The sequence below is a fragment of the Callospermophilus lateralis genome, chromosome 5 (assembly GCF_048772815.1).
Source record: "Callospermophilus lateralis isolate mCalLat2 chromosome 5, mCalLat2.hap1, whole genome shotgun sequence".
NCBI classification, from domain to species: Eukaryota; Metazoa; Chordata; class Mammalia; order Rodentia; family Sciuridae; genus Callospermophilus; species Callospermophilus lateralis.
In genome coordinates, this window is record NC_135309.1 from 3,777,860 (window position 1) to 3,849,948 (window position 72,089).

A 72,089-nucleotide genomic window follows, 5' to 3' on the forward strand; every position below is an offset into this window, starting at 1 on the left:
CGGAATGGCAGCTGTCAAGGATGCAATAGTAAAGAGTGACAGAGAGAATGTGGGAGAATGTGAGCTCCTCCACTGCTGGTGGGACTGCAGATCAGGGCAAGTGCTCTGGAAAGCAGTGCGGAGATTCCTCCAAAGCCTAGGTGTGAGGACTACCACATGCCCCAGCTGCCCTACTCCTACTATTTGCCCAAAGCCTCCTAGAGTGATGCAGCCCTATCCATGTTTATAGCAGTGCAATTCATAACAGCCCAGCTATGGAACCACCCAGGTGCTCTAAGCAGATCAACGGACACAGATGCTGTGGTGGCCGTGGTGCATGTGCCCAGTGGCCCTACAGAGGACTGGAATCATGGCATTTGCTGGGAAATGGATGGACCTGGAGACCATGATGCTCTGTGAAATAAGCCAGACTCAGGAAGTCCAGGGCCCGAGGTTCTCTCATAGGCAGAAGTTAGAAAAAGAGGGAAAGGGAATTTTTAAAAGGGGGATTGTCTGAAAATAGAAGGGAGACCAACTGAGCAGGGGAGGGAGGCGGGCAGCCTGGGAAATGTAGAGGAACCGCATGTGCATGAGGGGCCATGAGCCTGCTTGTGTGTGAGTGTGAGGAGCCAGTGGAGCCAGTGGTGCTAGTACAGGGGAGATCAGCAGAGCAGAGCAACAGATGGGGCGGGAGGGAGGAGAGGGAAGCATCCAGGAAGGAGTCGATCCCAACGTATGAACTCCACTATGGTTTCTTTCTCACGAGTCCCACTATAATGTATGATTATAATGCGCCAATAAAAGTTTATAAAAGCAAAGAGTGGACCTGATCCCAGAATCACTCTCGAGCTTCCTGCTCTCAAGATGTGATTTTTCCTTCCCACACACTGTACCTCTCATGCCATCCTCCACAAGGTGACCAAGCCAAGGGGTCTCTTGCAAGTACCATGACATGCTGTTTGGACTTGCTGCCTCCAAAAGTGTGAGCTCAAAAAATCTGTTTTCTTTATAAGTAGCCTGCCTCAAGTGCTTCTTATGGTAATGAAAGACATAATAATACAGGTAGCCCCATAATGGCCCTCCAGACATCCACATCTGAATGGCTGTAAACTGTGAGTATGTTATGTTACCTGGCAAAGGGGAATCCAAGATGCAGATGGAATTAAGTTTGCTAACAGGTTGACCTTAAGGTGGGAAGATTACCAGGGCTCACCAAGAAGGCCTAGCATGATCACAAGACTCCCAGTAAGTGGACAATGAGTTGGAACAAAGATTCAGAGTGACCCCACAAGAAAAGGACACAGAGGGAAGAGCCACTCTGCTAAGATGTGGACTTCAGATGGTGACTCATATTTGACCTCAGAACTTTAAGAGAGCATGTTTTGGTTGATTTTAGACACTTGAAGCCATTTATTATGGCAGCCTTGGAAAATGAACATAATCAGAAACAACTGATTCTTCAGGAAATCAAGAGCTTTTAGAAAATATTGTGGACCACAAACAAAAGTCTGAAGAAGGGCTAAAGGGCTGGACAAGAAGGACAACATGAAGAAGAGGAGATGAAAAGGTGGTTTGCAAATGCAAAGAGCACCCTCCAGAAAGGAAGAGCCAAGTCAGGGAAGCAAACAGACACTTGAGCAGGGCACGGTGGCCACACCTGGGACCCCAGCACATGGAAAGCTGAGGAAGGAGGATCACATTGTCAAAGTCAGCCTCCCCACTTGGTGAGGCCTAAGGCTGTAAATAAAATATAAAAAGGGGGGATGTGGCTCAGTGGTTAAATGCCCTGGGTCCCCTCAAAAAAGAACAGTAGAGTCTGCCAAAACATTCAGCACTGGAGCAGGACCTGGCCATCCAACAAATGAAAAACAGAACGGAGGAGTCACTCAGAGGCTCTCAGACTCAGAGGCAAGAGGCCCAGGCACATCACCTGCTGCGACATTGGCAACCCAGGTGCTGGGAGAAACCCATACGAAAAAAACAGGGGGACTTCAGCAACAACTGGGCAGCCAAGAATCCTGCAGCACAGCTGTCTGTTGCTCTTGTTCACTGAGCCCACCCAGCCTCCTTTTGGCATCTCTACCCTGTCATCTTCTTCATCATCAGGTGCTGGGGATGGAACCCAAGCCCTCCAGCAGGCTTCGCTCTTCCTAACTCTGAGCCCACCCAGCCTCCTCTGAGTGACCTTCTGTCCACTGCCCTGCCTGCTCCTTGACTATGAACCTCCACTGTTCTTGTCATACTCCTCTCCCCTGCTTAGACACCCTGTGGCCACAGGCCCTGTTAAAGTCCTTTCCACAGTGTCAGAATATCTTTTCCTTTACTAGCCATGGTCCTCAAGTTCTTCCTGGTCCTCTTCATGGTCCTCAAGTTCTCCAACAGAGCCCTACCTGTTGGAGGGGCACAGTGAGATTTAGCTTTACATGGTGCATTGTTGGCACTGCCCTTGGTGTCTGCTCAGTAATAAATGTGTCACTGCCCTGGATGTTGAATCTGAGGAAATGACTTATTCCATGTGAAGGTTTAAAGCACATGGCAATGTGGTGACTCTGCTTTGTCATTGCTTCTGTTCTTCTGAGGATGTTGAATCTGAGGAAATGACTTATTCCATGTGAAGGTTTAAAGTACATGGCAATGTGGTGACTCTGCTTTGTCATTGCTTCTGTTCTTCATTATTGAGATTCTCCAACCAAAACCAAAGAAAACAGGCAGTGGGCTGGAGCTGTTGGGCAAGGCCTCCCTCACCCACCTGGCTCTCCTCCCTCTGGAGCGGGCTATCACTGACACTGCTGCCCATCTCCACCTTGTCCCTGTGTGTGTCTCTCACACCCAGGCTCCCCGTGTACACCCTCTCTCTCACACACTCTCTCTCTCTCACACACACACACTCTTGCGCACACACTGGAGGTGCAGCTCAGGGTTGGCACACCCCTGGGTTCAATCCCAAGAAAGAAAGGTAGAGAGAGAGGGAAGAAAGAAAAGAAGGGAGGGAAGGGAGGGAGGGAGAAAGGGACAATTACAGCGTCTGTGTGGCCCAAAGGTAGAGCATGAGGTCCTGGGTCTGACTACAAGCACTGAAATGAGAACTCCCTTACACCACAGTAAGCATAAATGAGACTCCAAGTCACATGTCAAGTGCTGACTCCCAGGTGGAGGCATTAGGAGGTGAGGCCTTTGGGAAGTGACTGGGTCATGAGGCTGATTAGTGTCCTTATAAGAGGGACTCTGGGGAGCTCCCTTGTCTTCTTCTCTGGGTTAGGACACAATGGGAAGATGGCCATGTGTGAACCAGGACTTAGAGCCTCCCCTGACACCAAATCTGTGTCTACTTGACCTTTGATTTCTTATCTTCAGAACTGGGAGAAATAAATGGGTGTTTGTGAGCCACCTGGAACTCTCTACCTGTGGAGGCTCTGGGACTGACCCTAGCACCACACACAGGATGACGGCCTATTCATGGCAAGCCACCCAGTCCATGGCAGTGGCTTCCCCAGCCCACAGGTTTAAGACATGGCGTTGGGAGAACGGGTCAGTGAGGACAGAGGATGGAATGGGTCTCTATGCAGTGTTACTTTGAGTGCATGTAAGAAAAGTCATCTGGTCACAAATGGAGTTGGGCCTGCCATCTGGATTCCAGGGATCAGCAGGCATGACTGCCTTTCCTGGACATCTTTACTTCCAGAAGGAGGAGCATGGCCCTTCTTGCACACTCTTGCTGGTGGCTTGGGCTGTCAGAGACCCACCATGCTGCTCCAGGGCTGTGGAGAGAGCCCCTCTGTTGCTGGAAAGCTAAGCCAAAGCTAGAGCTTAGGTGCTCACTGTCCCTACAGGCCATGTGTTGGAGGCTCTGCTGGGGGGAGCCCTTGGGAAGGAGGGCCTGGTGGGAGGGAGTTCAGCCAGTGGAGGTGTGTGGGAGGGGACATGGGGACCCACAGCGCTGTGCTTTTGTTTCTCTGGGGACCCTGAGGAATATAGCCTGGAGCCCTGACCAGGGCTCCCTGCAGCCCCCACTCCCCAGCAGTCTTAGCTTGGCCCAGTGCTCTGGAGCTTGTGTCTGAGGGAAAGGCAACAAACCCCTGGGCAGAGGAAGAAGTGACACAGCCCAAACCTGGGCTGGGGGAACCCCTCCACGGGGTTGCCTGCACCCGTCCCTTCACAGTGGAGCTCAGGAGCACCAGGGTCAATGAGCGTCCACCTGCTCAGAACTGAGGAGATGTAGAAGTCACACCCTGGAGACCAGCATCCCAGCTGCACAGGATCTCAGCTCTAGGAAGTATCTGGACCCTCCATCTGCTTCTGCATTAGATCTGTCATCTAACCAGACACCACAGCCTGTGGAAAACTCCAGTACACACTGGTGAAAGTGAAAAATGACTCAGGGTGTCCCTGCTACACCAAGAGCTGTAGATGTGGGAGGGTAGCAAGCCCGGAGTCCACTGCTCCACCTCTCTATCCCACGACAAGGTTCTGCATCAGGTGGCCTCCTACCAACAGTTGTTAAAAATCATGTCCCTCATAAAAGTAAAACATTGTAACTAGGCAACTAAAAATAATACTAATTTTAAAAACCACTGTGGAGAAACTAGCCCCAAATCAAACTTTCTGTTAGGGCTTTACAAAAAATTCTGGAGAATATGCTGGGGACGTCAGAACTGAAGAGAAGTTGTGAGCCTTCACAGAAGGGTGGCCAGGATTGTCTTCAGAGAGACTGAACTGCAAGCATGGGTCCCACTCCATGGGCATGTGGCCCTCTGGGGAGCGGCTCTGTAGGCGTTGAGCTGTTTCTCCTGGGGAAAGCCTATCTGATGTGCTCCTGGGGGCAGTGCAGCCCTGGCAAGGTCTAGGGCACACAGTCTGTGCTCAGGGGGCCGCGGTTCTTCCCCGTCTCTAGCTCATCATCAGAAAGCAACAAAACTATTGCAGAGCAGGGAGCCTGTGCTGGGACCTTCTGAGGATAATTCTCTGCCCCCAGGGTCCTCCCTTGGCACCTGGCTCCTCGGGCTCCATAGCCCATAGGTACTCTGACTACTTCATGCCATGGGTATACCCTCCAGGCTCAGGTGTACCCATCGCAGGTGCAAGGTTGTCAGAGGGAAGGTGCTGCCCCCTGTGAGCTGGGGTCCTACTGAGCCTGTGTTCCACTTCAGAGCTCCAGGGTGACTTTTAATCTTTAATTTTTTTTGACTTTTCTTTTTTCTTTCTTTTCTTTTCTTTCTTTCTTTTCTTTCTTTCTTTTTTTTTTTTTTTTGAAAGACCAAGAAGTCACACTTGTTTGTAAGAACAGTGGCCAGAGATGCAATGACCAGGCAGGGACTATTCATATGGGTTAGATGTTCTTTGAACAGAGTCTGGGCCTTGGGTACCTCCCTCGTGCTTAGTCATTGTAACAATGGGTGACAGGAACAGAGGTAAGAGTCATGAAGCCACATGGCTCTCCTGTGGAACTAGGTGGGGAAACAGGGGAGGATACTGTATTTCTAACTCATCTTCTCTCCCCAGGTGAGCATTCCAAATGTCAAGGATCTGCCCAGTAAGCAAAATACCTCAGTTTATCCCAAGGTTGAAAACAAATGAACTTAAATCACCACATCACAAAAGGCAGCTAACTTGAAGACTAAAAATGTCACCTGGAAATAAAGGTGGGGGCACACAATGGAGAAATGGGGCAGAACATAATGGAGAAGAGGAAGAGGTGTAAATCCAGCAGCCTACACACCATGTATGTCAGAGGAGCAGGCTCCCACACACACGGGCTCGGTAATACCAGGTGGACTATTTGTTCACAGTATTAAAGGGCATCTAGAATTTCGCTACAGTAAGGAATTGAAAGTTGCCTGAAGAATGGGCACAGAAAGGCTGCGTCAGAAGATGGCCTGTCACTCAGGAGGGTGGAGCTGTTGGGCCTTCCTGTTGACCACTGTATTGCGAAAAGTGCAGAAGGGGAAGGGGTGGCTTTAGTCACCTGATGTCATTCCTTTCCCTGGGTCCTTTGTCTCATCTCATCTAGCTGTCTTTTCATCTCCTTCCATCCTTCGAATGTCGTCCATGGTCAGGTTCACCCACTTATGAACAGTGAACAGAACAGCTGCCTGTGGAAGTTTGTGAACAACGCTTCTCATTGTTCTGCAGGCCCCACCACTTGAACTTGACAGTGACCAGTGTGTGTGTGCACATATATGGGCAGTCTTTCTGATTTACAAGTTCTTACTTCCACTTTGGGCCCAAGGGTCCTCGGCCTGTTTTGACAGACTTGAACTGCAGGGTCTTCCTCTGCCCTGTAATCCTTGCTAAGTACTTGACTTTGCTCTTCAATGTCTACATATATGGCCTCCACGTGTTTCCATGTATCGGGCTACAGTTTATGCACATTCTCCTGGGTGCCAAGATCTGGTTTGTGCCAGGTTTCAATTTTAATCAGAAAGTCCTCTTTCATGTACTCATTTGTAATAGCAGTTCTGCAATATGGGTAGGCATTCCATGTTTTTTCATGTATATTCAGGGGCCAGCATTCGAATAAATGTGAGTACCCTGCTCTTTAGGTGGTAGATCTTGTGGGTATACTGGCCTTTCTCACCATCCTTCTCACAGGGTCCACTCACTAGGGCCTCCACACCTTTACCACCACCAGTTTCATTTTTGCTGGCCTTGGCCACAGAATACAGCTGCCCCACTTGATACTACATCTACCCAGATCCTTTTTTTGGCTTTTCACTATTAATTTATGACAAGCATTCCACATCCACAATTCTCTCCAGTCAAAAATTCTTTGAGACAATGCTGTCACCTTGGCCAGTTGGAGGATGGAGTCATCTGACTTGCCCATCCTGTGAATGGCCCCCAAGACAGTGTAGGTTTTAAGCTGGCCATTAAACCTGCCAGTGACCGTGTCCACTTCCTCCACGTCCATCTGGACGGAAAGTGGTCCTTGGCACCAATCATGCTGTTGCTGGTGGTGCATTTCCACAGCACGTACAGGTTCATGAACTCAACCATCTTGTTCTGGACATTGAAGCATGCCTGCTGCCTCCACCAAGAGCACTAGCACAGAAGGGAGGAGCCAGGTTGAATTGTGCCCACTGGAGCATGGAGACCATGTGGAGAGCTCGAATATATCTGGAAGCCAAGGTCTTACTGGCTATCTTTGGTCCCTTTGGGTGATTTTGTCATTCTACTGACCTACCATTTTTGTGACCTCTGCATAAGTGTATGCTAAGCTCAGCAGACCTCTGGCCTTTCCCACTGAAAACTAGAAATGGGACACACACAAATCCTGCAAAAGATTCCTCCCATCTTAATGAAAGCCATCTCTGAATCATTGATTTCTCTAGCTCTTTGCAGTCTGCCTAGCTGAGAGCCCCACTCCTTCCTTCTGGGACTAAAAAAGCATGTGTAGCAGGCTCTGTGGTTCATGCCTGTAATCCCAGAGGATTTGGAGGCTGAGGCAGGAGGATCATGAGTTGAAAGCCAACCACAAAAATGGCGAGATGCTAAGAAACTCAGTGAGACCTGTGTCTAAATAAAATCAAAACAGGGCTGGGGATGTGGCTCAGTCAAGTGCCGCTGAGTTCAATCCCCGATACTCTCCACCTGCAAATGTGTGTAATTGCCTTCAATGGGAACATGTGTATTTTGGGAAAGCTTAAGCTTGAGTTCACAGAGAATGGTTGTTCATATTTGGCTCTGAATAAAACATTTTCTTATTTCCTCTAAGCAGAGGTATTGCTTTCTCTGGACACTCACAACCCAGCAACACCCCAGAATGCCAAGGGGCCCAGCTTATCCCACGGTTGTGCCAATCTTTCCCTGTTAGACATTTGTTCATACTCACTGTATTACCAGGGCAAAACCACAAAACCACCACGTGACCATTTGCAAACACATAGGCTGATACCAGAAAATAAATCCAACATCTTTATTCATTTATAAGAATTTGCCAGTAATTTATTTTTTTTCTTTTTATTTCTTTTCTTTTCCCGTGTGTGGATCACAGGAACTTGTGCATGCCAAGCAAGAATTCTACCTCCTGGGAAAACCCCAGCTCCTGTTACTAATCTTAAAATTATCTTAACAACCTGGTGTAAGCCAGGCATGGTGGTGCACATCTGTCATCCCAGTGGTTCTGGTGGATGAGGCAGGAGGACTGCAAGTACAAAGCCAGCCTCAGCAACTTAGCAAGGCCCTTAGCAACTCAGGAAACTCTGTCTTTAAATAAAACACAAAAAAGTTGGGGATGTGGCTCAGTAGTGAGCACCCCTTGGTTCAATCTCTGGTTTAAAAAAAACAACAATAACCAAATCAGGTATAATGGTATATACCAATAATCCCAGCTACTTGGGAAACTTAGGCAGGAGGATTATGAATTCAAGACCAGCCTGGGCAATATAGTGAGAACCCCATCTCAAAATTAAATACTTTTCAAATAATAATTTAATCATATGACCAGTATAATCATAACATGATAAACACTCATCTCTGCGACCTGTTATGAATTGAACTTATATGTCAAATTCTATCCCCAAAATCTTATTAGGAAATAGGGTAGTTGCAGGTGTAAATAGCTTAGGTGATGTCATATTAAACAATGATGTCCTTATAAAAGGAGGAGACAAAGACACACAGCTCAGTTGGTTCAGGTGCTAACAGAAACCAGGGCCCTGGAGGGCTCCTAAATGGAGACTGTCCTCACAGTCTGGAGCTGAGAAGCCGAAGAGAAGGTGCCATAGACACCTGCCTGGGCGGGCTGCTTCCTGTCTCACAGATGGCCACCTCTTCTCTGCTCACTTGGTTAAATGTGTTAGAAACACCAGGTTCCGTTAAGAATCAGACATGGGCTCTCAGAAGTAGCTGGGCAAGGAAAAGTTTATTTCTGCAGACAGCACGCAGCTGAACAAAGTGGCAAGCAAGCACACTTGGATGAGCAGTCCCTCTGATTTTATCCCCAACCCAGCACTGACCCTTGCTCTGATGGGAGGAGCCTGGTATCAAGAAGTGCCTTTGCTGCCCCCCACCCCTTTTCTCTACGGCAGGAAGTTCTTCTGGTGGGGGGAATGTGTTTCCGGGCAGACGGTTCTTACTTCTTTACCTAAGTTTGTATTTCTAAACAAGGATCCCTACCTCTGCTTTCTGTTGCTTTTCTCTAGTTAACCTACATGTTAATGCTTTGCAGGGTGGGAGAAGCACACCTCGAAAGAGGAACCCGGAGGAAGAGGAAGGAAGGAAAGATGGCTTTGTGGTCACTCTGGGGTTGCTGGTGGCGCGGGCTTTGCCACCCTCTGGGGGTGACAGCCATGTAGGCCTGCTGCTCAATTCTGCAGGCGCAAGGGGGAGCGCGGGATTCCTCTTGGGGGAAAATACACCCCTGGTTCAGCCCGCCCTGCCCCAACAGCTCTCACTGGCTCCCCTTTCAGAACGGGCACACGCTCTCTGCAACCCGGCGTACCTCTGGGCCTGGTGTCTGGCTTGCACCTATCTCACCAGTCCCCCACGCTTTCCAGGCTTCTGCAGAGTCGCTCACGCCTTCCAGGCCTCTGCAGGGTCGCCCACACCTTCCAGGCCTCTGCAGGACCACTGAGCCATACCCCACCCAGCCTGGGGCCTTCAGCCCTGCATCTCTTCAGCCAGCCCTCGGACGTGACTGCCTGGAGCCTGGGCTTTGGTTTTGGCCCCAGGTTAGGGACGGGCAGAGAAGGCCCTGGTGGGATTTGCCCCACGTAAGCTGCAGGTGCAGGACATTGCTGGTCAATATATTTTTAAGCATTTGCCCCACCTAAGAAACCTTACCTTTAGAATAGGTATTCTTTATGTGTGTGTGGGGGGGGGAATGGGAGAATGGGGGGGGAGGGCACGGGGGGGGGGGGCGGCACTCCACCCAGCCTATTTATGTATTGGATTTGGAAACAGGGTCTCACAGAACTGCTTAGCACCTCCCCTTGCTGAGGCTGGCTTTGAACTCACAATCCGCCTGTCTCAGCCTCCCAAGCCACTGGGATAACAGGCGCGGGACACACAACGGTAGGGCTAGGTATTCTGATTTTTGATAAGGGCGGGCATCTGGCGTGGAGCACAAAAGAAAATGCCAATCCTGGGTGCAGCTCAGGGTAGGGCAATTGTGCTCTTACCTACCACGTGCAAGACCCTAGGTTCAAACCCAAGGGCTGAGAGGAAAAGAAGACCTCACCACACCCCGCAGGGTTACCTGTGCACCTTAGCCTTTCAGTTCCTGTTCAGGCCCAGGAGCCTAGGGCCCACCATTGGGCTACTGCCCCTCCGCCTGGGCAGTTTTTCTTCTGTCTCTTATGAAGGGTAAGAGTTTCCCGTGAGAAGGGGAGGTAAACTCAGGACGTAGGGGTTCAGGGCGCACGTGGTGCAGGTGCAGGTCCAAGGCACACACTGCTCATTTAGGAAAGCTGGTACCTATTCAGGGCAGAATGGGGCTGCCTCCAGAGGACAGCAGCCTGCCTCAGGGGTGTTTATGGAGGGCCAGGAGTAGGGGTGGTGCTACAGGTGGAGCCAGGTGGAGTCACAGGGTTCCCTGCCAGTTTTCTCTGCACTTGTGCCTTGTCCCAACACAAGTCCAAGATTTAAACTTTGCATTGTATTATAATGAATCAGGTTTTAATTTGTGTGAAAAATCAGTACTCAAATCTTTAGAAAAAAAATCTAGAAATGTGTTTTAACTGAGTCAACTGGGATACTCACAAAATCCCTCTTACACAATTCATGTTCCATAAATGCTTTGCAACTTCCTCTGAGGTTTCATGACCTGTTTAAACCTGCAACTTGCTACTTATGCCAGAAATTTTGCCCTGTGTGCCTCTGCCCCTCCAGGAACAATACATCATTCTACATTAAAACAAAACAAAACAAACTATATATCCATCTATCTATCTATATATACACACACACATATATTATGGATGTATATATATACACACACGCACACTCAACAACTATTCTATATGTACTTTCATGTTATTGAAGGTGACTGGGAATATTAAATGATTTGTCATGTTTTTTGCATTCAGTGGGCTTTTGTACAATACCACTACTTTCAGGTTTAAAACAGAACCCCCAAATGAAAGGCATTTCACATTTTTTCTCTTTAGTAGGGATTTTTTTCCTGATGAGTTGTTTGATGTTTTATAATGTAACTACATGAAGCAAAGGCTTTCCCACATTTTTACATATATGGGCCATCTCTCCAATGTGAGTTCTTTCAAGCAAATAAAAGTGACTAGATGTAGTGATGGATTTCCCACACTGCTTACATTAGTCAGGTTTCTCTGTAATATGAGTTAATTCATGTATGTAAAGGTAAACAGAAGTAGTGAAGGCCTTCCCACATTGTTTACAACTACAAGGCTTTTTTCCTGTATGAAACTGTTCATGTATGTGAAGGGAAAAGGAACTAGTGAAGGCTCTCCCACATTGTTTACATTTATAAGGCTTCTCCCCATTATGAAATCATTCATGTCTGTGAAGGTGAGCAGACCTTGTGAAGGCTGTCCCCCACTATTTACATCCATAGGGCTTCTTTCCTTTATGAGTTCATTCATGTGAATGAAGCTATCTGGATCCAGCAATGACTTTTCCACATTGTTTACATTCATAGAGCTTTTCTCAAGTATGAGTTCATTTATGTATTTAAACCTAAAAGGAAGTAGTGAAGGCTTTTCCCAATTATTTACATTCCTAGAGTTTCTCTACAGCATGACTTTGTTTATGTCTTTGAAGATAAGATGTAGTGAAGGCTTTACCACATTGCTTACATTCATAGGGCTTCTTTCCAGTATGACTTTGTTTATGTCTTTGAAGGGAACTGGAATAAACAAAGGCTTTCCCACACTGCTTACATTCATAGGGCTTCTCTCCAGTATGAGTTCGTTTATGTCTATGAAGGTAAGAGGAACAACTGAAGGCTTTCCCACATTGCTTACATTCAAAGGGCTTCTCTCCAGTATGAATTTGTTCATGTTGGCAAAGGGAAGTTGAAGAAACAAAGACTTTCCCACACTGCTTACATCCTTAGGGCTTCTCTCCAGTATGAATTTGTTTATGTCTTTGGAGGGAACTGGAATAAATAAAGGCTTTTCCACATTGCTTACATTTATAGGGCTTCTCTCCAGTATGAATTCGTTCATGTTGGCAAAGGGAAGTTGAAGAAACAAAGGTTTTCCCACATTGCTTACATTTATAGGGCTTTTCTCCAGTATGAATTCGTTTATGTCTTTGAAGATAAGAGGAACAACTGAAGGCTTTCCCACATTGCTTACATTCATAGGGCTTCTCTCCAGTATGAATTCGTTTATGTGTTTGAAAGGAGTAAGTAAAAGTTTTCCCACATTGCTCACATTCATAGGGCTTCTCTCCAGTATGAATTCGTTTATGTTGCTGAAGGTATGTAGAAGAAGCAAAGGCTTTCCCACATTGTTTACATTCAAAGGGCTTCTCTCCAGTATGAGTTCTTTTATGTCTTTGAAGTTGAGAGGACTGAGTAAAAGCTTTCCCACACTGCTTACATTCATAGGGCTTTTTTCCAGTATGAATTCGTTCATGTTGTCGAAGGGAATTGGAATAAACAAAGACTTTTCCACATTGTTTACATTCATAGGGCTTCTCTCCAGTATGAATTCGTTTATGTGTTTGAAGTTGAGAGGAATGAGTAAATGCTTTCCCACACTGCTTACATTCATAGGGCTTCTCTCCAGTATGAATTCGTTTATGTCTAGAAAGGTAAGAGGAACAACTGAAAGCTTTCCCACATTGGTTACATTCATAGGGCTTTTCTCCAGTATGAATTCGTTTATGTACTTTAAGGTAAGAGGAACAACTGAAGGCTTTCCCACATTGCTTACATTCATAGGGCTTCTCTCCAGTATGAATTCGTTTATGTGTTTGAAAGGAGTAAGTAAAAGTTTTCCCACATTGCTCACATTCATAGGGCTTCTCTCCAGTATGAATTCGTTTATGTTGCTGAAGGGATGTAGAAGAAGCAAAGGTTTTCCCACATTGTTTACATTCAAAGGGCTTCTCTCCAGTATGAGTTCGTTTATGTCTTTGAAGTTGAGAGGACTGAGTAAAAGCTTTCCCACACTGCTTACATTCATAGGGCTTTTTTCCAGTATGAATTCGTTCATGTTGTCGAAGGGAATTGGAATAAACAAAGGCTTTTCCACATTGTTTACATTCATAGGGCTTCTCTCCAGTATGAATTCGTTTATGTGTTTGAAGTTGAGAGGAATGAGTAAATGCTTTCCCACACTGCTTACATTCATAGGGCTTCTCTCCAGTATGAATTCGTTTATGTCTAGAAAGGTAAGAGGAACAACTGAAAGCTTTCCCACATTGGTTACATTCATAGGGCTTCTCTCCAGTATGAATTCGTTCATGTTGGCAAAGGGAAGTTGAAGAAACAAAGACTTTCCCACATTGTTTACATTCATAGGGCTTCTCTCCAGTATGAATTCGTTTATGTGTTTGAAGTTGAGAGGAATTAGTAAAGGCTTTTCCACATTGCATACATTCATAGGGCTTCTCTCCAGTATGAATTCGTTTATGTTGCCAAAGAGAAGCAGAATAAACAAAGACTTTCCCACATTGTTTACATTCATAGGGCTTCTCTCCAGTATGAATTCGTTTATGTGTCTGAAGTTGAGAGGAATGAGTAAAGGCTTTCCCACACTGCTTACATTCATAGGGCTTCTCTCCAGTATGAATTTGTTTATGTCTTCGAAGGTAAGAGGAACAACTGAAGGCTTTCCCACATTGTTTACATTTACAGGGCTTCTCTCCAATGTGAATTCGTTTATGTATTTGAAGATGAAAGGAATAAGTAAAGGTTTTCCCACATTGCTTACATTCATAGGGCTTCTCTCCAGTATGAATTAGTTTATGTCTACGAAGGTAAGAGGAACAACTGAAGCTTTTTCCACATTGTTTACATTCATAAGGCTTCTCTCCACTATGAGTTTGTTTATGTGTTTGAAGATAAAAGGAATAAGTAAAGGCTTTGCCACATTCCTTACATTCATAGGGTTTCTCCCCAGTATGAATTCGCTGATGTCGCTGAAAGGAAGAACAATATATGAAGGCTTTCCCACATTGTTCACACTGATAGGGTTTCTTTCCATTATGAGTCCATTCATGTGAATGAAGCTGACTGGATGTAGCAAACACTTTCCCACATCGTTTACATCTATTAAGCGTCTCTCCAGTATGAAATCGTTCATGTATGTGAAGATAAGAGGAACGACTGAAGGCTTTTCCACATTTTTTACATTCATAGGGCTTCTCTCCAGTATGAGTTTGTTTATGTCTTTGAAGGTGAGAGGAACAAGTGAAGGCTTTCCCACACTGTTTACATTTATGGGTCTTCTCTCCAGTATGTGTTCGTTTACGTATTGGAAGATAAGAGGAACTAGTGAAGACTTTACTAGATTGATTACATCTGTAAGCTGTCTCTCTGGAATGAGATTGTTGAAATTTTTGAAAACACAAGGAACAACTTAACTCTTTTCCACATGTTAGACATTCATAAGTTTCATCTATAGTGTGCACTGATGCTTGTCTTTGAACACTTGTGTGAGAAATTAAAGATGTTTTCTTCTGTTTAAGTTCATATAGCTTCCCTGCACTTAACTCATTCTCATACAATTTGTTTGCAGACTGAGATATAATGTGCCTATTAAGGAAAAAAAGATATATAAAGACTTGTCCATATATACTATTCACATGGACTTACTCTAATGGGAAAGTCCTGGTGAAGACTAAGATTTGGAATCTCACACTGAGTACCTATTTAAATTTTTCCAGAACCTACCATATGACTTCTGTTTTTTTTTTTTTTTAAATTACATGGATATTTATGGTTGGCTTATTAACACTTTTAAATATTCATTAGTCAGTATGGCACGTACACTATTACCAATGTCAGGGAAAATATTGATTTTTCTGTCATGTTTAAACTGTTTGAAAATAAATGTAATGATGACTTTGCAACACTGCTTCTCATAGATAGTACTAAAATGGTGGTATCATAAGAGCAGTTAGTTAGCATTGTCAACAAATCAATAATTTTTGAAAATATGAAACATATAACTTCCATTAAAGTTCTGGTTAAATAGGAATAACTATAATTCATATCATGGTTGTTTTCTCTGCTTGTTTATAAAATTATAGGATATGTTACAATTCCATCAAGATACTGTGTTTCTTCTACTGAATACAAATTACCTTAGTGCTCTTTCAGTATTTCTGTTCCGATTTTTCCACTTGTCTCCTAAAATGTAGACAGAGAACAATCATGAATCATTATGATTTTAGAATAAATATGGCATTTATAATATGGACTGCTCTAATGCAAAAATAAAAATGAAGAAAAAAGAGAAAAATTATGGGATTCATGCTCAGAGTGAAATGATATTAGGCCCATTTTATTCCCCAAAGTACTCCCTTTTCACATTCCAAATCCCTGAGGAAAAAAAAAAAACTCTCACTTGGCAGGCCCAGTGTCCCACACATATAATCCCAGCAGATTGGGTGGCTGAGGAAGGAGGATCTCAGGTTCAATGCCAGCCTCAGCAACTTATGGAGGCCTTGTCTCTAAATAAAGTATAAAAAAGGGCTGTAGATGTGGGTCAGTGGTTGAACACACCCAGATTCAATCCTTGGTAAAAACAAAAACAAACAAACAAACAAAAAAACAACCTCCCAATTTCTCAGTGATTGACTATATAATAAAACATCATCTTTACCTATAGAAGCCAGGTTTCTAAGGACTTCTTGCATCACGTCTCTGTGGAGATTCTTCTGGGAGAGATCCAGCAAAGCCCACTCCTCCTGGGTGAAGTTCACAGCCACATCCTCAAAGGCCACTGAATTCTAAAATATTCCAGAAAAGAGTAGTGCATGCCAGGAGAGATTGATAGCATGAGGGCTCTATTCTTATCATAAGACACATTTGCACATTTCTGTGATCTCCAAATATTCATTCCATGATTTTGTCATCAAAACTTGTACTCTCATTGTACACTCACTTGCCCAAACAGAGGCATATTAATACAAGACCGGAACTATCCAAAAAAGCATGAGCAGAGCAAAAACACCCTTCTCCTTGTGGAGTCCAGGGAGTAAGGTATGCTCCTGGGTCACCCCAACACCTTTGTGAGTGCATGTTTAATTTATGGAATAATGAAGCCCTACTACCTTATGTGCAAAAGAGAGTTAAATTGCTGGGTGCAGTGGCGCACACCTGTAATCCTAGTGGCTTGGGAGCCTGAGACAGGAGGATCGTGAATTCAGAGCCAAAAAAGCAAGGCACTTAAGCAACTCAGTGAGACCCTGTCTCTAAATAAAATATGAAATTGGGCTGGGGATGTGGCTCAGTGGTTGAGTTCAATCCCCACTACCAAAAAAAGAAAAATGAAAAAGAAAAGAGAATTAATATTAGTCCTCCTAACAGTATGTACACTTAGAAGTATCAGCTGACAAGTTGGAACTTTGCTGGTAGGGGGAACTAAGGACATGGGAGGATCCCACCAAACTATGCAGTAACATTGAGTCATAATGCTGAGACTATAGGTAAAAAACACGATCTTTACTGAATGTATGCCTTCCTTCAGAAACCCAGTTATTTTGTTCCACTCATACCTTAGAACTCCTAGTCAGGGAACAAGCATGGGAGATGGGGCAGCTGCCCCTGCAGCAGTTTTGCCTCTTCCCTGAAATTTACCATGAACTGCAGAATGGTGATTTTTCTGACTATTCCTACAAATGTATAATATTTTCCCTTTAGAAACACTGCCAGTATATCACAGTGAAGATCTCGCTCTCTCTCTCTCTCTCTCTCTCTCTCTCTCTCTCACTCACTCATACACACACACACACACACACACACACACACAGGCTCACTGCTTAAAGCATAGGAAGAAGAAAGATGGCATTTTTCAGTATGCCCAGAGAACTCCAACCTTCCTGGCACTACATTTAGAAGAAATTATTTCCAAAGACTAAATTACCTGAGATTATAAGTCAAATCTTCTGGGGGAAAAGAGAACCACCAACCTCCATCTGCCCCCAGTCTTCCTGTCTAATCAGAGAGGAGGAAAGGCTGAGAAGTGCTCATGAAAAATGGCTCTAGAAGGACTGGAATATGAGACCTGCTCCATTCACCAGGTCCTTTCGATGCAGCAATGGAAACAGTAGCCAGGAAAATTATGTAAGGAGAAACAGTGAAAAAGAGATGCACCCAAATTGAAAAGGAAGAGTAAAATTATCTCCCTTCACAGATACTCAGTTCCATAAGTGTATGAGCAACCTGAGAAAGGCATTCTGGAAATAATACCAACAATTAAAACAATGTCCCAAGAAGGGGGCTTATATACTGAAAACTACAAAATGTTCCTAAAAGAAATGAAATAAGACACAAATAAATGGAAACATACCTGTGTCATGAGCTCAAAGTATTACCATTTTAAAGACCACCCAAGGAACCTGGGCTGAGACACAATACCCTTGCCCTGTGGCAGCAGGACCTCAAGCTCACATCCAAGGAATGAGGCAGGGTTGGCCTCTGAGCACAGGAAAGGGAAGCCATCAGGATCCTACTGCCACTGACCACAAACTGGGGGAGCAATGGCAGGAAGCTGCCCAAGTTCTACGAAGCCTAGAAAGATTACCACAGTCTGCCTGGGTCCCATGCTGGAGGAAAGCTGCTTGGACACACATTGACACAGAGAGATGGCCCCTGATGTGGCAGCTCCCTGCAGAAGGCTGGGATGAGAAGTTGCCCAAGTCCCCTGGAAGCTGAATGGGAAGGTGACCCCATTGTCACTGGAGGCAGCAGGAGGTGGATCAAGGCAGAAATTTGTTTGCTCTAAGGCAGCGAGCGGAGAGCAACAGCTCCCATCTGGTAGTGTTGGGGCCAGACCTGGGGAATGCTGGGCACTGTTTGGACACCAGCTGGATGCTGCATCAGTCACTCAGCAAAAGAAATGGACACCTGCTGTTGATGACCTGGGACACCGGAAGTTAAAAAAACCAGAGGACTAGTGAAGTCTTTGTATTCAGGACTAAGGACAGCACCCTGATGAGTCATGCTGGCCAGAGTGGGGGGACATTTCTGCACCACAGATGGGCCTGCAGAGAATCCACAGCCACAGGACCTGTCCTCAGACACAGCCACCAAGCTCCCTGACACATTAAAAAGCATTCTGCTGAGTAGAGCGGGTACTCACTGACCCACAGCAAATATGACGGAACCTAACAAAGTGCTGCACCCCTGGGCAGTCAACCACTGGCCCCAGGGATGGCCCACCAGAACTGCCCAGTGGATGTTCACAGCAATTAGTGGAGTGCCTTATGTCCCAGCACCTCTGGAAGGACACAAAGTCACAGAGTGACAGACATCGTCTACATGTCCCAAAATATAATGAAATCCAAACTGAGGTTCAGCAAGACTTTTCATCACCTTGACATGTTTTATTATAAATAACTCTAATGTCAGCTTTTTTTTTTTGGTACTTTGTGTTGAACCCAGGGACACTTAAACACTCAGTCACATCCCTAGCTCTTTTTAATGTTTAGAGAACTGTTGAATGAAATGGAACAAATTATGCTATGTGCTGTATAAATATATCACAGTGAATTCCAATGTTACATTTACATATAAAGCATATCATTTCAAAGTGAGGAACACAGATAGGGCTGGGGCTGAGGGAGCACAGATGTGTCATGTTCAAGGGACTGATAAGCAGCCTACCAGCTGGACATCTCCCACCTGGTCCTGCTCACTAAAACACTCCATGATCACCCTCCCAGGAGACCTAGACCATGACTCTAGTCTACGAGGCTTTCAGGTTTGCATAGCACTGCACTGGGGTGGGTGGTCCTTATGCTCTGGGAGAGTTTTCCTCCTACACAACTGTGAGAGAATGCAAGGGCAGGAATCACTGCTGACCTGGCCCCTCAGCACCAGCATCCACGGGCTCACTGTCCATCTGTCTCCAAGGAATGGGAACAGGGCTTGGGGGACACAATTTCCCAATGAGGCAGTTGTTTAGATATGACATGTTACAGGAAATTCCTCAGCCCCAGGGCTTCCAGCTGCTCCCCTGACAACGTGTGCCCCACACCTCAGGCTGTCCTCTAGGAGGAGCTGACCCAGGGCCTGAAATTCCCTGTACCTACAGGACACAGGGCAGTGGTGGGCACCTGTGGCAGCCCAGGAAACGCCAGGACAGTGGCTCAGGATATGCTACTCTGTGAAGTGTCTAAAGGGAAGCTTTGCTCAAAGACATTAAGGCATCTGTGCTGGGAGAAGACAAGGACAGTGGAGCTCCAGGTGGCTGCTCTCTACTTTCCCCTCATGGTAGATATTCACAAACAGGACACAAATATTTTAAAAAAGTATCCTGCATTACTGAGTGAAAAATTGATAATACTGTGCCCACTTGAATGTTGTGAATGGAAGAGTTGAAAATGGTGTGAACTGGAAGAGGAGTTGGAGTCTGGAAATGTGAGAGAGAGGTGCAAGCTTTGGGGTCTACTGCCAGCCCTAAGAGGGGCTAGCCTGGGAGAGCAAAGTGAATTGAGACCGTGTTTCAGAAACACGTGGAACATGGGGTGGGAAAGTGAGTACCTCCTGGGGGAGGAGGAACAGTGACCCCTAGACCAATAACCTTGAACACAGGAACACCATCCCTGAGTAAGTATCCCATGAAAAGGGTCTGCCTTCATTGCACACTGAGACTAGGGCTGGGTCCAGCTGGGCAGAGAGGGTTCTGCCAAAGTGGCTGCAGACCAGGCAGCACATTGGGAACCCACCTGCACCAGCCCACACCATAGCCTGAAGACATCAAGGGCTGAGCTGCAGCAGCATCTGACTCAGGTCTGGGCTGGCTGACTCTGGAGCTGACAGTGGAAGGCCAGAGTCCAGCCACAGCTGATTCCCACCAGTTCTAACCAGCCCACCTCCCTGAGCAGTCCTCAACCAACACTCACCATTTCCTGCCTTCTGGGGAGTCCTGACATCCTTCCTGAGGATCTCATAGCACCTGCAGATCACAGGGAGACGATCTGAGCCAGAGCCACTTGGGCCTCACACAGCAGAGAAGACACAGTCCTGGAGATGAATTCTGAGCTGCACAGGGTGAGAGAGAAAGTCCTGTGAGACTGTGGAAGGCCACCCTCTCACCAGTTGCCTGCTGACTAGTTGATGAACCCAGCTTAATTCCACCTTATGATTGGGAGCCATCTCATCACAAAGTCATGAAAAGTTAATTTCTGTTTTACCATAAATTGCTGAGATTTTTAAACTTATTTGGAACTCCTTCCGGTGCCTTGAACTCATCCATGCCTGGGCTCCCCCTGACCAGATAACCACCCTCTCTGAAACCTCAGTGGCACCTCATAAATTCTGATGTTGGGATCTGAATTTATTCCCTATCTTAAAATATCATGCCATGTAGATCACTAACCTGCTATCTGCCTTTGTATTATGCTTGTCAAAATCCTGTTACCTGTAAGTTCTCAAGACACCCCCCCCTTTGCAAATTTTTGGTGCTATAAAACCTTGTTCCTGGAAAGCTGGGGCGCTATTCTCTGGCCCAGGTTTTGGATGAGAAGGCCACTGGCAAGCTTTTGTGTACACAATACAAGCTTGCTTTAATTTGATTTAAAATTGGAGTTGGTGGTCTTTTCTTGGGTCATGGTTCAACACAGGCAGGGCTCCAGAAGACCCCTCTCTCACCCCAGGCCAAATATGCATATTTCGGGACCCTGAGTAACAGAATATGTATCCGATTTTTAGATAAATAAGGCCAGAAGGAAAGTTTCTTGGCAAAAGCTCCTCTTTTCAGGCAGGGTTTCTTTCCTGCAAGGGGACTGCCACACCAGGGGAATATTTCCACTTGTTCAGAACTGACCCCAGCTTTCTAAAGCAGGCCCTGTTGTCTTCCTGCTCTCAGGAGGCCCTTTCTGCACCTTCAGCCTGGACACAGTCACAAGCATATGTGAGGAATTACACACTTGGAGTGAGGAATTACACACATGATGTGAAGGGAGCCAACCATGACCTCAGAAAAGGTGAGTGCCAGGTCAGGCCAGACTGGAAAGGAAGGAGATGGGCATCCATCTCACTAGGGAAGAGCCTGGGGATACTAGGCAAGGCCACCTCACATTTGACTTTGTCAAGTCAGTTTTCAGTTAAGCAAATAGGAAGACAACAAGGAAATACAATTAAGTGCATGAAAAATTAGTTACATAGTAATAAAATGAATTAAAAATAAAGAAAATCAAACTCTTGAACCAGCTCAGGTAAGACGTCAGTTTCACCTGCAGTTCAGAATGAAAACCCACTTGCAGAGGAATATACACATTCCACACTGGAAGCCAGAACCTGACTGCTGAAATATGACCCTGAGGGAAGACACCAATGACACTGGCTTCTGTGGGGGCCATGCAACACTCCCCTGAGTCCATTCCCTCCAGGGTGCCCCGCTTTTCACTGACTGACACTAGCTATTCAGCCTGGAGAGTGAGACTATTAGTAAGAAACACCTGGCTCCTTTTGTTCACATAGTAAGTCTTTAATAGCCTGCTTACTGTTCCTTTCCTCAGATGTATTCAATGCATTCTTTAAAGCTGTAGGAGGGGGACTTGGATACAGCTCAGTTGGTAAAGGGCTTGCCTTGCATGTACAGGCACTGGGTTCAATCCCCAGTGCCACAAAAACAAAACCCCAAAACAGCTGTAGGAGAGAGGTATTTTTAAAATCAACCCCTTCCACAAACTCTTCCAGGAAAAGGGCATTTTTTTGCCCAACAACCACTAGATATTCCATTACCCTCTGGACATTCCTTTAGTCTACACAGCAGAGAAGAGTTCAGGTTTTTTTCTTCTTCTCCTTCTTCTTTTTGTGGGTTTTCATAATTGTAAAATTTATAGTGGAAGGGAGAAGATCAGTTAATGCCCGTAAAAATGAATTCTCCTGAGTCTCTGGCACAGAGCAACTGAGAACTTTAGCACCTGCCAATCCAACCACCACGAGGATTGGCAGATCCAGGAGGTGAGAGTTGATGTGCTGGATTGCTGGAAATTCATGGAGAGAGGTCTCCAAGGACCCAGGTGGGAGGGAGCTTTGTTCTCAACAGTATTACCAGGTTCATCACTAAAATGCACATTGGGAAATTAAGACCAGTTTGACCCATAGATGACCAAGAAAAATAAAAAGGACAAGTACTTAAGGAATCATCTACTGAGGAGAGAAATCAGGGGGACCCCTGAAGCCTCCATCTCCTGCTAATAACCATCACCAATATCAGAAGTCCTTCTTTCCTCCACACCTATCCCCAAAAGGCTGGTCATATATACCAGCTCTCCAAGAGAGGCCAGGGGGAAGATTCAAACCAGTTAAAGCACATATTCCTTTCTCCCTCCAAGACTTAAAATAGGTAAGAATCAACCTAGGAAAGTTTTCACAAGATCCAGATAAATATATTGAGGCATTTCAGAACTTAGGCCAGGGGTCTGATCTCATCTGGAAAGATATTATGCTATTCCTTAACCAAATTTTAACCTCCACTGAGAAGGTCACCCTAGAAGTAGATAAACAGATAGGGGATGACCTACATCTTGTTCACGGCCCAGCAGCACAAACGAGAAGCAAACCTAATCATCAATCTGGAGCACAGGTAGTTCCCAGAACAATCCTGCCTAGAATCTGAGTGATGAGCAGGATGCCTTGAATATTAGACATTTCCAGATGTTAAATCCTTGAGGCCTCAGGAAAGTCCTGCTATTTTCATGAAGAGACTCAGGGATGCAGTAAGAAAACACACCACCCTGGATCCTGAATCTATAGAGGGCCAACTATTTTTAAAAAATAAATTATTAAAGAAAATAAATAAAAGATAAATTTATTATTCAGTCAGCCCCAGGCATTTGGATATTACAAAAAGTGGCATACGGCCCTGGTCAAATCTCGTGTGATACCCTCTGGCTTGCAACTTCTGACTTTTAGAACAGATGTTAGAAGGAAAATAAAGAGAGAGCCTAGAAACAGGAAAAGGTGAAGCACTGGTCATAGACCTAAGAGGAGTGACCTTCCTGGATGAAAAAAAAAATGGAGTGCATCCTGAGCAACAAAATGTACTTGAAGAGGAAGGACATTTCAAACAGAATGCCCACAGGTGAAATGGCCACACTTGAAGCCCTGTCCTAAAAGTCAAGGTAATTGTTGGAGGAATGAATGTCCCTGGGGCATAAGTCTTCTAGGCCAGTCCCCTCCACACAGGCTGGCAGAGCCCTAGGTGGATTCCAATGGCTCTGGTAACTCCTATCACCATGAACAAGCCCCAGGTATGCTTCTCTATAGGGAGCCAAGAGGTCAGTTTCCTCTTGGACACCAGTGCCAGCTTCTCTGTAGTCACCTCTTAACTTAGACCTCTTTCCTGTCTGATGGGTGTCAGGACAGCCAATCACCAAAATGTTTATTCCCTATCTGAGTTATGAGAAGGCTTTGGAAGCCTTTGAGACATTAAAAAGGGGCCTTACTTCAAGACCCTGTCTCTAACTTACCTATGGAACAAAATTTAACCTGCTTGTCACTGACAGAGGAAAAATAACCCTAGAACTAGTCACAAAAGGGCTAAGGATAGTTGGTGAAGTGCTTACCTCACATGTACAAGGCACTGGGTTCAATCCCAGCACAACACACACACACACACACACACACACCCCACCCACATAGACAACAAATGCTTAACATAGTAGCTCCTCCTCCAATAAAAAGTAATGTCTCATAACTTTAGATCAGGCTCAGCTGAGAATAGGTCTGAGACACAAAGGGGGAAGAAAAAAAATAAAAAGTGTCTTTTACCTGAACTCATGTTAGTCTGAGGCAACAAGTAAACTGTATGCTGCTTTACTAAGATAATTAATGACTGTGTCACTTGTTCTAGGACTCTTTTTTTTTAATTCTATACTTTTGAGCTCCTGGTTTTATGGTGAAATTCACATTTTGTTCCTGCATAGCTAGGTTAATATGTTTTCCTAATCAGTCCTATTTTTGTTCAACTATACAGTTTTTTTGTTTGTTTGTTTTGTTTTTGCACACTGCTTTGATCAGAGGAAATTGGGAAGGGTTAGCTCTTAATCTAATAGGTTTTAAAAACTACATAGCCGGGAATGGGGTTGTGGCTCTGCGGTAGAGCATTTGCCTAGCACATACAAGGTCCAGGGTTTGATCCTTAGCACCACATAAAAATAAATAAACAAAATAAAGATATTGTGTCCAACTACAACCAAAAAGTAAATATAATACACCCCCCCCCCAAAAAAAACACTACATGGCCTGTGTTGTTTGTCTATGTGTGTGTACATGGGTATATTGTCATGTCTACATGTATTTGGGTATCAAAATTGGTATATGGATAAATGAGCCCTCACAAATTAAAATTTTTTAAAAAAGAAAATGCATCCAAATACCTTTAATTCCTGTGATTTAAAAAGTTTAATTTAAATCAGGTAAACAAATGGAAGTAAAGTCACAAGTTTCTCGAGGTGGTCCAACAACTAATAATATGTTGATATCTATAAAATGTCTAATATCGATTGTTTCCAGGAATTTTCTTCAACAAGGAAGAGAAAGCTAATTCTGTTAAATACACTCGTTTGAAATCTTGAGTTTTGAAAATGAGTAAATTAGATTTGACATATATGGTATTAATCATAAATGTGTTTATTAGAGACATCTAATTAATTTACAAAGTTAAAATGGTGTTAAATATAACATCAAGTCCTCTTTTTTAATTTTTTATGTTTTAATTAATTATACATGACAGTAGACTGCATTTATGCACTATGATATGTCCTACATAGATGGGATATAATTTCTCATTTTTCTGAGTGTACATGTTGTAGAACCATATTGGTCATGTAGTTACATATATACATACAGTGATAATATCTGTTTCATTCTACTGTCTTTCCTATCTCTACATCCCCTCCACTTCCCTCCCATCACTTCCCTCTATCTAATCTAAGGTAACACTATTCTTCTCTTGTGCCCCCCACCTTACTGTCAATTAGCATCTGCATATTAGAGAAAATACTTGGCCTTTGGTTTTGTGGAATTGGCTTATTTCATTTGGCATGATATTCTCCAACTCCCTCCATTTACAGGAAAATGCCATAATTTCACTCTTTTTTAAACTGAGTAATATTTCATTGAATATATATACCATATTTTCTTCATCCATTCATCTATTAAGGGACACCTAGATTTGTTCCATAGTTTAGCTATTGTGAATTGAGATGCTCTAACATTGATGTGGCTGCATCACTATAGTATGCTGATTTTAAGTCCTTCGGGTATAAACCGAGGAGTGGGATAGCTGGGTCAAGTGGTGGTTCCATTCCAAGTTCTCTGAAGATTCTCCATACTGCTTTCCATAGTGGTTTCACCAGTTTGCAGTCCCACCAGCAATGTATGAGTGTACCTTTCCCCCCACATCCTCGCCAACACTTATTGTTGACTGTATTCTTGATGATTGCCATTCTGACGGGAGTGAGATAATATCTTAGAATAGTTCTGATTTGCATTTCTCTAACTGCTAGAGATGTTGAACACTTTTTTATATATTTATTAATCGATTGTATTTTTCTTCTGTGAAATGTCTGTTCAGTTCCTTAGCCCATTTATTGATTGGGTTATTATTATTATTATTATTATTATTTGGTGTTAAGTTTTTTGAGTTCTTTATATAACTTAGAGATTAATGCTTTATCAGAGGAGCATGTGGTAAAGATTTTCTCCCAATCTGTAGGCTCTCTCCTCACATTATTGTTTCCTTTGCTGAGAAGAAGTTTTTTTTTAACCTGAATCCACCTCATTTATTAATTCTTGATTTTACTTCTTGTGCTTTAGGAGTCTTGTTAAGGAAGTTAGATCCTAGGCCAACATGGTGAAGATTTGGGCCTATTTTTTCTTCTATTAGGTGCAGGGTCTCTGTTCTAGTGCCTAAGTCTTTAATCCACTTTGAATTGATTTTTGTGCAGGGTGAGAGATAGAGGTTTAATTTCATTTTGCTACATATGGATTTCCAGTTTTGCCAGCACCATTTGTTGAAGAGGCTACCTTTTCTCCAGTGAATGTTTTTGGCTCCTTTGTCTAGTATGACATAACATATTTATGTGGGTTTGTCTCTGTGTCTTCTATTCTGGTCTACAATGGTATTGTGGGTCTCTTATTTTTCCAAATAAATTTCATGATAGCTTTTTCTATTTCTATGAAGAATATCATTGGGATTTTAATAGGAATTGTATTAAATCTGTATAATGCTTTTGTTAGAATGGCCATTTTGACAATATTAATTCTGCCTATCTAGGAGCATGGGAAATCTTTCCATCTTCTGAGGTTTTCTTCAATTTCTTTCTTTAGTGTTCTGTAGTTTTCATTGTAGAGGTCTTTCACCTCTTTTGTTAGACTGATGCCCAGGTGGGTTTTTTTTTTTTTTTTTTTTTTTGAGGCTATTGTGAATAGAGTAGTTTTTCTAATTTCTCTTTCAGTAAATTTATCACTGATGTGTAAAAATTTGTTAGATTTTATATCCTGCTACTTTGCTGAATTCATTTATTCTAGAAGTTTTCTGGTAGAATTTTTTGGATCTTCTAGATATAGAATCATGTCATTTGCAAATAGTAATAGTTAGAATTCTTCTTAACCTATTTGTATCCCTTTAATTTTTTTCTTTTGCTAATTGCTCTGGCTAGAGTTTCAAGGATGATGTTGAATAGAAGTGGTGAAAGAGGACATCCTTATCTTGTTCCAGTTTTTAGAGAACATGTTTTCAATTTTCTCCATTTAGAATGATGCTTGCTGGCCTTGGGCTTAGCATATATAGCTTTTACAATGTTGAGGTTATGTTCCTACTATCCCTAGTTTTTCTAGTGTTTTGAACATGAAGGGGTGCTGTATTTTGTCAAATGCTTTTTCTGCATCTATTGAGATGACCATATGATTCTTGTTTTTAAGTCTATTAATATGAAGAATTATGTGTATTGATTTTTGTATGTCGAACCAACCCCGAATCACTGGGATGAACCCCACTTGATCGTTGTGCACTATCTTTTTAATATGTTTTTGTATGCTATTTGCCAGAATTTTTTAATCTTTTTTTTTTGGTGGGGTTCTTTTTTTTTTTTTTGGAACTGGGGGTCAAACCCAGGGCTTTGCGAATGCAAGGCAGACACTTTGCCACTGAGCTACATCCCAGCCCTTGCCAGAATTTTATTGGGAATTTTTGCATCTATGTTCATTGGGGATATTAGTTTAAAGTTTTCTTTTCTTGATGTGTCTTTGGTTTTGGTATCAGGATGATATTAGCCTCACAGAATGAGTTTGGACAGGTTACTTCCTTTTCTATTTCATGGAATACTTTGAAGAGTATTGGTGTTAATTCTTCTTTGAAAGTCTTGTAGAACTCAGCTGATAATTCATCTGGTCCTGGGCTTTTCTTGGTTGGAAGGCTTTTGATGGCATTTACTATTTCATTGCTTGAAACTGATCTGCTTAAATCATGCATGACCTCCTCATTCAGTTTGGGTAAGTCATATGTCTCTAGAAACTTGCTTATGTCTTTAATATTTTTAATTTTGTTGGAATATAAATTTTCAAAATAGTTTCTAATTATCTTCTGTATTTCAGATGTGTCCATTGTGATATTTCCTTCTTCATCTTGTATTTTAGTAATTTGAGTTTTCTTTTTCCCTTCATTAGTATGGCCAGGGGTTTATCTATTTTATTTATTTTTTCAAAGAATCAACTTTTTATTTTGTCAATTTTTTTCAATTGTTTCAATTTCATTGGTTTCAGCTCTGATTTTAATTATTTCCTGTCTTCTACTACTTTTGGTGTTGATTTGTTCTTCTTTTCCTAGGGCTTTGAGGTGTAGTGTTAGTGTTCATTTATTTGTTGGCTTTTTATTCTTTTAATGAATGAATGCAATGCAATAAAGTTTTCTTTTAGTATTGCCTTCATAGTGTCCCAGAGATTGTGATATATTGCATCAGTGTTCTCATTTACCTCTAAGAATTTTTTTACTTCATCCTTAATTTCTTCTACTATCCTTTCATCATTATTTAGTATATTATTTAGTCTCCATTTGTTACAGTAGCTTGTATTCTTTATTTTATCATTGATTTCTAATTCCATTCCATTGTGGTCAGATAGAATGCAGGGTATTATCTCTGTTCTTTTGTATTTACTAAGAATCATTTTGTGGCATAAGATATGATCTATTTTAGAGAAAGAGACATGTGCTGCTGAGAAGAAAGTGTATTGGCTTGTTGATGAATGAAATATTCTATATGTGTGTTAAGTCTAAATTATTGATTGTATTATTTAGTTCTAAATACCAAGTAGTCTTAACTCCTTGAATTCTATAGGGTAAAAACACTTAACATTATTGGTGTTTTCATAAGTTGGTAAGTGAAAAAAAAAAAAGTCTAACATTGCTTTGTGTCAATACTGAAAACAAGGTTACTAACAGTCAAAAGTCCCAACAGGTATAATTCCATATACCTAGGATCCAAAAGTTCCCACCACATTTTAACTAAAGTACTGTAAATAAAAAAGTGTTTCACTTAAGTAAAATGATGAAATTTGTCTAAATTCAGAAATATACAAGGATCTCAGAGTGTAAATTTTAAAAATGAGTCAACAAGCTAGGAAAGAGAAAATTTAAATGGTGCTTAGTATGAAAATATATTTAGCAGATAAAAAGGAAATGTTTCTGATAAAGAAAGTGTGTTGTGGTAAAATTGCAATTAATCTATGTAAACAACAAGGGGGTTGTCTAAGTATGTGATAAAAAGGTCTGTGTGAATTTTAAATTCCAAGTTAAACTTTAAAAAGTTTGTGTGGGACTAAGTTAGTTGTATATAAACAAAACAATAAATTAAAGCTAATGTTTAAGGTTTTTCCCTAAGGTCAAATATTAATGTACTGATATACACCAAAGTTTACTCTATGTGCTGAAATGAAAAGAATTTCTTAAAACATTAATTTACTATTAACATTGTATCTGTTAAGTTTTATTCTTTAGACCAACTATCCTTAAAGAAATTAGGATCTGTATGACCTTTTTTTTAAGGTGCTGGGGATTGAATCCAGGACCTTGTGCTACGGAGTGAGCTACATCCCCAGCCCTGGGTATGTACAACTTTGATCAAAAAACTGTTATTTTAGTATATTGTACTCTTTTATAGAGTCTAGATTTTTCCTTAAAAGCTAAACTCGGTTGCTATAGAAACATCAATTAATTGTGGTGCTATTACTCTTATTTGTATATTCAATGTGTTCATATCTTCCTAGTATAAAAGTCTTTAAAGTAGAAGGTTTAAAAGACCATTGTATCAAGCTGGTGTTCTCCAAACTAAAGTAATAGTTATTTTAGACTTGTAAGTATAGCAAATTTTGTTGGGGATTATTTAAATCATTTAACGTTCTGTAATTTAACCTGTTAACAATAAGATATATGTAAATTTTTTGTTATTTTCTAACAGGGGTAAAAAAATTTAAATGAATTTTTCAAAGATAACATTGGTATTCTTGGCCCTGTTTAAATGTTAATATCATGAAACATAAAAGCATTTTACCATTTTCCACAAAAAGAAATTTAAAAGCTCTCTTAGCCTTTCTTTGATTCATGTTTCAGATATAATGTCATACTGTTTTAGCTATCATTCATAAAGACTTGGGAAAAAATTATGTAAATTTCATAAAATAATATTTAAGAAAGAGGCAAAGATCAGCTTCAGAACTAGAACATTTTACCTAAGATTTGTAAAGAGCTCTGCCTTATCAGAGATGTGGTGCTGCCTTCCACCTTACTGCAAGTTAGAATGACTCCAAACTAGGTCAGACTCCAGTTCACTTAAAGTTGTGTTCAAGATTGATTTTTGGGGCTGGGGATGTGGCTCAGGCGGTAGCGTGCTCACCTGGCATGCGTGCGGCCCGGGTTCGATCCTCAGCACCACATACAAAACAAAGATGTTATGTCCGCCGAAAAACTAAAAAATAAATATTAAAAAATTCTCTCTCTCTCTTTCTCTCTCTCTCTCCCTCTCTCTAAAAAATAAAAATAAAAAAAAATAAAGGCATCTGTCCATCTACAACTACAAAAAAAAAATTAAAAAAAAAAAAAAAAGATTGATTTTTGTTGTTATGACCACTGGGTCTTGGCCTGACACGGTGGTGCACACCTGTAATCTCAGGGGCTCAGGAGGTGGAGGCAGGAGGATTGCAAGTTCAAAGCCAGCCGCAGCAATTTATCAAGGCATTAAACAACTCAGTGAAATACTGTCTCTAATAAAATACAAGATAGAGCTAGGGATGTGGCTCAGTGGTTGAGTACCCCTGAGTTTAATACCCAGTACTCCCTCCCAAAAGAATACTATGACATCAAACAGGGGATATAATGTATAACTCAGCCAAGGGTCAAGATTATGTACAAACTCAACATGTTTTTACTCTTTTAATTTCATTTTGAATTTTCCTTGGAAACTTTAAATGTTATTTGTTAGTGATTTACAGAAGAACAAATTTCAATATAACAACCTAAGTTAATTTGAGATATTAGGCCATCGACTACAGACAGATAGTATATAATGCTAACTTAAAGTACTAATACAGACCCCAATTAAATAAAAGGAGTAAAATGACTATAAAATTATTAGCATTAAAATTAAAGCCCAGCACTGTTACTTTAAGAATGGTGAGATGGGCTTTGTGGATGTTTAAGACCAAGGCTTAAAGATTAAGGTTAAAGTAACAGGGCCAAGAACACCAATATTTTTGACTCTTGCCCTCTAAGTCAGCTTAAAACCAGGGAACCAGGGAACTTCTCCAAGATCTTTGCAACTCTGGGCCACATAACCTCCAGTCACTGAGACACTAAAAAAAAACCCCCAAAGCCAGCCAGTACACTTACTGCAAAGAGGAGGGTCACTGGAGAAGGGAGACATCCCGATGCTTCCAAGGAAGCTATATCATCAAGGGACACTGACACCCAGCAGACGGCACTAAAAGAACTAAGAAGCTGTTCTGAAGTTCCCTAAGAATGACCCTTATGGTAACTCAGCTGACTCTTGACAACAGGTAGGAACAAGTTCAATTTCACCATCTTGATCTTAACTATCTAGTAAAACAATTATAACCATAGCACTGTCATTCCTGGGAATTTAAAAGAAAAAAACAATAGTTACTTTACTGTAACTTAGCATATACACCTGTGTTAGCCACACCAAGAATAAGTAAAACTGAAGGCTACAAATGAGATTCCTAGGCAGGAGTGACTGATAACTATCAAGAGAAACTGCCAGAGTCAGAAAAAAGTTTTTACTCTGCCTACAGATCTGCCTAATCTCCTAGAAATTTAGGTTTATTCAGTGTTAGCTGGTATGATTATCTAGCCTTGAGTAAAAGAAATAAAGGGATCACTTTTAAATACAGAAGACAGCCCAATAAAAAGATATTCTACAAAAATCAGATGACATTAAGTAGCTTAAATGTAGTGTTTATTCCAGATAACTTTGGCAATATTGAAGATGTACATTCCCAAATAAATTCTTTGTCCTCTCCATCCTTAGTATGGGAATAACTTCTCAGTTCTTATACTGCCTGGGAAGAGATTATTGATGTACTTTTTATGATAGTCATGACACATTCGAGATGTTGTAACATTTCCTTTGCAATTAATCTCATTTCAGTACTCATGGCTTTTTGTTTCTCTTATAAGCATCCACCCCCACTTTCTTTACAACCGGTCCTTTCTGAACCAGACTTCTGCCACAGACCCTTGGACCAACCTGATTTCCCAAAGGGAACTCCATGCTGCTTGCCCCACCCTATGTTGTCCCCCCCCCTCCCCAATCTCAAAGCACCAAGAGTGGTTCTCACCATTTTCCTTAGAGGAATAAAGAGTCCCTAAAATTAGAGGGGAGAATGAAGCAAGAATTAAGGACAGGCAATGAGTATAGATATGTAATAGGATGAGATCAAGAAAATGGAGGCTTGTTTGGGTCTAGAAAGTTGGAGACCACCCCTGGGAGATTGGAGATTTAATGCATTCAGAGTCTTTTGATTACAAAGATTACTTGCCCATACTGCCCTTTCCAGGAGGTTGTTGATAAAGCACACCCTGAGCAGAAGGGGAGCTGCTAATTCATGCCCTCTGGGCTTCTTTCAGCCTGGATCACTTCATTTGGCCCTCCACCTGCCCATCTACTTCCCACCTTCTGGCCATCCCACCAGGCATCTCCTGGGCCTAATCACATACACAGAAAGGAGACAGATACAGGGGAAGACAGCAGGAGAACAAAGAAAATCTAAAATGTGTGAATGGGGCAGGATACTCTCACTTCTTGGGATAACAGGACACCAGCTATGGCCCCCTTCTCCCTTCTGGGAGAAGTCTCCGTTTCTATTTTTTAAATAAAACCTACTTTCTATGCATGCCTCAATGCCTTTCTCTAATGTTCAAGCCTCAATCCTTGAGGAAGCAGAACTCATCACTGATAACTGGTGGTATCCGTAATAAAAAAATCCTCCGATAAAGAAAGCCCAAGACTACGTGGATTCTCAGCTGAATTCTACCAGACTTTTAAAGAACTAATACAAACACTCCTCAAATTATTCCATAGAACATAAAAGGATGGAATACTTCCAAATTTATTCTATGAAGCTAGAATTACACTCATACCAAAAAAAGATTAAGGACACATCAAGCAAAAAAAATTATAGACCAATATACCTAATGAACTTAGATAAAAATTAATTAAAGAAATAGAAACAAGTTACATTCAACATATTAATAAGATTGTGCATTATGATCATATTGGTTTTCTCCCAGGGTAGAAAGGATATTTTGTTTTGTTTTGTTTTAATTAGTCATACATGACAGTAGAATGCATTTATGCACTTTGATATATCATACATAGATGAGATACAATTTCTTATTTTTCTGAGTGTACATGTTGTAGAATCATATTGTTCCTGCAGTCTCATTTATACATTCAGTAATAATGTCTGTTTCATTCTACTATCTTTTCTATCCCCACATCCCCTCCCCTTCCCTCCCATCATTTCCCTCTACCTAATCTTAGGCAACACTATTCTTCCCTAGTGCCCCCCCGCCTTATTGTGAATTAGCATCTGCATATTAGTTAAAACATTCGGCCTTTGGTTTTGTGGGATTGGCTTATTTCACTTAGCATGATATTCTCCAACTCCAACCATTTACTGACAAACTCCATAATTTTACTTTTCTTTAAAGCTGTGTAATATTCCATTGAGTATATATACCACATTTTCTTTATCCATTCATATATTGAGGGACACCTAGGTTGGTTTTATAGGTTAGTTATTGTGAATTGAGCTGCTATAAATGTTAATGTGGCTGCATCACTATAGTATGCTGATTTTAAGTCCTTTGGGTATAAACCAAAAAGTGGGTAACTGGGTCAAATGGTAGTTCCATTGCCAATTTTCTGAGGAAACTTCACACTGATTTCCATAGTGGTTGCACTAATTTGCAGTCCCACCAGCAATGTACGAGTGTACCTTAGAAGGAATGTTTTAACATACACAAATCAATAAAAGTAATTCACCACAAAAATAAAATTTGGGAGTTGGGGTTGTGGCTCAGTGGTAGAGCACTTGTCTAGCACATGTGAGGCACTGGGTTTGATACACAGCACCACATAAAAAAATAAAAAGACAAAATAAAAGTTCTGTGAACATCTAAGACTAAAATTATTTTTTTTAAAAAAATAAAAATAAGGGGAAAAAATCTTAGTCATCTCAATATACACAGCAGTAGGCTTTGACAAAATCCAGCCCCCATTCATGACAAGAACACTGAAAAAAGTGAAGACAGAGGAATCTGTCTCAACATGATAAAGGCCATGTACCACAAACCCAACATTGCAGTGAATGAAGGAAAACTGAAAGCATTTTCTCTAAATCTGGAACAAGGATGCTCACGCTCTTTCTTATTCAATATGGTACTAGAAATTCTAGTCAGAGTAATTAAGCAAGAGAAGGAAATGGGCAAAATTAGGAAAGGAAGAAGTAAAGTCTTCACTGCAAGTGATATAATCTTAACTGAGAAGACCAGAGTTCCACCAGAAGATTGTTAGAGCTAATATATAAATTGAGCAAAGTAGGACTGGGGTTGTAGTTTAGCGGTAGGTAGAGCGCTTGTCTACACATGTGAGGTACTGGGTTCAATCCTTAGCACCACATAAAAATAAATAAAGTAAAGGTTTTGTGTCGAACTAAAAAATAAATAAATAAAAGATTTTTTAAAAATTCAGCAAAGTAGCCGGTTACAAAGTGAACACACAAAAACCAATGGCTCTCTTGTACACCAATAATGAATCTGCAGAGAAGACATGGGGGATGTCAATTCCACTCAAAATAGCCCCTTGTAAACAAAATTTAAAAAACAAATAAACGTAACCAAGAAAGAAAAAAACCTCTATAAGGAAAATATGAAACACTGAATATGGAACAGTTCTGAAGAAATGAGAAGGTGGAACGACCCCCACGTTCATGGATAGGAATAATTAATACTGTCAAAATATCCACACCATGAAAGGCACTATATAGATTCAGTGCAATCCCCATGAACATACTAAGTACTTTACTAACGAAAACTGCATGATACTTCTTTTAGTCAGCTTTTTTGCTATGTGACTATATTTTGGATCTGACCAGAACAGCTATGGAGGAGGAAAAGTTTATTTGAGGGCTCATGGTTTCAGGGGTCTTAGGCCTAAGAAGAGTGGCCAATTCTTTGGGGCACCAGGTAGAACATAGTGAAGGGAGAGTGTGGCAGCGGGAAGTAGCTTACATAGTGATCTGGAAACAGAGAGTCTCCTTTGGCCAGATACAAATACATACCCACAGCCATGCCCCAGTTCCCATACAATCCAGCCACACCCTACCACTTCAGTTTCCATTCAGTTAATCCCTATCAGGGGATGAATTCACTGATCGGGTCAAGATTCTTACAACCCAAGCATTTCTCCTTGAAACCTTCAAGCACTGGCTCACGTGTGAGCTTTTGGGGGATACCTCACATCCAAACTATAACAGTACTGGCATAAAAACAGGCACAAGGACCAAAGGTACAGATTAGAAGACACAGAGAAAAACCCACTTAGATACAGTTATCTGATCCCTGACAAAGATGGCAAAACCAGACACTGGAGAAAACACAGCCCCTATAACCAGTGGTGCTGGGGAATTTTGTCACCCATATATAAAAGAAAAATGAAACTAGACCCTTTCTCCCATCCTGCACAAATTCAAATGCAATGGATCAAAGACCTGGGAATCAGACCAGAAGCTATGAAACTCCTAGAATAAAATGCAGAGTCTGAGGCATGATGTGGGAGCCCCAGGCAGTGAGGACAGGCATGACGTGAGATAAAACAGTGGCTGAGGACACAGCATCCAGTACAGTTTCCAAAGGGAAACCACCTCTGCTCAGAGACACTGATATAGCGTTTGTGTCTAGGAAAGAAAGGCATAAGTGCTTCTTTTAAAAAATTAATATTTTATTCATTACTTTCTGTTTTTCTTCATTCCTTCTGTTAGAAATGGCAGCTGTCCTGAGCAATAAGACACACCTCAGAGGTAGCTGAGCAAGGCCAACTTTACTTCAGCAGAAGGCATGCTACCAAACAAAGTCTGGCAAGCAAGCACACCTGGTTTGGCAGGCAATCCACCTTATTTATCCCTGACACGGCTCTGCAGAAGGAGCTTGGGTCAAGATCCACAGAACTGGCTAATTTAAAATTACAGAAGGGAAGGACTATAGTTAGGACTGGATCACTCAGGACACTACAGCATTATGATTGGAAGTCTGAGAACAAAGGAGGATTATAGTTGGGGGTGTGAGCAGGGCCAGGGTATACACTCCTGCCCACATGTGGATACATGCTGTACATGTTGGGCAGTTCACAATGGCTACATTTTAAAAAAAAACAACAATATATTTTTGGTTGTAGATGGACACAATACCTTTTATTTTGTTTATTTAGTTGTTATGTAGTGCTGGGGATCAGACCCAGGGCTTCACACTTCCTAGCTACACAAGTGCTCTACCACTGAGCTACAACCCTAGCCCCACAATGGCTACACTTTAACCATAAGGTTTATAACTGAAATTGGCTCTACCTAACTACACATTGTGAAATTTAACTATTATAGATATTTTTTTAAAGTCACATATTAGGAAACTCACCAGACTACAGATCAACTTTTATTTTTTTCCTTTGTCTTTGGTGGTGCTGGGGAATGAACCTGGTGCCTCCAGCATGCTAGACAGGGGCTCTACCACTAAGCTACTGCCCCAGTCCTACAGGTTTAACTCTGACTGGAGAGAATATTAACCTTACACTTCCTTCCTTCATTTTTCTCTTCATAAGTCCTTTTAAAGTGAAGTTCCAGGTGATTCTAGTCTTTCCACTCACAGGAAATATTCACCCACAGTTAAAAAAACAAACAAAGGAGAACTCTACCACTACTCAGGCTCCACAAATACTTCAAGTCAAACTGGCAATACATTCTATGCAAAGCCAGTTTTGAAGGAAGATAGAACGGTTTGTTTCTATTTTTCATCTTCAGATAACTAAAATGACAGAAAAGAAAACATATATGTGAAAAGGCAGCAAAGTGAGAAAGAATAGGCAACAAACGTGCAGATTTACTCACCTCGACAGAGGCCAAGTCGTGACACTCAGCAGCTGGAGAAGGAGCAGCCCTCTCAGGCCCAAGGGTAGTTCAGAGGCAGAGCAACCTGGAAAATGTAGGAGTGACCCTCAATTTCAGCCTGTTTCAGGAACTGGAATATTATGGGTTTGCTGCCAGCCCTAAGGAGGTCCAGGTATTGGAGGGAAGGTGGGTTGGAGACCCTGCTTCCTGCACATTTGGAATAGTGTGAACAAGTAAATTAACTACTCCTGGGAGAAATAAAGGGGACTGAATAAAATAAAATAAATCAACAGGAGGGCTAGGGTTGTGGCTCAGTGGTAGAGCACTTGCCTAGCAAGTGTGAGGCCCTGGGTTCAATCCTCAACCCCACATAAAAATAATAAATTCCATCTACAACTAAAAAAAAATTTAAATAAATAAATAAATAAACCGGGACTCCACATGCCACTCCTGCATTACACAGAACTCCAACTGATTCCAGATTCCCTGAAAACTTCCTGTGACTACTGTATACACTAGAGACCTGGCCTGTGAGAGCTGGCCCAAGGCCTAAAATAGACTGCAACCTACAAGACACTCCAGACAGTGCTGACCTCAACCCAATAGGACAAATCAGAGGTTGAGGACACACCACCCTGTCAAGTTCCTAAAGGGACTTTTTGCCCAAAGTCACTGATGAGGGAGGGGTCTGTGTCTAGGGAAGATAAGAACCAGAAGAAACACAAAACGAACCCCTCCCTCTTGTAACATGGGTCCACTTTAAGCTTCAAAATAACCCTGTCACTGAAGTTTTTAAAAACTGACATTTTTTTTTCCTTTCTCTTCTCCCTTTCCCCCTTCCTAACCTTGGGGAAGCAAGACTACCCTTCTTCTCATCCTAGGCCAAGTTCCCTGTCCTTGAGCACACACACCAGACGTCTGCAGGGATGATGCCAGAAGAACTGAGAAACAGCCATCTACCAAGTCTACGAGTGAATTATGGCCCCCAACAGGGTACCCTGGGATGCAGTCTTTGAACCACCCCTTTAAAAGTTCTCTGTTCCCCCAGGGGACAGAACCACAGCCTCTGGAACAGTAGTCCCATGTGTTTCTTTCTTGAAAGCAAAAAAAAAAAAATCTTATTTTTCTTTTTTTCCTCAGAGTCATGTCCTTGTTACTAGACTGGCAATGGGAACAAACACAAACAGGCTTTCAATAACTAACTGGAATTCAGGGAAGGGTCAACAGCAGCTCCAGCTCTGGCTTCATGGGCAGATCTGGTACTTTGGGCAACCCCCTTCCATGCTGAGGAGATGAAGACTCCTGAGACCTAAGCATCATAGTATGTTCCCCATACCAAGGGAAAAAAAGCATGGAAAGGGCCTCCTCCATGGAATATCAATATACCTACTATAAGAAAAAATCCAGAAAGCACCTCTGGGTACAAATGACAGTGGGGAACATACTTAAAGTTGATGGCTAATAAGGGATAAGGGATAATAATAAATAAGCCAGGTCAGACTCAACAATATCTTGTATTCAAACCTCTTGAATGCAACATTAAAAAAAAATAGGTACACTTCCTTTTATGTTCATTTGTTTTTTGGTACTGCAGATGAAACCAAGGGGCAGTGAACCACTGAGCTCCATTCTGGGTCCTTTTTACATTTCATTTTGAGACAGGATCTCACAAAGCTGATTAGGGCCTTGCAAAATTGCTGAGGCTAGTCTCAAACTTACATCTGCCTGTATTATCTTGCCTGGATGGGATTACAGGCATGTACCACTGCACCCAGTTTAGCACAGCTTTTCTATGTGCTGGATTGCCCAATCTCTCTCCTAGGACAAGATTGGTTTTGTGAATTAAATCCTATTGGGGTGAGATGGTTATCACACCCAAAAAACAATGACTTCATATAAAAGTGCCAACAGAACACATGCTCTGCTTTCAGTTTCAATCAAGGAAAAGGAAATTACCTGATCTACTGGAGGTCTAGGAAAAAAGCCAGTAAGGATGAATGGAGCCTGCGAAGTGCAACCAATGTTATCCCAACCAGCTTTTGTTTAGGAGTTGGTAACTCATCCCAGGAATAAATAACATCCCCTTTTACGAGAAGGCACTGATGGACATCCATTCTCTTCTGGACAAAATTTTAAAACACAGATTGGGCTAGTTTTTCCACCCTATAATGCATCTATTCTGCAGAGAGCTAAAAATAATATTGCTTAGAATATTCAGCCCACAATACCAAGTCCACAAACCCTACTGGCTCTGATGCCAGGCAACTAAGGCTGATTCATGATGCTAGACTTAAAGGATATATTCTTTTGCATTCTTCTGGAAAGGATATCCCAATTATTACTTGCTTTTCAGTGGCAGGGACCTGATACCAATGTTGCATCCTTGCTGGACCATCCTACCCCAGGGATTTAAGACCTATTCTACTGTTTAATGTGAATCTAAAAAAAAGACCTGTGAGAGTTACAGCCATATCAAAGAAGGCTTTAAAAATATGTGGATGATCTGCCTATCGCCAGTCCAACCATGAATACTGCCTTTAAACACTAAAGCTGCTGTAATCTATCTTGCCCCATGTGGATATGTGGTATCCACTAAAAAGTCTCAGTTTTGTAAACAGGTTGCCATCTGGGATTCTAGATTATCCAATAGACCCCAAGTTGATGTCAGGTGGCAAGCAGGTTCTCTTTGGAGAGTTAGAGAAGTCAGGAACCAGATAGTTGTATGGGTGTCTGGGAATGTCAGGACTCTGCCATGTTTGTGTTTCTAATTTTGGACTAATGTGGCGAAAGACCTGAAAGTCTTTTCCATGATAGATGCAGGTCAGGGTCACTCATAAAAATCTGCCCTAACTTGCTTTTTTACTGAGAGGCCCTGACTCTCTTAAGAAGATTTGGGCTATTTTTCCCCCAACTTAGCAGAATGAGGGCATTGCCACCTGAAGGGTAACTTAAATTTTCAAACTTAGACAGCAAAGCAACATAACCACAGACTCCATCAAGGCCTACCTCAGCTTTCACTAGATGCTGTAAGATTCTCTATTTTTTGTTTTGTTTTGTTTTGTTTGGGGTGGTTTTTTTTTTTTTTTTTTTTTTTTTTTTCCTGTTCCTAAAGTGGAATAGAAATAGAATCTTGGAGTCCACAATGCCAAGGCCATTCAAGAAGTTAAAACAAAGCCACGTCAGAGCCCTTAATTTGGTCCCTGCCTGATTTACAAAAGGTGTTCTGCTGAGAGCCACAGCCAAGTCGGAATGGCCCCTGGCATTTTGCCAATAGTAATGGTTGAGAGGCGAGCCATTAAGATGATGCTGGATTGATTCAATTGTATATTAGACCTTTACTGTCCGCCTCCCGCTGCTACTTTGGAGTTCTCACGGGGATTCCTGGAGAGTTCGCATTGGTTGGGGAAGTGCCGGAGGAGGAGGGATTTCCATGTGTGGTGTGTCCCAGGAGAAGGCTGCGTGTGTGGTGTTGGCGGGAGTTCGGAAATAAAGTTTGTTCCTGCTTCAGTGGCTCGTGATTTGTGCCCAGCCAGACTGCGGTAGTGTTCAGACTAGTAAAATAATGCCCAACTCTTACAGTTCTCTTAGACACTGGGAGACATGCTGTGACTAGGATGCCATCTGTCAAAACAGCTGGACCACACAGCAGAAGGCAGAGTACTGCCTGTTGGAAACATGGGGAGAGAGCAGGCCAGCCTGTTGGATGATCCAGATGCCAACTGCACATCAGACTCACACCTCTCCTGAATGGGAACAACACAAACACTTTCGTACTGAGGAGAATGAGAAATAAGCCCCAAAAAAGGGGTTTCTGACTCCTAGGATAGAAGTGCCAGGTGGAGACAAAGTTGCCAGGGGCTCCTCCTCCTGCCTGCACAAGCCTGGCCCCTGGCAGAGCACCTGCATGAGTACTTGCCATGGGAAGGAAGCCTTGCTGACCTTCAGCAAGTCCCAGCTGGGAGGGCCATGCAGCCACCAGACCCCAGCAAGTGTGTCAGAACTCTGCTGTGCACCAGAACAGTTCAAAGACTAAATGGAAGCCCATGTAAAAGAGCATGAGATGTAAAAGGGCACAGGACATGAAATAACTCAGGCTTTTGTAGACTGACAGGTAGAGCCTGCCCAGGTACGGAGTACCATGGGAAATGTCAGATATCTGATATACTGGTAGATAGATACCTTCTCTAGGTGGGTCAAGGTTGATTCTTCCAGAACAGAAAAGTCTTTAGAAATGTCTAGAGTACTTTTGAAGGAATTGATCCTGATGTGATGATGGACAATCTCACTGCAGAACTGACTTAACGAGGGAACAAACATTGGATGGCCAATGAAAGTTACATGCATCCTGGAGACCCCAATCTACTTGGAAAAAAGAGAAGGTAAATCACACCTTTAAAAACACTGTGGCTAATATATGCCAAGAACCCACCTGCAATGGGATATGGGGTTGCCAACTGCTCTTGATTTAAATCAAGCCCAGAAATACTATTTTAGAGACCTTGCTGGTATCCTGTGGAAGGGCAAAACATGGCTCTCACAAAGAGACCTAGACTAAAACAGCATTATGACAATCAGTCAAATATTTATTAATTGCTGTAGTTAGTGGACTTTCTCCAGGTCCCCATTAAGGTTCAAGTCACCTCTTCATCTGCTCCAGGGAAAGTCCCAAAAAGGAAAATGATACTCCATTCTAAGACCCCATTCATCACCCAGCTTCAGGAGCAAACAGCTTAGGGATGTTGTAGCCCATTTCTCCACAGAAATGGGAGGTAGAAATTGACAATGGGAAATGTATCGGGGTCCACTTCATGCTGTGAACATAACCTTGTGGCTTAACTTAAATGTATCAGGGATTCATTTCATACTGAACATAACCCAGTGGTTTATTTTAAATCTGACAATGTTTTTTTTTTCCCACTTTATCTTCTCCCTTTCCCCTTCCATAACCTTGGGGTGACAGATTGCCATACTTCTCATCTTAATGGGAGTTAGCTGTCCTTGAGCTCACACAACACGGGAACCATGGAATTCAGACTTGCAACAGTGCCAAAATATCTAAGAAACAGCCGTCTCCCAAGTCTATGAGTAAATTATGAAACCTTACAAGGCACACTAGAATGCAGCCTCTGAATCACCTCTTTGTAACCTTCTGTTCCCCTCACATGACAGAATCACAACCTCTGAAACTGGAGTTCCCAGTTTCTCCTCTGCTGGCAATGCAATAAATCTTTTTCTTTTTTTCCTCAAAACTGTCCTCATTATTGGACTGCCATTGGGACATTGCCTGAAGTTTCAGTACCACTGTGTCTGTATGCTGACTCGACAGTTCCATGTGTACAAAATTTACGAAGTGTTAGCACATGGGAACAAAAGTGAATGAAACTGTCAACATAAAAAACAAACTTGAACAACTCAAGTCCCATAAGAACAGGGGAATACCAAGGTTGGACACTGCTCAAAAACACTGGTCCACTTTAGGAGCCAGATGCAAGGCCAGAGGGCCAGCCACCCTGCTGAGAGCAAGTAACCACAAACTGGGACTCCAATTACCCACTCCACAAGTTCAATAATTTTATTTTTAGCGAAGCACATCACTTATGTTTAGTTACTATAAATGATAAAACTTAGAACTGCCAAAAGGAAAAGAAACTGCCAAAGGGAATCTTAGGAAAGAACTATAAATGAAGAAATCCCCCTCCTCTGCATTCTGCTAGAGCAGTTCCTGCACAGACACCCCCTCCCCATTATGACTTAGAAGATGCTCCCTTTTTAACCCATGGCAAATACACACCTTGATCCAGAAAATCCCTCCCCTCTTTTTCTCCTCATAAGCAATTAGCTGAACAAATTTCTCTTCAGGGATCAGAACAATTCCTTGTTAATCAAACTGGGCTGAAGATTCTCTCCTTCCTCAAGGACTCTGAAATTTGAATCACTGGCAGCTGAACACAACATAGGACCCCTCTTCCTGGCCCCTCCATACAACAGGCACTGTTTCCAGTGAAACATCCTCTGACCTGGGATCTGACCTGCTGCCCTCCCCTCCAGCTTCTTCCTAACCCTGTTTGCCCCTCCCTAGGAAAGCAGTCCTTTTCTGCAGGAGCTGTGGGTGCTTGCAGAGCTCACCTGTGGTTCTCCCCTCTCCTGCAGTGCTCCTTAGAATAAGTCGCTTATCACCCAAATCTGCACTTGTTTCATTGGACAGTCTGTGAACAACCCTGGACAATATCAACTGCACTCTCAGAAATGGCTTCTCCTTATCCTTCCCAGCCAGTCCCCCATCACATCTGCCTGAGGACCCCAGGTTTCCAGAGCTCTAGAGCTTCTCAGTCTAAAGGGCTCCTTCCAGGGTTGGTGTGAGCAGCCTAGGCCTCTGCAGGGGAGGCTGCCCAAAGAGCTCTGACTGGACCTTCAGTGACCTCCTTTTGCAGGATCACATCTGGCCTTGGATTATACTTACTGGGATTAAAGATCTCTTCTTCTCAGTCACCTTTTCAATAGAACAGACTTGGTGTTTAAAGAACCCAGTAAAAACACTCATACTCTGTGTTTATGTTCATAGGAGAAAAAATTTTAAGCCACTTATATTTAATACTTCAGTAGGAAAATCAAATTTACCCATCTTGCTTGGAAAACGAACATGTTATTTAATTACTATTTCCAATATAACATTTGGTAATCAATCATCACAGGTGACTGCTGGGAAAGAAAAACACTACCAAACAAGTTTTAACTAATGGAATAAAAGAAGAAATGTTTCTTTGTTTTTTGTCTGGATCTTTCTTTTTCCCCCTGACTTATACCTCTATCTTGCCCTTTAGGAATATTTCCTAATCTTTCAGCTTTATTAATAAGTTACTTTTTACAATTAATGAAACACTGAAGCTAAAATAAGTGAACAAGTCTAACTAAGACAACAAACCTGGGGAGCTGCAGCACCACTGGACACTGACCTGTCACACTCCAGCTTCAAGTCAGGCTCCTGTCACCAGGCATGTCCTCCCACCCCCTCCTGCTGCTGAAGACCTTTGTAGGGTTTTCCTTCACCTTCCTGGGGCCTCTTTTCCCTCCTCTTTGAGATAACTGTTCTTCCTTCCAGCTCTGAGAATCCAGAGGGCAGGAACAATGTCTGTCATGTTCCCTCAACACCAGCATTTCACTGCCTGACCTGGGTATCTCCAACTGCTCCCCTCAGAATCTGCAGTCTACACCTCAGTCTGTTCACTAGGAGGAGCTGACCCAGGGCCTGAAATTACCTGCACACTGTCAGGCACAGGATGGCTGTGGGCACCATTTGGAAGCCTCAGGAAAAAAACAGGAAAATACCTGAGGACACGGGACCCTAAAAGTGGCCTAAAGACACTGCAAAGGTGTCTGTTCCTGGGCAAGATCAAGAGAGGCATAAGTAGTTTTTAACACTCAAATTCCAGGTCATTCCTCTCTGCTTTGCACTCCTGGGAGACATGCAGATACATAAAAATAAAAACAGACAAAACCACCACAAGACAAACAAACAAAAAAAAAACCCTTTAAAAATTGGCATCCAGTACTCAGTGAAACTATGACCATTAAAACACTCTCCACTTGAATGCAGTCTTGGGAACAAATGTTGACACAGTGTGCCCTGGTGAGTGTGAGACACATGCTCACCTGTGCAAACCCAAAGAATGGTCTGCAACATGCAGTAGAGCAGGAAGCGAGGCATTTGCAAGATGTGGCACAGCCACAGTGTCACAATCAGCATTTTATCCTAGGGCAGAAGGTCCCTCCCCCAGTTCCTCATTAGCTGAGGACTTGGGGCGGGCAGTGTCCTCTGAATGTCAGCTAGGTTTTACTGTCTCCTATTGGGTTAAAGAAATGCACCTTTTTTTTTGCCCCACCTCCCTCTGTTCTACTGGGTTCAATCCATTAAAAAAAATAATAATAATTTTAGAAATTTTTGTCTTTATATGTAGATAACAACTGGGACTGAAGAACTCCCCTTTGGTCTTAGTGCAGTAAAAGTCCCTAAGTTGCGTGAGCTGAGTCCATAGATTGAGGACAAGCTTGATCCCTTACAAAGAGGGCATAGCGCGTCCTCTAATAGAACCGAACAATTCTCTGGCCCCGAACAATTCTCTGGCCCGAAGTAACCCAGAGCTGTTACGTCTGAAAGTAAAGGCCCTGCTGAGCCCGGGGCTCGGACTGAGGGGTTGTCCCCCAGGCCCTGGCGCCACTAATGCGTGCTGCTTCCAGATCTCGGGTCCTCGTGCTCGTTTCTCACGACGTGCTCACCGCGCTCTCTGGGATCAGCTGCCCAGGGATGACCTAGGAGGTCGCCAACAAGGAGGGGACAGGGACCAGCCCCGCGGGCCCAGGGGTCAGGGGCCCAGCGCCATCTGCCAGCCCGGACTCGGCCACATGCAGCAGCTCACCCGCAGGCTGGGTCCCCACGGCAGGTGCAGACAGGGTGCCGCCTGTCCTCTGCACACACTAACCGGTGGGCCTCCAGGGGGACTCACCGTCCTCCCGGGGCTCACAGGCTGCGCAGACGCAACGGGAACTAGCGAGCAGCGGATGCCTGACCTGAGGAGGAAGGACCCGACGTGGTGAGGAAGAAAAGCCCTAGAGATTGCAGAAGCCCGCCCTTCCTGTCTATCTGCGCACCTGATTGGACAGTCCTACCCCAGGTACAAGCATTATGGAGTGACAGTTATGTCATCCTATCCTTGGCTGAACTGGGCCAGAGTGACAGGTACTTGACCCAATCGTTTTCAAGCAGGATTTCCTTGCCCTGTTGGAACCTGATCCTCCCAGGAAATTTTTCTATTTTGCCTGGTGTAGAAGGCGATTTTTAAGTAGGACAACGAGTGTCCACGATATGTAAAAATAAGTGTGCTGTTCACGGCTGAAAGTGTGAGAAATAGTCCAGTGATCCATTTTCAGAATACAGTTTTTGCTTTAAATGAAAAATGAGAGGACGTAGGAAAGGCAGCTGGAGGGGAGAGCTGGGTGGAAGGTACGGGCAGATCCGGGGTGAAAATTCAGGGCCCTGACGAACAGGAGGTGAGAAAAGCCCCCACTAATCACCAAGGATAATGTACAACGGATAGCTAGCTCCTTTACCTCAGAGTTGGAAAATGGAAGATGGAGGTGAACCCAGATGGAAGTTAAAAGGTACTCAGGATGCATTTTTTTTTTCTTTTTTTATTTGTTCTTAGCTATACATGACAATGGAATGCATTTTGACATATTATACATATGTGGAGTACAACTTCCCATTTTTCTCATTGTACATGATGTGGAATTAATTACATTTGTTGTGCATTCATATATGTACGTAGGAAAGTGATGTTCCATTCATTCTAAGATATTTCCTATTCCCTTCTCCCCTCCCTTCTTTACGGTCCCCCAGAATGCCTTTTCATTAACCACTTCACAAATATTGTCTTTCATGCACTGACCAGAACCTGAAATGAGTTTTTCTGCTATCAATCCCCCCTCCCCCAATGGTGAGTGTTCTATTTCTTGTCACTTAAATAAACGCAGCTGCTTTAACTCTTCCTTTCCGTGATTGCCCTTGAATTTTTTTTCCCCATGGACTTTATTCTTCAAAATTTGCAAAAACAAGAACCCAGAACAAAGGCTGTAATGGCGGGGTGGGGGTGGGGGGCGCTGAGGCAGGAGGGTCAAGAGTTCAAAGCCAGTGTCAGTAATGGTGAGGCTCTACAACTCAGTGAGACCCTGTCTCTAAATAAAGTTCAAAAATGGGCTGAGGGGCTGGGGTTGTGGCTCAGTGGTAGAGTGCTCACCTAGCATGCTTGAGGCACTGAGTTTGATCCTCAGCATCACATAAGTGTAAAATAAAGATATTGTGTCCACTTAAAACTAAAAAAATGAACTAAAAAAAAAAAAAAAGACCGGGATGAATGCTCAGCTCTCTATTCAGGAATGAAGTTTCACGCAGGAACAGGGAATGCATGGGTGAAATGATGCCATGGGACCCACTTTCCTGGTGGAAAATGAGCTCCAAGAACAAAGAAAGGCCCTGGGCTTATATAGGTTATCCTATGAGTTGACTATCATGAGCAGTGCTATTGATAATTACTTGTAGGTGGGTTGTCTTTGAACTCAAGTGTGTATTTTATCACACCAATCATCAAACAAACAATTAATGCAAAAGTTGTTGGGTGTGCTGGGGCACCCCACATAGCACTCAACGCACACTAATTAAACACTATATGTAAATCACTCCATACTAGGGCAATTAAACATGACAAACATATTACAGGATCCTAGGGCAACCACAAGCCCCAAAAGTACCTTTGATGCCATGTGACTTCTCTTAGTGGAAGAGCAGAAGATGATGCTGTGTGGTAGTTCTCTCCAGCCAGTGGTTGGATATCACAGAATGGAAGACTTGATCTGGGGATGAACACCAAGGTGGCTAGTCTCACTGGTGTCCTCAGTGAAGCTCTTCAGTGTGGGAAGCAAGCAGTTTAAATACCATTCCAAGTTGGTGATGTATGTTGGTGATTGGTTAAACCCAGTGAACTATGTCCGTTATGTCTAGTGAGATGATGTAATTGCAACTGGGCATGTTCTTTGTGCTTGTCCATGGAGCTGTGTTCCCTACCAATTGTAACTAGTCATAGCTAAGCATGGTCTATGGCTAGTGCTCCTTATAGCTCCTTATCAATTAAAAGCAGATATGACTAAGAATGCCAATGGCTGCTGTTCCTTATGGCCAGCAACTTATTGAGTCCCAGCATTGTAGGGAACAGAAGAGGCAAGGCACCGAAGATAGCAGGAAACAGTTTTATTTGGCTGCAGCCAGGTTCAGAGGGCACAACTTTAGCTGTAATTCATTAATCCCCTGAGCCTTGAGTTCAGGTAGTTTCAGAACTTTATACCCAGCATGTAAGGAGAGGGGCTTAGAAGTTCACAGTCTGCAGAAGTTCACATAAAGTAGCTTTCCACATAAAGCAGTGAAAGTTCTGGGCAAGTTAACCTTTCAAGGACAACACCTGAGAAGGGGCAATCTTTTTCTCCTCTTTCCTTCTTCCCCCTGTCAGTTGTTACCATGGAGCCCAATTGGTAACTTATCTTAGAAATGTAGACACCTCTGTGAAGCCCAGATCCAGGTTAAAGGCCTTGTTAAAAGATCTTTCATTTTAAATCATACTTTGCATTTGCAAACACACTTCTACAAACTACTATACTGGATGATTATGAAAAACTAGTAAGGGGGCATCCAGCACTTGGAGTGCTGCTTTCTTCCAGGCCAGTGGCCAAGTAAAATAGAGCAATAGGAAGATAGGAAGTTTAACTACATTGATCTCTTGTTTAGAGACTCTTTTGCTGACAGTCCTAAAATCAGCCATGGTGAAGATTTCTGGAGAAGCCCAGTTAAGATTTTCTGTGGAGAAGGGGGTGCCACTATAATTCCCCCCTTTAATACTGCTTCTCATAACTTAATCCTTTAAATTAAAGAGCATCATTATGATCATCTTGGCTTAAAGCCTTATATAATACCAAAACCTTAGTTGTTCTCCTTTCAACAGCGGCTTCTATAGTGGATCCAATAGTTTTAATGCACAGTGGAGCCAAACATGGGAGCAATACACAGGTTAACAGCAGAATACCCACTATACCAATTAAGCTTTTAAATCTATCAAGAGTTGAAAACCATCCCCCAAAGCATGTTTGGGTCCCAAATTTTAATGCCCTTCCAGATCTGAACTGGCACGTGTGCTAGTTTTCTTATGTTGGCTATATCTGTAACTGCTTGTCTATTGTCATCTATTTGGATACAACAATCTGAACTGTTCCTCTGTCCACATTTTCCTCCTTCCTCAGCCGGTAGGTAATCTAATGCTAAGCAGTTTTGATGGATAGCTGCTTACATCTGGGTCTGCTGTGTGGCTATGTGGTCAAAGCCTGTGGCAGTCTGATTAGTAATAATTTCTAGTATAGCTTGTAAGTGAATAATTCTGTTCAGCATGCAAATAGGAATCCTAGAGCCCCAACTGCCATCTTGTGCCCTGGTAGCAGGAGCATAATAATAATCCTGTGGGGTGGTCACTCATCTTTACCCCAAGATTGGTGACCTCCCAGATCAAGCCCTTGCCTAGTGGATCTCTTTTTTCTTGCCCTAGATCCTCATCAACAGGATCCCTAGGTCTTTTCCAGTTGCATTGGGCAGTAGGGAAAACCCAGGTTTAATAGTACCAACTGTGCAGGTTTCCCTCCAGTTTGTTGGGAGTTAGGTATATGCCACAAATCCAAAATAATACATCAGATGCTTTCCAGTTAGAGGGAGCCAGATTACTCCAGAATTTATGGATCTCAGGGATGCCATAAAAGAACTGATTCTGTTAGTGTCTGGACACATACAGTTTAAAAGAATTTGTTTCTTATGGGGCTTTTTGCATATTAGGACCTAAACCCCAGGGTTATCTTCCCAAAACCAAGTAGATTTCTCTGGCTACTGGGTGGAATTTCAAAACAATATTTTATTATGTGGGGTTTCACTGACCCATAGTTGTGTGGTGGGGTCTAACTCTGCCAATACATTCTTCACCAAATCTTAGCCTTGGGGCCTTTTACTCTTTAGTTCCTGGGTCTTATTATACAGAAGTAGAAAATAAGTATCTAGATTTATTCTTGTCCAGAGTCATTCTTCACTCATGAGGGCCCCTCCCCAGATCCAACAATTTTTAACCCCAAGGTTTTTACAATTCTTTTTGATAGGTCCAGAAAGAGACTTTTTTCCTAAGAGAGGAAGGTTGAAATTTGGGCATAACTCCTCATATAGTTTAGAATTAGGTTTAGGGCTTATGGTAGGTCTCAGGGCAGTTGGTTTTGGATATCTTTTTATAAATTTCTTTCATGTCAGCAGCTGGGAGTCCAGTGGCCAGCAATACCAAATTCCACTGGTAAAGGGGAAATTTATTGGACAAGTTATACTCCCCTTATATTGAGATTCAATCCAAGCCATGTGGACTCTTTTTCCTTTTCAGAGAAAAAGAGTCGTCCATCTATAGCATTCCTCTGGTGGGACAGGTCCTAAATATATGAGTTTTTTTTAACCACCTCTTGGTTATAGTAGATTGGCTTGACACATGGTTCACATGATCTCCACTGTTGGGGTAGGAGTAGGCCAATCCCCTCAAGATTATCAAAGGAAACCACACTAAATGATAGACTAACATTTTGGTTAACATAGGTTAAACAGTGTAAGTTAACAAAATGAAACTAATAACACCAAACAAATCCTAAAAAAACTTATATAAGCAATAAAAAAAGTATAAATGAAATTTTGTTACCCAGAGTCCAGTCAGTAGGAGTTACTGTTATCAAGCCAGTAGCAAAAAAACAAAACAAAACAAACAACAACAACAACAACAAAAAAAAAAAAAATCAGAGAATTGTGTATATATCTAAAAGCAAGGGGCGGCAATGCATTACACTATGAGAACTATCTTAGAGGCTAAAAGAGTCCAGTGGCCCTGGTGGGAAGTTTATCTTTTGCTGTATGTTGATCAGCTAGGTCCTCCTGTGTGGCTGAAACAGGGCCATAGTCTCTTCAAGCCTCCACTGTGTATAAAGCAGTCAGCTTCTGGAATGGCTGGAGCAGGCTCTCATCCTTCTGATCCTCAAGCTTCTCCTGTGCTCCTTTTTTTCCAGATGGTCTGCTTCAAGGGTGAAGCAGTGTGTGGAGTGCACTCTCAGTCCACAGCTGCAGGCGTGAGTCTGGTGTAGTGAATCCAGGGACCTATCTCTGCAACCTTTACTGCAGTCGGGGTGGATGAAACAACAGTGAACGGGCCCTTCCAAAGAGGTTTCAGGAGGTTAATATTCCGTTCTTTGACCCAGACTGAATTTCCAGTCTTGAAGGTGTGTGTATCTGTGGTCAAACTTACTGGCAATCTTTCTACAACCCATTGGTTAAGAACCTGTAAACTTTTTCCTAAGGCCCAAAGCTGTTTCTCAGGGTTAATTCTCTTATTTCTCTTAATTCTCCCTGTGATCCCTTGATAAGGGGGAGTGCCTCCTGTACATTATCTCATAAGGAGAGACTCCTGTCCTCCTAGTGGCAGTGGATCAACAACAGAGTAATAGGGAGAAGTTTATCTCAATGTGAGTCTCCTGACATAGTTTACCCAGTGGAGACTTTAAAGTCTCATTCATCCTTTTAACTTTATCAGAACTCTGTGGCCCATAGGCAATGTGTAAATTCCATTTGATGTTTACATATAATTTATATATAACAGTGGAATGCATTACAACTCTTATTACATACATATTACATATACAATTTTTCATATCTCTGGTTGTATTGTTAGACCAGGATGCAAGAAAAGAACTGACTCCAATTAAAATCAAATTAAAGCAAGCTTATTATTTCAACCAGCCGGGCTGCCTCTCCCCACAAAAACTGTGAGAACAAGACAGCAGCCGCAGCTTTCCTGCAGCCCAGCTTTATAGCCCAGAAAGTTACACAAAGGGGGTTTACAGATAACAAAACTCTGACGAGCATAACACAAATGGTAGTTTACATTTTTGCTGGCCCTGATATCAGAATTTATAAAGGTAATTAGAGCCTCAGACAGAGTCATTATCTGGCCAGGGAAGGCCAAGATTTGTGAGGCGTCACTAAGTTTCAGAGAGGGCTGCTATCTGGTCAGAGAGCCCGGCATGAGTGAGTTCAAGGCACGGGCAGGCATTCCAAGCAGGTTCAGAATTTGCAGTAATTTATAGTAAAGCCGAAATTATCTTTTCATGGCTTTGTGGCGAGATGGCTCCCAGTTTTAAGAGAAAATCAGGTTGGGTTTATCAGTATACATAGTATACTCACATCAATTCATGTCCTCATACATGTACTTTGGATAATAATGATCATCAGCCATCATTAATAGCCCCTGTCTGCTCCCTTTCCTTCCCACCCCTCTACCCTATTTAGAGTTCCTCTATCCCTCCCATGCTCCCCCTCCCTATCCCATTATGAATTAAGCTTCCTTATATCAAATAAAAAAATCAGCATTTGTTTTTTTGGGGGATTGGCTAACTTCACTTAACATTATTTTCTCTAACTGCATCCACCATCTGATGTTTAAACTCTTGGTCAGTAATTGTATCGCCTCTGCCACAAAAGCTGGCCCAATAGTTATTGTGATACCAAATCTGGGAATGATTTCCCGGAGGAGCATCCTGGCTACCTCCATAGCCTTTTCAGTATGGGTTGGAAAGGCTTCCACCCAGCCAGCGTATGAGCTCACAAAAACCAAAAGATATTTATAGCCCAGTGAGCGTGGTAGCTCAGTGAAGTCTACTTCCAAGTCTTCAAAAGGTTCTTCTCCTATAGTTTGGATTCTTGGTGGAAGCTTTGGCCCCTGACAAGAACTGTTGTGAGCACAAACCTCTCATTGTTCACAGATCATCTGGGTGGTGCTTGCGAGCCAGAGGGACATAGAAATGCTGACTCAGAACTGTCTCAAGTGCTGTATATCCAATATGTGTTCCCCTGTGGAACTGCCTGATAAAGGCTGGAGCTAGAATCTCCAGGATGGCTATGTGGCCATCAGAAAATCTCCACCATCCCCCTGGGGGATTAAATTCTTTCTTTAGTCTTAAACCAATTACTTTCATGCAGGGAATATTTTGCCTCCTATTGTGTTAGGGGGTCAGGCAGAAGGGCAGCATTTAAATCTGGGTCTGGATTCTCTTCCTGTTTCTCCCAGGCAGCTACTCTTAAAGGCTCAATTAAGTAAGCTATGTCAGGAGGCTCACTTACATTGAGACGAACTTCTCCCTATTATACTGTTGAGGATTAGATCTACTCCCACTAGGAGGACTGGATTCTCTCCAGTTACCCTGAGCAACCACAACATTTCCTCTTTGATTACCTTGGCAATGCATAACTGCAACTTTCCTAGGAACCCACACTGCACCCAAAGTTTAAAGATTTCCTTCCCATACTTTATACCTTTTCCTCCTGAGTTAATTAGCCCCTTTTCTTTTTCTTTTTTTTTTTTTTTTAGAATATGAGCTCATGATATATTATGATTAAAATATACAAATACTTTTAAACTCTATCTCAGTAGCATTATACAAGGAATTAGTCAATTGGCAAGTTCTCTGATTTTACATAGTGAATTCATTGCAGTATACCCACTTCTTTTAGCCTTTTTTAAAATTAGTTACACATGACAGTACAATGCTCTTGACAATTCATACATTTGAATCAAATGGGGTATAATTTCTCATTTTTCTGATTGTATAGTTTGCAGAATCACATTGGTCATGCAGTCACCTATATACATGTAAATACATGTAAATCTTGGACTGGCCAGTAATAATCAGTTCCTGGTTTCTGGACAGGCAAAGGAAATGTATTCCATGGTGATGGGCAAGGCCTGAGAATCCCATGTTGCAAAAGTCTGATTAAATGTTTTTATTTATTTTTTTAAATAATCGTTTATTCTTTTTTTTAAGAGAGAGAGAGAGAGAGAGAATTTTAATATTTATTTCTTAGTTTTCGGCGGACACAACATCTTTGTTTGTATGTGGTGCTGAGGATCGAACCTGGGCCGCACGCATGCCAGGCGAGCACGCTACCGCTTGAGCCACATCCCCAGCCCTGATCAAATGTTTTTAAATTTTGAGTTGTGCCTCATGAGGAATATGATATTGTCTCAGGCACACTGGCATGGCTCCTGGTTTTAATTCCACTATTACCGGGGGGCTAGTCCAGGTGGATTGTCCTCTGCTCACACTCCTGGCACTTGGAAAGGGAGCTCTGGCCTCTGTTGTTGTGTCTCTACTAGGATGAAGAGATGCCAGTCCTCTTCTTGAGGAATTGTGAGGGTTAAAATTCTTGCTTCAGGTTTTCCCAATGATAAGGCGGCCTGACCTCGTGTATCAAAGTTATTTGAGCCTGGAGTTTTCCTAGCAGCCTAAGAAAACTAGTTTTTCCTAGGCCCTAGTTTTCCCATCAATGGCACTGGGAAATCTGGCATGTACAGGAACTCATGGCTCATTTCATGGCCTGCTAAATTGCATTGCCAGGACAACAGCAAATGATGATGAGCTTTGTTGCTGGTGGCCCTAATAATTGTGGTCGGTTTCTTTGAAAGTGGGCCCACAGGTTGGTCACCACTGAGTGGTGAGCCCCAGTGTCCACCATAAAGTCCATTCAGACCATAGGCTCCTTGGGTCCCAAAGGGATGGAGCCCAGTTGGTCCTAGTCCTCATCATAATTTTCCATGGCTTCCAGTCCCACAAAATCTTTCTCAGGGGCATCAGATGGGTGTTTGTGGTGTTGGTATCATAGGGGACCTCTTTGTAAGGCAGGTATCCCCCTCAAATGAGTTCACCTCTCTTATCCTGGTAAGGAGCAGCAGCAGCCCAGTCCTTTGGTTGGGGCCATTCAATCTTCCAGTGGTCCTCTAGATGGCAGTAGGTGCACCGGTTTGGTTTCAGCTTAGTCCCAGGTTGAGATGGTCCCTCCAGCCAGATTTTTCTTTGGCCTTGAATTTGACCCTGATTTTGATTTTTTTTTCCTTTTCTCCAGTGGGATGCCCCTTTGAATGATTTCAGAGTTTGAAATAAAGGCAGCTGCAAGGAAATCCATTTTCTTCTTCATCTTTCTGTCTGCTTTTCATTGGGCCTCTTGGTCTTGATTGATAAACTCTATAGTGGTGACTTCAATCGCTCACTGGCACACTTCCCAGAAAAGCCTTCTAATTTTTATTTTCAGCTTGTCCCACAAAGTCTTCATTGATCATTCACTGGTTGTCTGGTGCCTTAGGATCAAAGGGAGTGAAGAGCAGGGAGGCCTCACACCGTTGTTCATAGAATTGGCTGGGGCTTTCACCAGGCTTCTGGAGCACTTCTGATATCTTGTTCATATTTAGGGCTTTCTTTACTCCTTCCTTTATACCTCCTATGAGGGCTTCTAGATATCTCTTTATCTTTTGGAGGCCCTCCCCATTGTTGGAGTCCCACCTGGGGTCTGTGTCAGGGATCTGGGCCTGGACATAGGCTTAGATGTTGCCTTGTGTATCTGGAGCATGTTCCTCTCGCCATTTTAAAGCTACTCAGGTTACCTATCTGCGCTCCTCTGTATTGAACAGTCAGAAGAAGCTGGTGGCAGTCTACCCTGGTGGGCTGGTGAGTCTGGATAATGGATTGCATCAAATCAATCATGGCCTGGGGCTTTTCTGTATAGGAGGAAGTATAATTTTTCCAATTTAAAAGATCGGTGGTGGTGAAAAACTGATACATATAAATGCATTGTCCCCATTGAACATATCCCTCATGGTCAACATAGGCAGGTTCTCTAGCCTCTCATAGGGGCATCTGGAGAATTCTGCTTTGGGTAGTGGCTCTCAACTTAGGACAGGTTCCCATTCTGGTCTTGGGAGGTGGAGGAGTCTTTTGTTCTGGGAAGTTTCTGGCTCTGAAGACAAATTGGAAGAAGGAATAGCTGGTGTTAGAGGATTATCACCTGTTGACTGGGGAGAAGGGGCTGTGGGGCAGGCTGCTGTTCCAGTAGTCTTGGTTGGGTAAGGTTGGGTAGAGTGGCACCTAAGGTGGTGGATTTTCTTCTGGCTCATTGGGCAAAGCTGGTTTCTCTTCTGTCTTTTCTCTGTCAGATTCTCTTTTTCTAGCTGCTCTCTGCTGAATCTTAGAGGTCACTATGCTCCAGGCTAACATCAGCTTGGACTGTCCATCTAGAGAGGCTCCCAACCAAGGAGGCTGTTTCTGTACTATCTCTTGCCAGCAATCAATATAAAGGAACTGGTTTAGGTGTCCAGGGGTTCCAACAACTAATAAAAGGACCTCAGCAATGACTCTGTCATCTAAAGATCCTTCTGGTGGCCATCCCACACCTAGGGTGGGCCATTCTAATTCACAGAGAGTATAAAACCTTTGTAGAGTGAGTTTCACCCCATAATTTCCCTTAAAACCCCTCTTAAGATTTTGCAACATACATTCCAAGGGGTTCAAGGAACTCTGCTTACTTTGTGTGCCTCCCATGTTCCACCCTAGTTGGTGTCGCACACTTAGGACAAGACTCGCTTTCTCTGTCCCTCTCCAGGCATTCCTCTCACAGGAGAAAATACTCCCACTTGGCAGGCGCATTGGCCCACACCTGTACCCCAGCAGACTGTAAGGCTGAGGAAGGAGGGTCTCGAGTTCAAAGCCAGCCTCAGCAACTTATGGAGCACTTGTCTCTAAATAAAATATAAAAAAGGGCTACAGATATGGGTCACTAGTTGAACACCCCTAGGTTAATCTTTTGTTTAAAATTAAAAAAAAAACCCTCTCAATTACTCAGTGTTTGATTATGTAATGAAGCATCACCCTTATATATAGAAACCAGGTTTCTAAGGACTTCCTGCATCGCATCTCTGTGGAGATTCTTCTCTGGGAAGGATCTAACAGAGCCCACTCCTCCTGGGGGAAGTTCACAGCCACATCCTCAAAGGCCACTGAATTCTAAAATATTCCAGAAAAATGTAGTGCAGGCCAGGAGAGACTGACAGCATGAGGGTTCTATTCTCATCATGTGGGATATTCTCACAACTTTGTGGTCTCCAAATATTTATTTCATTATTTTATCATCAAAACTTGTACTTTTGGTGTGCACTCACTTCCCCAAATGGAAGCACTCCAATATAAGACCTGAACTATCCAAAAAAAAAAAAAAGCACCAGCAGAGCAAAAACACCTTCTTCTTGTGGAGTCCAGGAAGTCAGGCATGCTCCAGGAAGTCAGGCATGCTCCTGGGTTATCCCTAATGTTTTTGTAGGTGATGTCTACTCATGGATTAATGAAGCCCTACTACCTCCTGTGCAGAAGACAGTAATATTAATCCTCCCGACAGCACCTACCCTTAGAAATGCCTGCTGACAAAGTTGGCATTTTGCTGAGGGGGAGTTAAAAATTTGGAAAGAATCCCACCAAACAAAGCAGAAACACCGAGTCATTGTGCTGGGAGTATACATAAACAACAGGACCTTTACTGAATGTCTGCCTTCCTTCAGAAATATAATTATTTTGTTCTACTCTTATCTGAGAACATAAAATATCACCCATCTGGAAACACACAAGCAAACAAAAAACCAACTCTGTGCTCAAGGAGATTGGAAGCTGTGTGGTAGAAAACATTTCATACAGGTGGTCACAATGTGTTTATTGGGGATGAGAAAAATTAGAAGGCTGCATCTATTTGCTCCAGACCAAACCTAACCAACCACCAACAGGAACAATGATTGATAAACAAGAAATTGCTAATACTTCTGATAATGTCAAAGAAGGATGGGGTAAGTGAAAGGAGGTATGTGTCTTAGGAATAAATCAATGTCACCAAAGTTCATCTCTTCCACATGCTAGCCTTGCAGAATTTTATAAATTTTCAAAATAGACATTTTAGTGGCCAAGAAAGTAATCTGGCAAGCCTAATAGGCATAAGAACTGTGTAATAATTGTCAACATTGTCTGAACCACAGACTGCCAGCTTTTCTAATATACAGTCAGAAGCCACACAACAATGCTTTCTTCAAGGACATGTTTGGTCACATAGGTGACACACATATGGGTGCCTATTTTATGAGATTACTTGTGTGTGAACAGTGGTGCTGGTATAATAAACCTAATGCACTGTCAACTGCAGGATTTGGTAAAGCAACATGCTGGGGAGGTTTGTAGCCCAGGAACCACTGACACCACAGAGCCTAGGTGTGCAAGAGGCTGTGCCACCAGGATCATGTGAATAGGGAGTGATGATTGTGCAATCATTTTCTCCTTAAGAACATATCCCTGTATCTAAATGACACATTTGGGATTTTCCAATTGTGATACTCCAAACAGCACAGAATTAGCAGATAGAGGAAGAAGGAACCAAGAGATAACAAAGTTTTCAGTGGGCTTCCTTTATGGGGAAAGCCGATTGATGACATAACAGGTATTCTAGAGGGGAAAAAATCATAAGCACCATGAAACATGGGCCAAGACAAACCTAACTGTAAAAATACATTTCAGCCCTACTTCACAAATACCATTCCAAGTTCTCACATCAGAGGAAATCAAAGTACATTAAAGGAATTACAAGAGGAAAAACAGTGCAAGAGAAACCTGTAATACTACGACCTCAGAGAGCCCGGCACACAGTGAGATGAGTAAGTGCACGAGGGAAATGGAGACATCCAGGAGGGGGAAGAGCAGGTGAGAGCCACGAGTGGTGAAAGGGCCAGCTCTCAGGGAAGAGGAAAGCCCAGGAGGAGGCCAAGCAGGGGAGGCTTGACACCACCTGCAGGACAAGGGCCCTCAGTCAGGGAGAGCAGTGGGGAGACAGGACAGTTGACCCTGCAGCGGTACTGCCTCTCACCTGAAATTTACCATGACCTACAGCCCAGCGAATTTTCAGACTATTTCTACAAGTTCATGATGTTTTTCCTCCAGAAATACTGCCAGCATACCTCAGTGAATCTTTCACTTTTTCTCTCTCATACAACACACACACACACACACACTCACACACACACACACACACACACACACACACACACACCCCACTCAGTGCTTAAAGCATGAGGAGAAAATGCCAAAAGATGGCATTTTCCACTATCCCCAGAGAACTTTATATCCTTTTTGACCCCTAAATTCAGAAGAAACTATTTCCAAAGGCTGAATCACCAAGATATTATGAGACAAACCTTCTGGGGAAAGAGAAGCACCCAGCTCCATCTCCCCCTAACTTTTCTTTATGATCAGGGAGGAGGAAGGGCTGCGCAGTGCTCATGAAGACTGCCCTAGGGAGGCCAGCATGTCCTGAACAGCAGGCCAAGGCACAGTGGACAGAATGGCTCCTCGCCCACAAGATACTTCATCACCAGCAGAATACCTACATCACCACAGCCTGGAGTCACCCCTGGGCATTTACCAGAAAAAAATGATAGTCACTTTCATGTTCTTTAACATGTACACCAGTGTTATCCACACCAAGAATATGTAAGACTGGGGGCTACAAAAGAGAGATTCCCAGGAAGGAGTGTGTGATAACTATCAAGGGAAACTGCCAGTCAGAAGTTTTAGTAAATTTAAAGCCTACAGATGTGCCTAACCTCCTATTCAATGTTTGTTAGTGTGATTATGTTGCCCTAAATAATGGAAATAAAGGGATCTTTATTTAAAAAAGAAGTCATGCCAATAAAAACGTCTACAAAAATCGGATGACATTAAGTAGGCTAAATATTGTCTTTACATTTCTAATAACTCTAGCAACTTTAAAGGTGTGCATTCCCAAATAACAGCCTTGCTTTCTCTGGTCTTATTATAAAAACAATTTCTCAATTTTCACACCTCCTGGTGAGAGATTATTGATTTCTATCATCTTCATTGTATTCACTGACCTGTTCCAGATGCTGTAACATTTACTTTGCATTAATCTCATTTCAGTACTCACATCTTTTTATTTCTCTCTCATAGAAGCACCACCCCCAGAGAACTTTAAAATGTTCTTCCCAAGCCAGACTTTTGTCACAGAGCCCTCAACCAACCTGATTTCCCAAAACGAACTCCAAACTGATTACCCAACACCATTCACCCCCTCTCATGTGGAAGAAGCAAGAATGAGCACAGCCATTTTCTTTATAGCATTAATGTCATGAGTGGTTACTATAGACTCAGTGTGAGGCACAGTTAAATTCAATCAAATCCAAGATATTAATGCTCATCACACTATAGTGGCACCCCCTTTCTCCACAGAAAAGTCTTAACTGTGCTTCTCCAGAAATCTTCACCATGGCTGATTTTAGAACTGTCAGCAAAAAAGTCTCTACAAAAGAGTTCAGTGTAGATAAACTTCCTATTTTTATGTTGCCCCTTCTTACTTGGCCATGGCTAGGAAGAAATCAGCACTCCAGGTGCTGGACAGCCCCTTATTTTAGTTTTTCACAAACATATCCTTTATGACCAAATTTAGGGTCTGACCAGTACAACTGTAGAGGAGGACGTTTATTTGATTTTTTTTTTTTTTTATTCAGAGTTCTTAGTCCATAGAAGCCTGGCCAATTCCTCGGGGCTCTAGGTGACACAGAATTTTATGGCAGAATAGTGTGGCAGAGGAAGCGGCTTACATAGTGATCATAAAGCAGACAGAGAGTCTCAATTGGCCAGATACAAATATATACCACAGCCATGCCCCAATTCCCACCTAATCCAACCACACCCTACCACTTCAGTAACCACTCAGTTAATCCCTATCAGGGAATGAAATTGCAGATTGGGTCAAGAGTCTTACAGCTCAATCATTTCTCCTGTGAAGCTTCATGCACTGGCTCACATGTGAGTTTTGGGGGACATCTCATATCCAAACCATAACAGTACTGGCATAAAAACAGACACATGGACCAATGGTACAGATTAGAAGACACAAAGACAAACCCACTTAGATACAGTTACCTGATCCTTGACAAAGGTGCCCAAACCATACACTGGAGAAAACACAGCCCCTTTAACCACTGGTGCTGAGGAAACTGGTCATATGTAGAAGAATAGACTAGACTCTTACCTCTCATCCTGCACAAAGGTCAAATGCAAATAGATCAAAGACCTGGGAATCAGACCAGAAGCTATGAAATGCCTAGAATAAAATGTAGAGTCCAGGGCACAGGGCAGTAGTGGGCATGATGTGGGAGCCCCAGGCACTGAGGACATTCAACGCCAGGAGACAGGAGAGTGGGCGAGGACACAGCATCCAGTACAGTTTCCAAATGAAAACCTCTGCTACACTGATATACTATTTGTGCCTAGGGAAGATAAAAGAGGCAAAAGTACTGCTTTTAAAAAAACAATATTGCCTTCATCATTTTGTGTCTTCCTTCTTTCTAGGCTGTTCTGAGGGATCACATGTGCACTCAGAGATAGCTGGGCAAGGCAAACATGACTTCTGCAGAGGGGCATGCTACTGAACAAAGTCTGGCAAGCGAGCATACCTGGGTGGGAAGGAAATCCACCTGCTTTGATCCCTAACGCAGCACTGTCCCTTGCTCTGACAGGAGGAGCTTGGGTCAAGATCCACACAATAGCCTAATTTAAAATTGCAGAGGGCAAGGGGAAGGTGTGAAGGTAAAATGGGATCACTTAGGACACCAGAGCATTATGATGGAAGCCTGAGAGCAAAGGAGGATTACCGCTGAGGTGGTGACCAGAGCCACATGGTCTGCACTCCTGCCCACATGACACATGCTGCACATATTGGGGAGCTCACAATGGCTACACTTCAACCATAAGCTTTGATAACTGAAATTGGCTCTACCTAATCATACATTGTGAAATTTAACTTTTAGTTTACAGCAAACATGTTTTTTGTTACATATTATGAAGCTCACCATGATTGTTTGTTTATTTATTTGGTGGTGCTTGGTATTGAACCCAGTGCCTCCTGCATGCTAAAAAAGTACTGTACAACTAAGGTACCACCCCAGCCCTACAGGTTTAACTCTGACAGAAGAGAGAACATTAACTTTTCACTTTCTGTCTTCCTTTTTCTTTTCATAAGTACTTTTAAAGTGATGTTACAGGTAATTCTTGTCTTTCCACTCACAGGAAAAGTTCACCCACAGTTTTTTTTTTTTTTTTTAAAAAGGAGGTCTCTACCACTACTCAAACTCCAGAAATACTTCAAGTCAAATTGGAAGTACAATTTATTCAAAGCCAGTTTTGAAGGAAGATAGAAAAGTTTATTTGTATTTTTCATTTTCAAGATAATTGAAGTGACAGAAAAACTTCTATTAAAGAAAAGGCAGCAAAGTGAGAAAGAAAAGGCAACACACACATGAGATTTACTTACCTGTGCTAGACAGAGCCCAAGTCAGTGACACTCAGCACATGGAGGAGGAGCAGCCTTCTCAGCCCCAAGGAAGTTCAGAGGCAGAGCAACCTGGAAGATGCAGGAGTCACCTCAATTTCATCCTGTTTCAGGAACTGGAAAGTTACAGGTTTGCTGCCAGCCTTAGGGAGGGGCCAGGCACTGAATGGAAAGTGGACTAGAGACCCACTTCCTGCAGAGTGTGAACAGGTAAATTCTCTACTCCTGGGAGAAATGAGGGACAGGGACTCTGCATGCCACTGCTGCTTCTCACAGAACCCCAACTGAGTCCAGAGTCCCTGATACCTCTCTGTGCTCACTGTACACACTGGGAGACCTAGGAGGCAGGCCAGAGGCTAAGAACACATCATCCTATCAAGTTCTCTAAGGGACCCTTTACCCAAAGTCATTGATGAGGGGTCTGTGTATAGGGAAGATGAAGGACCAGAAACACAAGCCTATCCCATTCTTCTTATAACATGGGTCCACTTCATGCTTCAAAATAACCCTTCCACGCCTGTAATCCTAATGGCTTGGGAGGCTGAGGCAGTAGGATCACGAGTTCAAAGCCAGCCTCAGCTACAGTGAGGTGCTTAGCAACTCAGTGAGACCCTGTCTCTAAATAAAATTCAAAATAGGGCTGGGGATGTGACTCAGTGGTCAAGCACCTCCAAGTTCAATCCCTGGTACCCACCCCCCTCCCCCCAAAAAATAACTCTTCCTACACTTTCACTGTGGTTTTTTTTTTTTTTTATTTTAACTGACATTATTTTATCCTTTCTCTTTTCCCTTTTCCCCTCCCTAACCTTGGAAAAGCAAGACTACCCTTCTGCCCATCCTAGGCCAAGTTCCCTGTCCTTGAGCACATATACCAGAAGTCCTCAGGGATAATGCCAGAAGAACTGAGAAACAGCCATCTACCAAGTCTATGAGTGAATTGTGGCCCCCAACAGGGCACAACTGGAATGTGTGTGTGTCTTCCTGAACCACCTCTTTGAAAGTCCGCTGTTCCCCCAGCGGGCAGAATCACAGCCTCTGGAACTGTAGTCCCCTGTGTTTCTCATTTCAAAGCAAATAATAAACTTCTTTTTCTTTTTTCTCAAACTATGTCCTCATTAGTAGACTGGCATTGGGGGCAAGCAGAAACAAGCTTTTGTAGTGATACCCCCTCCTCCACAGAAAAATCTTAACTAAGCTTCTCCAGAATTTTCACCATAATTGATCTTAGGACTATCAGCAGAAGAATCTCTACGGAATAGTTCAATGTAGTTAACCTTCCTATTTCCTGATGCTTTATCTTACAATAATTAAATTTGGCCCCAGGTCTGAAAGATATGAGCACTTCAGGTGCTGAACACCTCTTTACTAGTGTTTCACAAACATTTATAAACTATCTAGTGTGTGTGAAAAAAATATATATATTTTTCAAGGGAAGTGGGTCTGTGAATGCAGAGTGTGATAAGAAAAACAGATTCTTTTAACTAGGTCCCTGGCTTTGGGCCAAACTTCACAGAGATGTTTACATTTCAAGAATAAGAGAGGATGTTACCAACTGGGCTCCATGGTAACAGCTGGCACGGGGAGGAAAGAAAGGGGAGAAACAGCTCTCCCCTTCTCAGGCGCTGTCCTTGAAGGGTTAACTTGCCCAGAACAGTGAAGGAAAAGCTGATTTTATGTGAACTTCTGCAGATTGTGAACTTCTGAGCCCCTCCCCTCACACTCTGGGTATAAAGTTCTGAAACTACCTGAACTTGAGGTTCAGGGGGTTCCTTGATTACAGCAAAAGCTGTGCCCTCTGAACCTGGCTGTAGCCAAATAAAACTGTTTCTTGATCCCTTCAGTGTCCTGCTTCATCTGCCTCCTACAACAATTTTAATAACAAATTGGAGCCCAATGAAGGGAACACCAACATCTTGGGCAGGTATGTACTCTGGGCAACCCCTTTTATATTGAGGAGGCAAAGCCCCTCAGGCCCTGACAAGAACCTGAGACCAAAGCAGCTTGGCATGCTCCCCACATTCTGTGCCCTGAGCCCAATGCTATGCTTTTCCTCTGGCCAGTGGACCTATCTGCTTTCAGCCTGGCTGCTGCCCACAGAGCTGAGGTACAAGGACCTTCTGGAGTCCCCAAGTATGCAGGCACCTGCCACATGGCCCTGCTGGTTTCTGTAGACAGAGGTCCCCAACAATCTCTGTATGGTCAATGTGACCTTCATTAAACAGAGTGCCTTAGACATGAGAAAAAAGTCTTGAGTGGATGGAGGGAATAAACTGACATAAACCCCTCTCAGCTAGGGGACAATGCCTTTAGGGCGTGCCTGGGAGGAACAGAACTCAAGCCAGCTCTGACTAGTTGGCAGACCTGGCAAAGGGATCTTCAAGGAAGCCTAAAGAAGAGCCTCCTCCACTGAATATCAATATGCCTATTATAAGAAAAGACCCAGAAAGCACCCTGGATACAACTGACAGTGGGGAGCTCACTTCTAGTGGATGGCTGGTAAGGAATGATGATAAGGGGGGCAGATCAGACCCACCAACTTCCTGTGCTCAAACACCTTGAATGCAACATAGGAAAAAGAGATTTAGATACTATCCTCTGCTGCCTCCGATTCCGCCTCCACCTCCTTTTTTGATACCATGAATTAAACCAAGGGGCACTTAACTGCTGAGTTACATTCCTGGTTCCTTTTTATGTGTCATTTTGAGACAGGGCCTCACAAAGTTGCTTAGGGCCTTGATAAATTGCTGAGGCTGGCCTTCAACTTTGCATCCTCCTGCATTATCTAGGACTCTGCTGGCCTTGGGCTGAACTTCACAGAGATGTTTACATTTCAAGAGTAAGAGAGGATGTTACTAATTGGGCTCCATGGTAACAGCTGGCAGGGGAAGGAAAGAAAGGAGAGAAGAAGCTCCCCCCTTCTCAGGTGTTGTCCTTGAAGGGTTAACTTACCTGGCTGGAATTACAGGCATGTGCCACCACACCCAGTCTAGACACTGTTTTTCTTTTCTTTTTTTTTTTTTTTTAATTTTTATTGTTGGTTGTTCAAAACATTACATAGTTCTTGATATATCATATTTCACACTTTGATTCAAGTGGGATATGAACTCCCATTTTTACCCCGTATACAGATTGCAGAATCACATCGGTTATACATCCATTGATTTACATATTGCCATACTAGTTAGACACTGTTTTTCTATGTGCTGGATTGTTCAATCTCTCACCTAGGAAAGGATTGGTTTTGTGATTTAAATCCTTTTTGGGTAAGATGGTTATCACACCCAAAATGCAATGATTCCATTTATATGTTCCACCAGAATTCATGCTCTACTTCCAGTTTTGATCAAAGAAAAGGAAATTACCTGGTCTACTGGAGGTCTAGGAAAAAAGCCACTTAGGCTGAAGGGACCTGGAAGCGCATTCAATGTTACCCCAACCAAGCTTTTGTTTAGGAGGTGGTAATTCATCCTAGGAAGAAATAACACCCCAACCCCCTTAAGAGAGAAGCACTGATAGCCATCCATTCTCTTCTGGACAAAATTTAAAAACACAGATTGGACTGGTTTTGCCACACCCTATAAGGCAATTCTTCAGCACAAAGGTATAAATAATATTGCTTAGGGTATTCAGCCCCCTGTACCAAGTGCACAGACCCTACTGGCTCTGATGCCAGGCAACTAAGGCTGATTCATGATGCTAGATTTAAAGGATATATTCTTTTGCAATCTTCTGATAGGAAATCCCAATTGCTTTTCAGTGGCAGGGACCTGATACCAATGTAATTACTCTTGCTGGACCATCCTACCCCAGGGATTTAAGACTTCTCCTACTGTTTAATGGGAGTCTAACTAAAGACCTGTGAGAATTACAGCTGGATCAAAGAAGATCATCCACATGTTTTTTTTTGTTTGTTTGTTTTTTGTTTTTTAACCAGGGATTGAACCCACGGGTGCTTAACCACTGAGCCACATCTTCAGTCCTTTTTAGATATTTTGTTTAGAGACAGCGTCTCACTGAGTGGCTTAGGTCTTTGCTAAGTTGCTGAGGTTGGCGTTGAACTTGTGATCCTCCTGTCTCAGCCTCCCAAGCCACTGGGATTACAGGCATGTGCCACCCTGCTTGGCTTGAACTCTGTTCTTTTAAGGAAGCACCCTGAACTATGAAAAGGAAGAGAATTTCCAATAGAAATAAAATGTGGGCCTGCACATATCTTTAAATTTTCTAGAAGGCACATAATAATGTTTAAAGGGCCTCAGTTAGCTCAGCCAAAGGAGAGTACTTTTCTAGCAAACGCACAGCCCTGGGTTCCATCCCTAGCACAAACAAAAGAAAAAAAAAAAAGAATTAAAAGCACACAGGTGAAATTGATTGTCATTTAAATTTGCAATCAATACAATGAGATATATTACTTTTGACTATTTGTCTTTTTGGTACTGACACCAAAGTTTTGAGATGAGACTAGAATCCCTGAATTGCCAATTTCCTTCTAGTTTCTTGTCTCATAACTTTGAACAATCAAATCCACGGACAGTAAAAGAAGGGAAGAGTAAGTTGAGTAGGCCTTACTTGAGAAGAGAGAGAACTCCTGCAGTGTGGGAGGGACCTGATAGCGGAGGAGAACCCGTGTTTTAGCTGCTAGCTTTGGGGTTTCTATGTGAATGGAAAGAACTGAAGGAAGGAGATCAAGAGAGAGGGAGAGGCTACTCCACGGTGACCCAGGTTTATTCTGGACAACCCTGTTGAGGGAGGTGGGGGGAAACTGAGACTGTTCCACTTCTAGCCAGGGATAGACATTTGGGAGTGGGGGAGAGCATTCTGGTTATTAGGCCACTGGCAGGTGTGATGTCCTTTTGGTTGGCACCTTTGTTTTTTGAGGTGGTCACTCTTTCACGTTGGCCAGGTGTTTTCAGGATTCCAGTCCCAGGTCAATTTCCTTTCCTTGCATAGTGATAGAGTACTGTCTAGAGTTCAGGTCAGCCTGAGTCAGAGTGACCATGAGTTGACCTCGTTCTAAGATGAAGGATGGTTCAAAACGGCATTGCCTGTATCTAGTGCGACCTAACATTCCTGCCTCTGTCTTTTCCTTTGATAAGTCAGAACAGCAACACCAATAATTATAGAGAGAATTGAGAAAAGTGGCCTATTCCAGTCCAGTGGGTGAATAAACATATGTAAGAATTATTTCTGCATAGGAGGAAGAATCCCTGATTAGAGTCGAGATCCCAGAGAGGTGATAGGAGAAAATTTACTTTAACTGGAGGCAGGGTTTTGTAGAATTTTTTTTTGGGGGGGGGTACTGTGGATTGATCTCAGGGGCACTTGACCATAAAGTCACATCCCCAGTCCTGTTTTGTATTTCTTTAGAGACAGGGTCTCCCTGAGTTGCCAAGTGCCTCACTTTTGCTGAGCCTGGCTTTGAACTAACCATCCTCCTGCCTCAGCCTCCTGAGCCACTGGGATTAAATTTGTGTGCCACTGTGCCTGGTTTATAGGAAAATTTTAACAAGTGTGTGGTGGGTGGCTGTGGTGGTATTGGAGGCGTCCCACTCTATGTTTGACACCTCAGGGAGGAGCGCTGGAATGGATGTTAGAGCATCTGCTAAAGGAGACAGAGGAGTGGGCAATTATGCTGGGGATTAAAATGAATGGAAGCCTTGAATGAGGTTAGGATGTGCCTGCCAAGGAGAGGAGCTGGGCATCCAAGTGTGCGTGGGGACCTTTTAGTACAGCAGCCATAATGAAATGTAAAGAAAAAAATGTTAAAAAAAAATCAAAACATAGGGTTTTAATCCGGGTGGTGAGATCCCATTCTTGGAGGTCCCCATTTCTATCTTCCTACAGATAATCAGTCTCCTGCCTCAATCACTCCTCTGAACAGTTAACCTCCTGATGGGGATTAACTGAGTGGTAACTGAAGTGGTAGGGTGCCACTGGAGGAGGTGGGAATCAGGGACAGAGCTGTGGGGTATATATCTGTACCTGGCAAATGGAGAGCTCTCCCTGCTTCCTGATCACCATGTGAGCTGCTTCCCTGCCACATCCTTCTGCCATGCTGAGCTGCCTCACCTAAAGCCCTGAGGAATACAGCAGCCTTCTATGGACTAAGGCCTCTGAAACCATGAGCCCCCAGATAAACTTTTCCTCCTCTCCAATTGTGCTGGTCGGGTCTTTCAGTCACAGCAGCAAAAGAGTGGACTAAACAGTGGTGGGCAGGTGAAGGTAGTAGGGAATATGAGGTTGGGATGATGCCAAGACAGCAATAAACAACATAGCAAAGCATTAATTTCTGTGAATAATTAGCACAAAATGGTCAGTGTTTTCAGCCAGCTCAATACCACAAAGATAGAAAATGAATAGAGCTTAAGGTGTGGTCTGACATGTTTTTTTTTTTTTTTGTGTGTGTGTGTGCGTGTGTGTGAGTGGAGGCCATTCGAGGCTACAGAAACTTTGAGAGTTTTTAGGAAGACATCTAATTTCATAATAATGGCACAGGTGTCTCCCCTTGAGATGTGGGACACTATCTGATTTCTGTAATAGCTTTTTTGGGGAATTACCTCTGTTATTTGAAGGATCCATTTTGGACTCTCCTGGGAAAGTCACTTAGGGCTTTTATGTGCCATAGTACATATTTTAGATCATCTAGAACTAGAAAACCGTACCAGGTAAAAACAGATTGAGTCTCCTCTCCCTATGTAGGAGGTTAGGAAAATTTGTAGGTTTTAAATTGACTTAGAGCAAACTTGTGACTGTGACAGTGTCTTTTAGAACACTTTCTTTCTAACCTCCCAGTCTGTTTACTGTGGGAGGACGGGGGTAAGTGTACATGTCAAGTTATATGAAGAGTCATTACCAATGTCCATGTAGGACTGTGCTTTGGTTACAGTCTCCTGACAGGACTTTAAGATAAAGTGCCCAAGACCGGCCTTTTTCCTATCTACCCTTAGGGTCAGGTGAGATTCTGCAGGGGGTCATCTTAGGAACAGGAGTACAGCCTCTTGGCTCCTTTAGCCTTCAGCAATCGAGTCTTCTGCCAGGGTGGGCCAGTCTTGCTGACCACATGTGGCTTCCCTTGGAAGAATCAGGGACATTTTCCTCTCTGACGTCTCCCCTCTTGGAGGAATGTGGGGACAGGTGCTGGTTGTCTTTCTATTCTCTGCTCTTGATCCCACTGATTGGGGGGTAGGGTGACTCACCCAGAGTTGCAGGGCCCAGAGAGAGATCCCATCATTCCCTAAGCCCTAGCTGACCTCAGACAGCAAAGACCAAATTGTTGGCTCGTCTTTCCCTTGGCCCTTTCACTTCCTTGATTCTGGTTTGCAAGTTTGGGTTTTAAATATGCATCATGCCAGTTTCACCAGTCTTAATGGGGATATTGGGTTATAGTGTCACAGTCAATGATTTAAACTTAATGGGCACATTAGTGTTGGAAGTTAAAACCTTAAGTTTTATATTATATTCTCTGTTTACTTTGAGGTCAGAGTAATCATTTTTTGAATATTTTTTAGATATCAGTGAATTTTTATTTTATTTATTTATTTATATATGCAATGCTGAGAATCAAACCCAGTTCCTCACACATACTAGGCAAGCACTCTACCACTGAGCCACAACCCCAGCCCCAGAGTAATCTTTACAACAACAAAAAATCTATCTTTTGAACAAATCTTTAAATAAGATTAATTCTAGCCTATTTTGGAGCCATCCTAACATGGAGAAGAATGAGAGGCAGAGCCTTCACTCAGATGAGAATGGCCTCTTCAATAATTTTCTTTCTGAAGCTGATTTTTGCTTCTTTTTTTCTAAGTATCATTGTACAAATTTCTCATTTCCAGCTGGGTACCATAATGCAGTCTACCTGCAGGTTCTTTGCCTGTGATCAGTGAGCTTGGGCACAGTGTGTGGTGTGTTAGATTCAGAGAGAACAAGTGCTCCAGGTCCCTCACAGGTAACAGCCAACACCAACAGAGTCTTCCTCCAGAACAGGATGAGGACCACCATTGCAGGAGTAGCCAGTGTGCACCCCACACACTCTGGAGTGTACACCACTCCTGCTGAGCTGCTGGTGTCCCCATGCATGAATGTTCTCCATACTGACAAAGGTTCATGTGCAGATGCTTCCCAGGGAGAAGTGAGGTCAGGAATCACAACACCCTCTCTGTGGCACTAACACCCAATACTGTCAGCAGTGAAGGCTCAACCGAGGTGTGGGTGAGTGGGCAGGACCACAGAGGGACAACTGTGGTAGGCCATTACCTGTCATGGATCAGGCCCTCCTAGCTGTGCATAACTTTGGTCTGGGTGTCAACCAGCACTTTGTTTTCCTCAAACTTTTAGCTACAGTTCCCAAAAGCAAGCAGGGGTGAGTTATGGATGGAATCAGGCAAATAGTCTCTCAGCTGAAGTTCTCGTGGGACCGACTACAGACAACTTAGCTGGTCTGGGCAAAGCTCACCTCTGAGCATCTTAGGCCATGTGTCCAGAGGCAGAGTGACTGGCCTTTGCTTGCTCCTGTGGGCCAGGTAACCATAGTACTTGGAAATATTTTCCTACCAATTCAGTGGCAGACACCTTGCCCAGCACTGGGAGGATAGGTGGTATGAACTGTCCAAGTGACCCCTTCAGTGTGACATTAGCATGGATCTACATGAAGCTGGTCACATCCCTGGAATTGGGTGGCAGGCTCCCACCTCTCTTGACTCTAGAAGGTGGTGCCCTCCATTCCCTTCTGTCACCATATTCATCCCCACCAGAGCAGAGCACTCAGTGTGCTTGAGTCAGAGTCACTTACTGAATTATGTTTGGTTCACGAGGCAGCTATCCATGGAGCAGTGCTGTGGACTGTCTCTGAGGCACTTGAGGTGGGTCTATGTCCCCTAAGGCAGTCCCAGTTCACATGGTGGTCCCATCTGAATAGCTCCTCCTGGCTAAAGCACTCTATGTTCACTGGATCATTATGTGAAATCCTCTCTGAATTCCACGGCTGTTATGCAGACTTCAGGTCACTTATATAGTTAGGCTGTAATCCAAGGGGATGGTGAACCTTTCCTTTTCTAGAATCCTGGGTCTGCTGATAGTTTTCTGGGGCTCTCTTTCACGTTTACGTGGGCATGGGGAAGACTCCTTGTACCTTTAAGGTGGAGCTAAGACAGCAGGTGCTGAGTATTTTATTTCTCTTGCCATGCTGCTGTCCAGAGTCTCTGGATTTTCCAAGGTTTTCATTTTCTATTGCATTCCAGTGCTCTCCAGGATCTCTTACCTCAATATGCAGCGACACACTTTCTGCTTCCATTACTGCTTGTAGAGAGAGGGTCAGATGAGTGCCTGGTGCCTCCATTGAACCACCTCCAATCAGTATTTGTCATTAAATAATGGTGGGTGCCTCCTTGAGACCATGTAGATATAAGATACTAGATGGGTAAAAATGTAAATGATTTTAACTGTTTACTTGATGTAGGTATATTAACATAATTTTCTTGAGGGTTTGATAATTTTGTATGATATGAAATTGTAATTTGTAGTAGCAAATGTTTCTAAATGTTCTTGGTAGTTGATTTTTTAAAATAGTATGAAAGAATGAGACTTTGAGACACTCTGTGATACCTAATCTCAGTGTTCTCTTTAGTAAGGAGGAGAAAATGATCACAAATGCTTTACCTAATACTCAGACATATTTTTATGACACTCAGGAGACATTGCATCCAAAGTTAATTATGAGATCATGTGACTGGACTTTAGGTTTTATCAAGGAGGCAGACTGAGCCCACACTTTTGTGTTAAGACTTAGGTAACCCAGAAATGAAACTTATAATAATACAAAATAGCATTTTGAAGTAAAGAAGTTACCAATGGTTGACATGTTCATGAGTCAGAGTAGTACATACTACATGTAGTACATAGAATATATTATATATTTTCCCAAGAATTTGCACATATAGACTTTATATATAATAGTTTTAAATGTGTAACATAGATTCATTCAAAAGGACAAACTAGTGTACTTGCTTTCTAAGAGATGACATTAAAATTGACACAAACAGGGCTGGGGTTGAGGCTTAGCCATAGAGCGCTCACCTAGCATGTACGAGGCCCTGGGTTCAATCCTCATCACCACATAATAATAAATAAATAAAATAAAGGTATTGTGTCCAACTACAACTTAAAAATAAATACTTAAAAAACTGTCACAATATTGTTTTCCAAAACCATAAATATATGAATAAAAGAGTGTTAAGGGGCTGGGGTTGTGGCTCAGTGGTAGAGCGCTTGCCTCACGTGTGTGAGGCCCTGGGTTTCATTCTCAGCACCACATAAAAATAAATAAATTAATAAAATAAAGGTATTGTGTCCAACTACAACTAAAAAATAAATATTAAAAGAAAAAAAAGAGTGTTAAATATATTTTTTAAACAAGATTAACTGGTTGGGTTGTAGTTCTGTGGTAAAACATATACCAAATGATTATGAAGTCCT

General features: G+C 42.7%; 1 protein-coding gene and 2 pseudogenes across 1 annotated transcript; all 3 read right to left on the reverse strand.

Moving 5' to 3' along the window:
• Positions 1-5,590: 5,590 nt before the first annotated feature.
• Positions 5,591-6,718, reverse strand: LOC143400070 (phosphatidylinositol transfer protein alpha isoform-like; annotated as a pseudogene).
• LOC143400071 (small ribosomal subunit protein eS21 pseudogene) lies at positions 6,652-10,700 on the reverse strand (annotated as a pseudogene).
• Positions 10,701-11,925: 1,225 nt separating this feature from the next.
• On the reverse strand, positions 11,926-45,319 carry LOC143399541 (uncharacterized). The gene is made up of 6 exons (XM_076856268.1): positions 45,175-45,319; positions 36,761-36,845; positions 19,978-20,116; positions 15,732-15,858; positions 15,211-15,256; positions 11,926-14,659 (listed from the first exon to the last, which is right to left on the reverse strand). The coding sequence occupies exons 3-6, from the start codon at positions 20,023-20,025 to the stop codon at positions 12,004-12,006; spliced, it is 2,877 nt and encodes a 958-aa protein (XP_076712383.1). The 5' UTR covers positions 20,026-20,116; positions 36,761-36,845; positions 45,175-45,319; the 3' UTR covers positions 11,926-12,003.
• Positions 45,320-72,089: the final 26,770 nt, after the last annotated feature.

What these genes read in the sequence shown, in the direction of transcription:
- LOC143399541 (XM_076856268.1), bottom strand. Translation starts at nt 20,025, where the DNA reads ATGAGATCCTCAGGAAGGATGTCAGGACTCCCCAGAAGGCAGGAAATG. An exon ending in TAGAAACCTGGCTTCTATAG is followed by an intron (nt 15,257 to 15,731) that starts GTAAAGATGATG and finishes TCTACATTTTAG; the next exon opens with GAGACAAGTGGAAAAATCGG. An exon ending in AATACTGAAAGAGCACTAAG is followed by an intron (nt 14,660 to 15,210) that starts GTAATTTGTATT and finishes TTTCCTTAATAG; the next exon opens with GCACATTATATCTCAGTCTG.